Raw genomic sequence first — 72,089 nt, 5'->3', positions numbered from 1 at the left:
ATATCTATCCTGAAGAAGTGTCTGTTCATTTCTTTGGCCCATTTTATTTTATCTTTTTTTTCTTTCTTTTCTTTTTTTTGTCTTTTTATTACTGACTATGAAAATCCTTTACATATTCTGGTTATGGGTCAGTTGTCAGATATATATATGTTTGTAAATGTTTTCTACCTGTCTGTGGCTTGCTTATTTATTTTCTTATGTGTCTTTTGTTGAGCAGATCTAAAAAATTTTCAAGTCTAATCTGTATACCTAGATATCACCTATCTACTGTGTGTGTGTGTGTTTATTTTAAAGAAAATAAAAGAAAATAGCTTTTTATATTTACATTGATACTATTTCTGATGTTCTTTATTTCTTCCTGAAGATCTAAGTCTTTTATCTGATATTATTTCCCTTCAAACTAAAGATTTCCTTGAACAAAACTTTTAATGTAGAGCTGCTGGGGATGAATTTTTCTCCTGCACCTGAAAGATTCTTTATTTCACCATTATTCTTAAAGGACAATTTTCAGGATATACAGTTCTGGGTCGATTAGCTTTTAATTATCTTGAAATATGATTGTATCTTACTGGAGATTAGTAGTTATTCAAATAATTAGTTTTTCTGAATGTAGTATGTCATTATTATATTGTTATTTTAAATTTGGCTGCTTTCAGTTTATCTTTGAGCTTCAGCTGTTTGATTATGATGTGCCTATGCATGGTTCTTTATATATTTCCTGCTTGGTATTTCTGAGACTCTCGAATCTAGAAATTAATTTCTTTCACTAATTTTGAAAAATTTCAGTCTTATTTCTTCAAATAGTTTTTAGCTCCATTCTCTGCTCCTGGTACTATAATTACACATATATTAAATATTTTTATATTGTCCCATAATTCCCAGAGGCTCTGTTCCCCCACCAATTATTTTTTCTCTATTTTTCAAATTGGATAATTTCTATTAATTTATCTTTAAGTTTATATTTTTAAGTTTCATCTTTTTTTAAAGGTTTTATTTATTTATTTTGAGAGAGAGAGAGACCGACCACACAAGCAGGGGGAGTGGCAGGCAGAGGGAGAGGGAGAAGCGGGCTTCCCGGTGAGCTGGGAACCTGATGTGGGGCTTTATCCCAGGACCCCGGGGTCATGACCTGAGCCAAAGGCAGACACCTAACATACTGAGCCACCCAGGCACCCCCCCATTTGGTTCTTTCTTAGAGTTTGTATTTTCTGCTGATATTTCCTACTTTTCCTTTATTATGAACACTTTCCTTCACATCATTGATCATAAATATACAAGTTTAAAATTTTTATCTGCTAACTCCAACATCTGGTCATCTTATGCCATTTCTTTGTTCACTACCTTCTCTCCTGAGAATGGGTCACATTATCTTATTTCCGCATATGTTAAGTACTTTTATATTGTATCACGGACATTTTGAATGGGCCTTTTGATTCTGCTCTATTACCTTGTAAAAGGTAATTTTTTTTTTCCAGTTTGTACTCACAGACAAATAACTTTGTTGAGAACTCAAACCACAAAAAAACTATAAAGCCTGTCTCTTAAGGGCAATTCAGGTCTCAGTTTAGTTCAGTTAATTTATATATTTCCTCTAGCTGTGCTATTTGAAACATGCAACGTGTTCTGGAGTCAGTTGTAGATATGGGAAATGCTTATCAATAAAATTTTGAGATCCTCCTCTTGGAATTCTCTTTTCTAAGATTTCTTTCTCATATTTAAGCAGTTCTGGTTGCCACCATCTGTCCTCTGTTTCTCCAGACTGGAAATACTGTAGGTTTTCTTTTGTCTTTTCTTTTCTTTTCTTTTTTGCCTCTCTTTACAGATTATTGCCACATGAGAACTTTTTTCTGGAACTTTTTCTTTTGAGTTAGCAGTTTTGGCAGGTCTTTGATGGCTTCAGACAGATTTTTAAAAAATATTTTTAATACTTATCTTTTAATTTTTCTCAGTGTTTTCCTATAGGCTAATTTATCATATACAAAAAAATGTATGCTACCTTCTTCCTTTTGGACTTAACTTTGTGCTCTAGTAATAGTGTTGACTAATTATTTTCAAAATATGGCTTATGCTCTATGCCCTTAGTCAAAACTACTTGTAAATATTCCAGGCTTTTGTTTACTTGACCCACAGCCATGCATAAAAGACAACTCAAATCTCATTTCTTTCATCAAGTTTTTCTAACCATTCTAGAGACAAGCTATGTTATCTTTCATTTTTAGTGACACTTTTATAGCCCATGACACTTATGCATCTTATTTATAAATTTATAAGAGTATAAATTAGTGAGTCTAGTTTCTATTAATCTTGAAGGAAAAGGAAAACCAAGAGTGCCAGTTAGGCCTCAGAGGAGGGACAAGATGAAATTTTAAATAGGGTGACCAGGGTAGGCCTAAATAAGAAGGTGACATATGAGTGAATACTTGAAGTTAGCCATGGAGATAGCTGGGGAATTTCAGGAATAGATTACAACCATTGCAAAGTCTTAGGTCAGGAGCATATCCAGTGTGTTTAAGGAATGGTGTGGATAGAGCTACCGTATTGAGAATAGAGTGTTGTTGGGGGGTTGGGGCAATGATAAAAGCGGGGAGACCAGGTAGAAGGTCTGAATATTTCAGCTCAGAGGTGGTGGTCGCTTGAACTAGGGAGATAACAGAGTAGATAAGAGGAGCTGAATTCTGTGGATATTGTAGGAAAAAACCAAATGGGATTTACCGGCAGATAAGCTACACATAGAAAATGCTTACAATTTGTTTACTTTATTATAATTAATCGAGTTTTCTGTTATGTTATTCTCTTTAAAATATTATTGCCAAATTGTTATTCTCTTTAAAAATATTTTTGTCAAATTCTTCTTATTGCATGAACCATCGTCCTATGTACTCTAGGGTACCAAGAACAGGACAGCTTGCTTTGGTATTAGAAGAGCTTTTGATTCTTATAATTGCAAAGGGTTTTATGAATTATCAGTGTTCCATTCTGTTGACACTGATGGAACCACTTTTCAGATATTGGAACAGTTCAACAAAAGGCCACTAGATGGTGACCTCTACTAAATTTTAATACTATGAACAGGATTTGAAGCCTTGATTAGATGTACGGAAAGCCAAATTCAGTATTAGAATCTTGGAATTGAAAGACACTATAGTGGCCGTTATTATTAGGTCAGGAAGGCTCAAATGACTTGAGTAAGTTACATAACTATTAGTAGAAAGAGTTATTATTCATTGAGGATTTATGTCCTAGCCCCTTTGTTATTTTTGTAGACAATGTTACAAATCAGGATAAGGGTACCTAATTTACATGTCTTACTGATGTCTACTTACTGTCTAACACCTTACTGATGTTAGAATTTGCTCCTTTTGCCTTCAAAGGGAGATCTGCATTTTTAAACATAATTGTTTTGTCTCATAAGTTGCTTGATATTGTAATTATATGAAGTAAAATTATGGCTCACTTTTTCCTCCCCTAAGATTGTTGATAAAGAAGGCAAACTGTGCTTTAAAAAGAAATATCTGTGCCGTTGTATTTTTCAGGTACATTTTTTTTTTAATAGTACATTTTTAAAAAAAGGCTTCCAAAATTTATTGTCAAAAGTCTGCCAGAATGGAATTGTAAATATGAAAATTTAAAGCTGTATGGCCAATAGATTCTGTTTTCATTATATATTTCCTGGATTCTAGTTTGATTCAGAAAAATCATTAACTACGGTTAAATTTAAAAAAAAAAACACCTGTGGAAGACCATTCTGAAACAGGTTATACTAAAATTATGGCTCGAATAGATAAAGGATATTAAGAAGACACTTACCTTGATGAAAACTGAGAAGTGTATAAAATTGTTCAATCATTATATTGTACACCTGAAACTAATATAACATTATATGTTAATTAAACTTGAATAAAAAATTTAAAAAACATGACTTGGCATTTCTTTCTAATTGCTTTTCTGCATTTCTACACTTGTTTTTGCAGTTTTGACTTAAGAGAGCATAACAAGATAAGCTTTTTACTAATAGTTCAGCAAGTCTTAGAGACTCATGTCATTATTATCATTTGTAACCATTAAAAAATTCTGCACATAGAGCAACGGCATAAGAATTAGTACGATAATTTCTAAACAGATATTTGACTGACTTTATGGCTTAGGAAGTCATTTTCATGGTACATGCACCCAACTAAACAATGAAAATTAAGCAAATCCATATCAAAAGCAGTATGGTTTTTTTAATGTCATTTTTATAACTTCTGTAAGCTCCACCTTATCTCACTTTACATTCATTCAAAATGTAACTCATTTATTATTAATGTATATATATTATTCTCATGATTGTCATGATATTTAAAATTTATTATTTAATCTTTTTCAGATATCTCTATAACCTTATGTAGTCTAATTATGATAGTAATATGGTATTTTGAGTCATTATTACCTATTCTGCCTACCATTTCCCCAAATTTAGATTGCTCTACCATGTTAAATATTATATTTAGTATTATCATGTAAATATTATAGATAATATAACTCTACCATGTTAAATATTATATTTAATATATCATAAATATTATAATACAATATAAATATTATGAAGCCATAAGGAATAATAATTTAAAATAAGTTTATTGTCAAATTGCTCTCCTAGAAATACTGTTCTAGTTCTAGTGTCACCAAAATAATCTTTTTACCCACAAAACTAAAATTTTTCATGTAAGAAGATTTTGATGGTTGAACATACTCTTTAACCACTGGTCTACTGGAGTTTGGATGCTTGTATTCTTATGTCAGAATAATGTATTTTGTAAATCAGTCATCTGGCACATAAATCTCTCTCTTACTCCACATATTTTGGTTGGCTTTGCTAATTTTCTCAATTTAATAGACAAGACATTTTTTCCCTTGATTCTATGTTTTAAAATTTTCTAATTTTTTTTCTTGAAACTGAACCTTATGCTATTTTTCAATAAAGATAAACCTTATTGGGAACATTTTATTTGTCAGGAGAGACAGCGATAGAGAGGCTCAAAGGGGGCAAACACTGAGACCATGCACAGGAACCCCTGTAACCCTTAAATGCTTTTTTATTGGATAACTGAATCTATTATCTCTTTTAAGATTCTAGTTTTATCTCCATTTAGTTGAAATGAAGTGAATATATCTCTTTAATATCATGTTATATCTGTTTATATCCTGAGATACTTAGAAGCCTCAATCAGACTATAGTGTTTACATCGCTTTATACATAAAAGTAGGGGCATATACTTTGCAAATGAATTTTTTTCTTCTCATTTTATGTCATACATGAGTAAAAGCAATAGCCCCCTGACCAGTGCTAGTTGTCAGTATTCAATTATTAAAATAAACCAAGTGTTAGTTCAACCACATAAACCTTAGACAGTTTCAGTATCAATAAAATGAGGATTCTGAGCCAAGGCATTTTTAAGAGTTAGTTTTTGCTGAAACTTTTTATCCGTAATTCTGTATCTGAAGTTGTTAATATTTAAAATTCTCCGGTAGAGGCTGTTGATCCAGGAGAATATATGTATAGAATGCATAATACTGCTTTAGCACAATTTCCCTAAGTATTTCTGTTCTTAACATGCCACCAAATCTGGTATTGAGTTGGGGTGCCTGGGTGGCTCAGCCAGTTAAGCACCTGACTTCTGGCTCAAGTCATGATCTCCGGATCCTGGGATTGAACCCTGTGTTGGGCCCCCAATCAGGAGGGAGTCTGCTTTTCCCTCTGTCCTTCCCCCTTGCTCATGCTCTCTCTCTCTCTCTCAAATAAGGAAATAAAATCTTTTTCTAAAAATCTGGTATAAATTGATACACTTTTTATGCATTTTAAATTCTTTACTTTCATTTTAGATTATTTTTTCTGACAACAAACCTAAGAAATACAGTATTTCCCTTATGGAGTTGCTTGGGAATTAAGTGATATAATACAGGAAAAATAGTGCCTGCGATCTATAAATTAAATTAATTAAATTAGAAATATACTATAGTGTTTTGCAAAATAATGAAATAAAAATAGGGTTGCATTTTTTTAAATAAATTATATTCCTCCAAATATCAAAATTTTCCCAGAGCTTTAATGAAAACCCCTTTCTGGGGTGGAATAATAGAACTTCAAATTTAGAAGGAGCTTATAGTTTACCTACTAGGTCTCTACCTAATGCATTATTTTCCTATTCAAAAGTACAACATCTAGATGAACAAGAGTATATCTTTCATTCATTATTCTAAATAGGAAGATAGCATTTCTGAGTGATTTTGTTCAGATTCTTTGATTAAAGTGTTTCTCATCATAATTAACTAATGGTTTCTCTGGGGTATAAAACTATAAATAAACTATTCCAGGAATGACTGGTCACTTAATAACATATAATAATGAATTATTCAAATTGTATGCAATACATCTCACAAAAACAAAGATTGCCAAAAATTCACTGAAATAAGGTAAAATTAGTTTTTTTTAAGATTTTATTTATTTATTTGACACAGAGAGAGAGAGAGAGAAAGAGCACAAGCAGGGGAAGCGGGAAAGGGAGAAGCAGGCACCCTTCCAAGCGGGGAGCCCGCTGAGCAGGGAGCCTGATGCGGGGCTCGATCCCAGGACCCTGAGATCATGACCTGAGCCGAAGGCAGACGCTTAACCAACTGAGCTACCCAGGTGCCCCAAAATTAGTTTGATTCTTTTTTTTAAACCAAAGTACCAAATTTAGTAAACTGCCTGGACTCATTTGAAAAGAAGACAAAGGACTTAGTTCTATGAAGTATTTGAGTAGTTCATGATTTTTCTTTATTTTCTAAACCAATTAAAACATTTTTCAGTGAAGTACAGAATTTATGTAGCCATTACAAGTGACCAAAACTTAAAGGAAATTTAGTGTTAATGATTATGATACAAATAAAAATTTGAGCAAATCTATTCTCTCATAAACTTACAGAAAATAGTAAAAGCATGCAAATATCATGAAGTGAGCAGATACTTAACCTCTCCTAAAACATTATGAGTTAATCTGATCATCAAATTACTGCTAGAGTTATAACATTATAATTGAGATCTTAGGAGCAAAAGCCTCTAAACCTCAGTTTACAACCCCACTTCCCACCCCCCATGTCTTATTTCTATTGTATTAGAAGGCATGGTACTTTAGAATAATTTTTAGATTCTTTTGACTTTAGGTATCTCATGACCAAGTTTTTTCCTTCCTATTCTTACCATCACTTCCCAGACTAAGCCGTTACTACTGCTGCACATCTGAATCATGGCAGGCATGCCCAGACTTGGTTCACTATCCCACCTGCTCTGGGCCTCGGTCTATCTCATTTGTGGCTACTAGCTCTATATTCTGTCCTTCCTATTAGGTCACTTTGTTCAAGCCTCTTTCTTACTCGTCTTGCCCACGGTTGGAAAGACTGAACTTTCTAGAGAGGCACTCATGAGTTTTCATCATCTGATCTCAATCTGCTCTGGGCATAGTGGCCAACAGTCCCGCTTAAAGGACCTTTAAAGGACATTTTTTCTTATCTTATAGTTAGGTCTATATAAGACTATAGAGAAGTTTTATAGAATGTAGAATGTAAACTCAACCAGAACTAAGACTTGCCTATAAACTTAGCATTACTTGGTATTTAGTGGATGCTTTATATGTTAAACAAATGGATAGATAAATGTCTCTGGGGCATGTAGCCAGTAGTCACTTGGACCTAAAATTCTCTTCTTTGATTCAGTGCTAGCATATATTTTTTGTCTCCTCAAGTCTCCCAAATTAGTCCTTCTTTGTTTCCTTTTTTACTTCTGCAACCTGTTAAACTGTGATTTTCCTGGAAGTCTATTCTCAACTCACTTCTGTAAATGCACTCTTACTTTTTAGTCAGAGTGTTTTCCCTGGATGGCTGCAGGTCTCTCCTAGCATGCATGGAGAGTCCCAGTTCTGCCGCCCTTTAAGCTCTGTATTTATGCAACCCCAATTCCAAATGAGTATCTCAGGGGCACTCAAGTTCAGCATCTTCCTCATACCAGCTTCCCCTTGTGCCATAGTCTTACATTTCTTCCCGGTTCGGATGAATGATACTGGCATCCACCCTCGCCTGCACGTGCCAGCATCCCAGCAGTCATTCTAGATGCCTCATTTCCTCAGTGTAGCAAGGTATGACATTTTCATTGGTGTACTTTTATTTTTAGAGGATGGAGGTGGGGAGGAATTATGTGTCCTCTGTTTTTAAATTTTTTTTGTCTTGAAGGATCCCTTCACTCTTCCCTCTTCTCTTCTTCATTGCGTGGTTTCCAAAGAGCACCTCCCCTTTTCTTTGTTTTCTCTTTTAACAGCTTTATTGAGATATAATTCACATTTCATATAATTCACCCACTTAAAGGGTACGATTAAATGGTTTTGTTATAGTCACAGAGTTATGTGCCCATCACACCATCTAATTTGAGAACACTCTGTCCTTCAAAAAGAAACCCATGACCACTAGCAACCCCTCCCATTCCCTTCCACCCCACCCCCAGGCCTAATCAATCACAAATCTGCTTACTATTGCCATAGATTTCCCTGTTCTGGACATTTCCTGTAAATGGAATCCTACAAGATGTGATCTTCTGACTGCACAATTTACCCTCTTCTTCCCCAGGGAAGGATTACTTTCCAAGCCTGCCTCTTCACATTCTTGCCTATATGTGTAAGTCCCTTTACTATAGTCGTTGCCCTCAGGGAACAGAGAACCTTTTCAGTATTTTAACACTTTTTCTGGAATTGTCCTTCCTCTCAGTAAAGACTTGAGGCAGAAGCAAGGGGGAGAATGTACTGGTATCTGTTTTATCAGTTTACTTTTTAGGTAACTTGAAATCTGGATGTTCTTTGTCTTCTAATTACGCTGAAGGCATGGGTTTTGTATAGTTTTATTTGTGCACCTTGTTTTCAGAAGAAATGTTGGGAAGTGCTGATTTGCATGGCTGCCATTGCCTTGGCAACACAAAATTCCAACAACTTCCTATTTAGGTTCCAAATATTTGGAGCACTGATAATTACAAGTTAATTTTGAATGTTACTATGTAACCAATAAGTGTGATTTTAGTTTCTGACTGTATTTATTATTTATTTGCTTTTTTCAGATAAAGCCTGACTCTGAAATCTGTCTCAAGAGGTTGCATTTTAAGGCTAAGTCCATATTATTTTTATGAGACTCATTTTAGAAAAACAATACTTGGTCTAGTAGAGCTGTTCTAAATCATCTTGTAATTTAGAAGTCATCTTCCTATTATAAGGAATTTATTGTTTAGATTTGATATAATCAACTGTTTTAGAAGATTTTGATATAAGCATTTGTGAAGGTAATTGTGAAAGTAGAGCTAAACACACATGGTCTTGACATAGGAGATAAATGTGACAATATAAGGTGGAAGAACACTAAATATATCCTAAAATTAAGGAGCAATGATTATTCTTATGTATTTATTAGCATTGGTTGCTTTTGCTATTTCTGTATTATAGATTTTCTACATATTATCCTAGATTACAAAAACAAACTGAAAAAAAAAACCTTGATACTCATAAAACCTATCTTTTTCATTTAAAAAATAATGAGTCTGAACAAATTTCTTAAAAATCACACAATATGTTAGGGATAAAGCTGAGTTGAGAACGCAGAATCGGTTAGCTCTTTCTGCTTAATAATCTACCCCAAAATATAGTAGCTTAAAAATATCATTTATTTAGCTCACAATTCTATGGGTCAGGAGTTTGGGTTGGGATCAGCTTAATAGATTTTCTGCTGGTCTTCCCTCATGGGTCACAGTAAGTTGTTAGTTTAACTAACATCTGAATTATCTAGGATGACCCCATTCATGTGTTTGGAGATAGCAGGCTCTTGGCCTGGGCAACAGTGGTAAGTGGTCCAATGTGTCTCTCATCACCAGTAGGCTGGGCTTGTAGATGCTGGCAGTTAGAGGGCTTCCAAGAGCAACAGGGGTAGAAGCTGAGAGACCTCTTGAAGCTTAGGCTTCATTTTGCACAGCCTCATTTCCATCCCATCTTACTGGCCAAAGCAAGGTGTGAAGCCAGCCCAGCTTCCGAGGGGTGGGAAAGAGACTCTACCTCTCGAAGGGAGGAACTTCAAAGTACTCGTAGCCCCTCTCTTGTTTTCACACTCTCACAACCCCACTTAGCTAATTTCCAATCCATGGCCTTCTCAGTACAGAATCCCTAGACAAGCAATTTGATAAGACAGCTTACCTCTTTACTTAACAGTAACTAATTTTTGTTTATGAAACTTAAGGGATCTTTATCCAAAAAGCAGTACTTGAAATGAGTCTTTAAGAATAGGTTTTTCAGACAGAAATTGAAAACTTGTGTACAGATAGAAAGAAAAAGAGGTGGAAAAGCACAGAACTTCAGAGAAAAAGGCCAGATTTGGGATAGTGAGAAGATCAACATGATTCGTGGGTTAGATCATGGAGTGGAGGGTGGGGAAATGTGGTGAGCGATGAGGCTGAAGAGGGGTCTTCTAATATCCAGAGTGTCTTCACATTCAGAGCAGGGGCTCTGCTAAGCAACTTTACTCAAAAACATGTTTTCAGTTCACAAGAAGCAATAAGGTAGAATTTCCATTTTGGGAAAACAACTCCCCTGCTCCTGGAACAGGAATCCTGAACAAATACCAGTTCTGTGAATTGCAGGATACTGATGTATAGCAGAGATTCTGTGGATTCACGGGATAAAAATTTCATTAGCACAGTGAAGGCATGATAGCAGCATGAACTGGAACTGGTGGTCCGAGAAAGAGCACAGTAGTCTGCAATAGGTCATGTCATCAGTGAGTCAGAGATACAGGTTACAGTACAGGAGCTCAGGAAATAGAACATAAATCAGTCAGCCCACCAGATGGTTCTAGCTCAGCACTTCCTGTCTCAGAAGGAGCACAGGAAGTGAGACATCATGAAGCCAGCAGGTGGGAGACATCACTGGGGACAATGAAAGCAGACAGAGGAAAAAGCAAAGTCAATTTGACTACAAAATCCTTTATCAATTTCTGGCACATTATTACCGCTGTAACTCAAAAGGAAATAATCTTTGGACTATATTTGCAACCTTATAAAAATTTATGAACTAAAGAATGTCCTTTAAAGAAAAGAAGACTATTTTTATTATTTATTTCTTTAAGGTGAGAAAATAGCATAAGCAATGGGAATGCTATAGCTAAACATGTTATTTTATATCCTTTTCCTTTAATAAATGGAAGCATATCAGCTGATATTCATATGCATCTAGCACTGTCTTTTATTTCCCTAATTCAAAATCTGTTTCAATTGATCACATATTCCATAGTTACTATTTGTATTCTGCCCTGTTTTTCACTGAACACCTACTTACAAATTAAATTACCTATTTGATTTTGTTTGTTTGTTTGTTTCAGAGGATGTCATAATGTCCTTCACAGTGTCCATTGCAATTGTACTCGTAATTGCTGGATTTATTTGGGCTCTGTTTGTTTGTTTGTCTCGAAGAAGAGCCAGCGCCCCCATCTCACAATGGAGTTCGAACCGGCGATCAAGGTCTTCTTATAACCATGGCCTCAACAGAACTGGATTTTACCGCCACAGTGGCTGTGAACGGCGAAGCAACCTCAGCCTGGCCAGTCTCACCTTCCAGCGACAAGCTTCCCTGGAACAAGCAAATTCTTTTCCAAGAAAATCAAGCTTCAGAGCTTCCACTTTCCATCCCTTTCTGCAAAGTCCCCCACTTCCGGTGGAAACTGACAGTCAGCTGGTGACTCTGCCCACTTCCAGTAGGGTTCCCGCCATCAGCACTTCGCACAGTCTGGGCCGTCCTGATTTCCACTGGTCCAGTCACAGCCTTCGAGTGGGCTTTTCCACACCACCTCCACCTGCCTATGAGTCCATTATAAAGGCATTCCCAGATTCCTGAGGAGGGTGCTTTTGTTTTTAATTTGTTTCTTCCTTTACTTGTCTTTTACTGACACAAAATTACAAATAGGCTAAACGGAATTTTGAGGTCCTGGGCCAAACAGCCAATGAGTTTCCAAGCTGAATTATGCTCAGTCAGTTGGACATTATAATGTAAAACATATTTTCTTTGAATACATGCTTTCCTTCCTTGTGACTCACAAAATAGTAATATTTCCCAAATAGTTATCTATTTATGTATTTTGTACTCAATGTGAAGGCTGTTAAAGATGGTGATTCTTATCTAAGATTCAGCTGTGATACAGCACATACATGTATTTTAGACTAAAATTAAAACTTTAGATATTTGTGGTTTACAATCCTCATTCACTGTCCGATGTGACTATAAAGGGGAAAAAATCACTATGTCACTTTTTAAAAATAAACTTGTCCTAAGGAATTTTAATTTTACTTTCTTCAGAATGACGTGAATCAACTTAACAAACCTGGATTTTTAATGGATTATATGAGCACAAAAATGACAGACCAGAGATTTCTTAAAGTTCCTTGATGGCACTCAAGAGGTGTGGGAACCAGGCAAAGAAAGGGAATCTCTGTGGGTATTATAGAACACTTCAATTTTGACACTTATTTTTGTGCCTTTCCCAAGAATAGTTAACTACATCACTGAGGCAAAATCCATGGGTTTACTGAGATGATTTAACTTTTCTTCACTGTTGCCGTTATGTTGTTAGAAAAACAACAGCAAATCCAATTCATTGACCTAAAGACAAACTTTAACACTGAGCTTACATTTTTCCTAAGGGATAAATTGTATTTCTTAGATCTAAATCTAGCAATTGGGAAAGCACTTTATCTAGAGACTTTCTGTTGGAACTTCCAGACAAACAAATAAGGGTCAGTACTGTCATGAAATACATGTTATAACCATGAAGAATTCTCCTTCTTCGATTGACTCATCAGGCATCATCCCTTGTGTGCTTTCTTACGAATTTCAGCCTCAGATTCTATGGAGAGTCTTTGTACAATGATTAAACCATGCCATATGGTCCTTGGTGCAGTTACTTAAGGAGTCTGCTTCCACAGAGCGCCACCCTCATAAAGAAAGGTACATTCCCAAATATGGGTACCAGAGGGCTTCAGTGGCCAAATGCCTGTGACTGCCCCTTTTCATTTAAGGACACGCATTCACTGGAGTATTATTCAAAAGACCTGTGGTTCATATCTGATATAGTGACTATTTAGCTTATGTTGCTGTTCATTTGTTTCTCTGAACATTGGGATTTCTAGTGAAGAAAAAAAATGTACTCTCATTTTAGTTTTTGCAATTCAGTGCTCACAGGTAATAGCATCCGAATATGGTTCAAGAATGTAATAATTTCTACATAGTAAGAGATTGTGTATAGCATTTTCTTTAATATTTTTATTTAGCATATATTTTCCATTGTTCCTCAAGGACAATTTTTCTTAATGATGTCTACAGACTGATGCTCTCTAATGTAATATACCAGAAAGAAAGAAAGAAAGAAAGAAAGAAGAGGAAGGAAGGGAGGAAGAAGGGAAAAGAGGAGGAAGAAAGAAAGAAAGAAAGAAAAAAAAAAGCTCACAAGATCACCAATTTGTTGTAAGTTGGTCTTTAACAAATTTAGCAATTGTTATATAGCCACGTAAGATTTCAGGAGGGCATTAACTTAGTAACAAGGCTATCTTTTTGCTTGTATGTCATCCTTAATATTTAATATGATAAGTAAGCAAAGTGTATGGTTTTTATCTAGAATTTATACTGGGAATAAAAATTGCTTTATATCTCTCAAATTAAGAAAAAGGGAGCAAAAATCTTCTGGTGAATTTAATAATCTGGCAGAATTGTGGCCACCCCTCTCCCCAAGTTACAAAACAATCAAACTGAATATCTTATAAATATTGTGCAACATATGAAATGTGAAATTAAGATAAAAACTAGGAACTTTTAAAGTTCTGTCTGATTCGAAATGTTTAGTTGATTATGAAATAAAATTAAATTGATGTCAATTTTGATTCACAGTTTATTTATTGAGTGACCTATGAGTATCTCATATTTACTTTGGTATTTTAGCCCAATCTAGACTATTCTTTACTTACTCTTGAGACACAAACTTTATTTTATATAAAAATGTGTAACTAAAAACAAGTAACACCATAAACAAATGGAACAAGATGTTTCAATTATTAATGCAGATAGGAAATGAGTGCTTTTTTGTTCAAAATATTAATTTAGATTATATATTTTCAAATATACAATTCAGTATTATCCACTATGGTCACCATGCTGTACACTACATCCCAGAACTTATTTATTTTATAACTGGAAGTTTGTACCTTTTGACCCCCACCCATTTCACCCTCCCCCCACCTCTGGCAACCACCAATGTGCTCTCTGTATCCATGAGTTTAAATAAACATTTTAAATACAGACAATATTAAAACAAGAGGAATTTAAAATGTTTAACGAATCTATGGAACAGAAAAGGAACGCTTTTTAAGAGCCAAAGGGATGAAATGAATTACAAAGAAAAATATTAATAGCTTTGATTATCTGAAAAATTCTGAAATTATATCCATTAAAAGATAAACTTATCCAAAGTTTAAAAGCAAGAAGAAGAAGGAGGAGCATAGACTTACCATAAATATAGCAAAAAAATGGCCAATATCTTTAAATTATGATTAGCTCATACAAATGGATATGGAAAACATTCAGTTCTAAATCGATAAAGGAGGAAAGGACCAAAAGAGATTACGCATCAAGAAAATTTAGCTGATTCACAAGTATATGGTGAAGTAGTCAATTTTACTACTAAGAAATTGCATTTGTATATTTAAACAATATTCTAGCCTTTTTGTCTACCATCTTAGCTGATCATTTATAAAAGAATGGATCTCCTCACTACTGACAAATATTCTAAGAGAGAAGCAGTCTCACACATTTCTGGTGGCAAGGTAGGTTGGGAAGACCCTTTTAAAAGACAGTCTGGTAAAATGTATCTAAAGCCTTGCACTGGACAGATCATGAAGTCTCATAGTGTCTGCTAGGTACACAGTTTCCTTTAAGAAAGATGGCAGTGGGCTTGTAGAGAGACCAGTCTTGTTATACTGGACATGTGTGACTGAACCAGAGCATCTAAAAATAGATGGTGAGTAAATGAACAAATTAGATCTTTCCTGCTTTGGGCTGAGAAGGTCGGGATAAAGGGAGAGCATGGGAGAATTGCTAGCATCAACACCTCAAAAGGGAAGGAGATACTAGAATAGCAAAAACCTGGGGCAAAAACACAGCAGCATCCTTTAATAAACTCCTGTTACTTAAGGTTACTTATATATTTTATGATTCCAAAACTTGAAAGACATTAACCCCTAAACCAGTTCAAGAAGGAATAGACCCTTAGCATGTCTTTACTGGGATAATTCTGCCTTGGCCCAGACAGGTGGATTACTGCTCTGGGCCATATGTCTCATAAGACTCCACACTTTGGATTACTTTCCTTGAAATTTTCTAAGTCACAACTCAGTGTGTAGGACTGGCCACTATTGGCAATGTTATCCTGAATAAGATGCCCTGAGCCTAGATCAGAACCCATGTGGATCTTGGTCCCTGTTTCTTCTTTTTGGGAGTGTTCTTTGATCCTCTGTCCTATTGCGGGGTTGACAAGATGTCCCAGGAGCTCCCCAGCTCTCTCTCTCTCCACACACACACACACACACACACACACACACACACACACACACACACGAAACATGCCCCATGCTCCTTGGCTTTTATGTATGGGGCTTCGTGGGTCCCCATGGTTGGGTTCCAGTTCCAGGCGGCAGCCTGGCAACCAGATCACTTCTGCTGAATGGGGCATGTTGCTTTTGTAGAATCACAAATTGGATAACCTGAATGGTACCAACATGCTAATCTGGGGTAACTCACTCAGAATGGAGAATTTTTATGTGCATTTGACTGGATAATAAACAAATTTAAGCATTATTTCTCAACACATTTAAAATATTTATGGGAAGATCACTATACCTCACATGTGCCCATGACTTTTGTAAAACATTTCATTTTTTATATTTTTCTAATTGGATTTATTAAGTGATTCATGAATGGGGCAGCATTCCATCTAGCAAGTAGAGGGGAGCTCCTGCCAACATTTTAAATCAATTTTTTTTTAAATAGTGTAGGGTCCCACAAAAAATATTAACTAGAGCCTCATATACCCTAGGTGTGCCCCTGAGATAATGTAGGGAGACATAAGACATTTGCCTAATCTGATTTGGAAAGTGAACAGTCCAAGCTTTCAGGTGATAAACGGTTACCACTTCTGATTCTTGTGATTCAGACATGATAGTTACTAAAGAGCTTGGAGTCTTGTAACTTTAGAGTGATTCCAAGGGGTGAAGCCATGCAGGAAAAATAGATCTCTGATCTCTCTTACGGTCTAAGTAAAATAGAAAGCAGCCAATTAAGTACACTAGCATACATGGTGGCCCTTGCAAGGTATGTTGTGGAAAAAATAGATCCTAGTTCCAAAGTAATTGACCAGGAGGAGATAGAACTCCAGTGTTTGTCTGCATCACTGCAGCCAGAAGTCCCTGCTGCTTGTAGCCTTCGGTTTGAGACTACTGAAAACTAGCTGCGGAAACGGATCTGTTTACGAATTGTGGGATTTCCAGAATGCCAGAGACTCTATGATTAAATAGGGTCTTTACTTATAAAATAAGTCAGGCTTATAGGTACGCCCTGGCTTAGCTAAAGGCAGGCAGCAAGAAGGGTAAAATTTAAATTGTGTTATTGGTTACAATTAGGATAGGAGGAACTAGGGCTGGCAGCTAGTAAGTAACAGAAGCCAAACGGCCAAATGGTCATGGAAATCCCAGAGTAAAGGTGTTCAGGGTACATGTTTGTTCAAAAATAAAGAGCAAATTGAGAGACAATATTGACAAAATGCACGACAATGAGTTAATGATCTTTACATAAAGCACTCATATGATCAATGGGAAAAATCTTTACAAGAGCGAAATTAGAAAATTCACTGGTGAAATGAAAATAAAAAGTTCTGAATAGGAAACAAAACTCCAGGGACTCCTGGGTGGCTCAGTCGGTTAAGCGTCTGCCTTGGGCTCAGGTCATGATCCCGGGCTCCTGGGATCGAGTCCCTCCTCAGTGGGGAGCCCGATCCTCCCTCTGCCTGCTCTGCCTGCAGCTCCCCCTGCTTGTTCTCTCTCTCTCTCCCTCTGACAAAATAAATAAATAAAATCTTAAAAACAAAACAAAACAAAACTCCCCCTAGTAAGAGAAACTAAAAACTCCTATTAAGAATCCACAAAGAATAACAACAAGACACAATAAACTTTGGTTGAGATTGACAAAGGATACGGAGAACAACAAGCAGTTTCCAGCTTGGGGACACAATGTGATATTATAGAGGATCAGCTAAATGGAGGGAATTCTAGCAGGAAATGTGAACACCGACTCTGGAGAGACGATGCCTAGAGATGTGAATGTGGGATTGGAAAGAATCACCACACCTTGCTTCAAACAGTTACCAATCAAGTGATTGGCCAGAGTTCAAGATAATTACTCTGCCCAGGAGGGTATTTGTTTCTGTTTTGGTTTTTCTCTAAGCAGGCTTTCCACCAGGGACTGTTGAAGTCTAAAGACAAACTCTTTGTGACCTCAGAGAAATATATATACCTGAAGTTGGTTCTCCTACTTTGATGTAATTACCTCAAACATAATGGGTAGGTGGAATGATATTGGCAGAAAGTCCTACAAGATCATTTGGGATTTTTCCCAACACATTCATGTTTTGAAGCAATAAGCATAAACTCTCAAATTAAGGAAAAGGGCTCTAGCAATGTCTGAAAACCACAAGAAAAATGCTGAAAATCTACACAAGTGCACTAAAATTAGTGCAGGTGGTAGCTGATTTACTGGCATCACAAAGCACTGGGTTCTCCATACGTTAAGCTATCTGGCAAGGCTGTGATTATAGATGGAGAAGCTGCAAAAATATTTCTCCATACTAAAACAATGGTTAAGGAAGACAGCTATCACCTGGATCAGATTTTAAATTTATATGAAAATCGTCTCTTAATAGAGAATTAAATGTCCTCCAAGACTATATCTTGAATGAGGAAGCATAAGCTTTAGGCTTAAGGCTATAGTGGATTTACTTTGATCCTAGGTACAAATACTGTTTAGAGATTTATCTGCCATAATAATACTATAAGGATTGCTATTGCTTTTGCTAGTGCTCTAGTTACAAAGTTCCACAGGTCTTTTGGGCTTTTGAGTGATTTTTTCCCCCAATCTTACCTTATTTGTAAGCAGTATTATCTGTAGTGCTTGATTTTGTAGAAACCAGGCTTTTTTGGGACTGTGTATATAGTCTTACAACAAAAACAAAACACACACACTCACACACACACACACACACGAAAAGTTTCAGAAATTAAGGGAACTTCCTCTAATATGAATGTCTTGTCACCAAAGTATCTAGCTAAACGTTAGGCAGTGAACTAAATTGAAATTCAAGGTATGTCTACCTCAGAATGCAGGAGACTCTTCCAACATGATAGAAATGGCCACAGTTGATGGAAATTTCACAAATTAAGGGAGAGACTGAGGAGTCAAAACTCAAGATTGCAGACTCTCACTGCTCTATCCACTTGGCATACTGAATATTCAAACCAACCTATTCTGTTCTCCGTCTCAGGTGCTCAGCAAAAGGTCAAAGGGCCCCAAGGAGAGAAGTAAGGGACACATGAGATTCCACCACACAGTAACTGGGCACATAGCAGATTTGGATAGAGCCTTCCCTATATTAGTTCTCAACAGTAATTCATTTGAGCCAGCTTTCCAATATGATTGCAGGAGGTGATTAGAGGACTGTCTCAAGGAAACTCCAACAGGGAGAAGACAGGCTTTAGAAGCAAATGAAATGAAATGCAACCATGGATTCCAATACCACATCTCTTTCCCTCTCTCTCTTCTGTTTGCTCTTTTCTACATGTTATGCATCTCTTTTTCTTTTTATAATGTAAAAAAAAAAAAAAAATGTCAACCACACACTAGGGGAAAAAGTAAAGCCAGAAATTTCCAAAGTTAATTAGCTCCTGGAGGATGGGAACAAAAATGGATAGCTTCATTACCTTTCATAGGACGAATGTATAGGACACACTATTTTGTCTGCCAAAACCCCTGCTGTTTTGAAAATCACATTCTCTCCCCTGACTACCTACCCACATGATTATGGCAGGAACAGTCACTGCATTAAATGTCACCTCACTGGTTGGTCTCCAAGAACGTATCTGATCAAGCAAATCCAGCGGCCCTTTCCAAAGGATTTTGTGGGAGGAATCTTGAGAGAGATAAGCCAATATCTCTCAGATGGCTAAAACTGGAAGAAGTAAAATTTGAAAGCTCTTTTCTGTCATATGGTAAGGAAGACATTCAACTGATTCACAGAGAAAGCAGAATAAAATAGACGTGCCAATGGCTTTGAAATTCCTAGTTCTGGTAGCTCCTGAAGACTGCTTGTGTATATTCTTCTCCTTCCTATGGCATGAGTAATGAAATCTTTGTAGAACTTCACCAGATACCACAAAAGCTTTCTGGAAAATTTCCATTTTTATATAAAACAATTTGGCTTAGATTACAATAACTTGCCAAAAAGATTTGGCAACTAAGTAGGGAACAATAGCACTGGGAACAGTATTGCTGGATTGTATAGTAAATCTATGTTTAACTCCACAAGAAACTAAAATTCTTTTCCAAAGTGGCTGCATTTCAAATTTCCATTAGCAATGTATGAGAATTTCCCTTATTCTATATCCTCATCCATATTTGTTATTTTCTGTGGTTTTTAACATTTTATTGATTCTAGTAGATGTACGGTGCCTCTCATTATAGTTTTAATTTACATTTTTCTGAGGCTAAAAACTCTGAGCAAAATTCATTGTGCTTATTAGCCACTTATATTTTTTTTGTGGCATATCTTCTCAAATATTTTACCACTTTAAAAAAAGCTCGGTTGTCTTCCTATTATAGATCTTTAAGAGTTCTTCATGTAATCTAGACAAAAGTCATTTATCAGATGCATGTATTGGAAAATGTTTTCTCCCAACTTTGGCTTGCCTTTTCATTTCTTAATGTGTATTTTGAAGAACACAAGTTCTTAATTTTTATGAAATCAGTTTCATCAACATATCATGTTTTCTGATTTTAATCCACCCAAAGTCAGAAAGGTTTGAAAGGGGTTGGTTCCTGCTGTGTTATAACTATAGCAACTGGTAGCTACGTCAGCCCCCCGAACTCTGAACTCTCTTCAACTCACTACCCTCAGTACCATGAGTATGCTCTATTTGGGAATCTCTCCTTCTGCTCTGGAATGTGTCCTTCTTCAAAATTTGATTGTAGAACTAACTTCATCTGTTTTTCTTCTTTCAGGAGTCCGACTCATGGGCTGCCTGTTGCCCAATATGTGGATTTACCATTCTGCTGGCCAGCTCTATTTTTTTTATTTGACAAAACCTGTTTTGACTTCTCCAGTGACAGTTAGGCTGTTGGTTTTCACAGGTACCATGGTTGCGAGGCTGCTGATTCTCAAGACTGCCATGGAACTGGAAAGAACAAGCAAGGTAAACTGCCACACAGCCCACTGTTCTTACCGAGATTCAATTTATCTTGAATAAGTGCTCCTTGGGTTGTCACAAGTCTTTGGTTAATTTCCAGAGGACTGAAAAAGTTTTATGTATTTATATTTTTGCCTGCATTCTCACTGTTTTTGTGAAGGAGGAAATTTTCAGAGGTCATTAGCACTCCAGAAGTGCTTCTGTCAATAAGACATCTTGGTACTTAGACCATCTCACTATAAAAGTCTCCGGGCATAAAGCCCATAGGTCCCCAAAAATGGGAAATAGATCCCACCGGTCCTTCACCAGAGTACTGTAGTGGTTTCTCCAGGATCTGCTTTCATTATGAAATGAAATAGCAGGTGGGAATGAAGACCATCCTTTGTAAGGAGTTGATAGATTTTAATGGCATACCTTCCCTCAACCATGAATCTCTTGTAAATGGGAACAAAACGTTGGATGCCTACTGATGGGCAAAAGACTGCCACATCACATCTCAGTTTCAAAGTCTGCACCACACATTCCAAGGCTTTCCATCCTCCAATTCTCCGGAATAAATCTCCAACTTTATTAAATTGATGCCTTCTGGACATTGTAGAATTTATTGATCCAATCCCTTCCGGAAAGGTCTCGGAATGAGGAGATGCTCATGTGTGATAAACATTAAAATCAAATATATTGCTTGAGGTAATTTCAGTCTTTGTGTTTAGACATTTCCATTCACCTGACCAAAAAGAAACCCAGTCAGAAGTGGTATTTTCCCTGGGTAGAAATAAACAGTGGGACCTGTGTGTAGTGAACTGATTTGTCTCTGCCTTACCCCTAAGTGCATGCATTTTCAGTTTGTTCCTCACTAAAATTTTCATTAGAGGAGACACTTCAGTAACATTTCCCACATGCTTTGACATTTTTTTTTTTTGAGGAAAATGTTTCATTCTATTAGATTAATTCTACCCTAAGGTATTTGCATAAGTGGTGTGGGTCTGGCCTTTGACGTTATCTTCCTGAATGATCTCTGATTGCTCACTCAGGCATATCAGAGACACACGGTCTCATTGAATCTTGTGCTATCTTTACCAAATCAAATCTGTAAAGTTCACTTGTAATTTAATGTATTGTTTTTGAGTCATCTTGACATTTTGACTTCATAAGTGTAAACTGAAAACTACATTTACTGGAAATTTGTTTTTAAAAATAAAACAACATATGCCAGATCCCTGATCTACAGATGCTTTATAAAATTAGGCAATGTTTATGATGAGGTAATGCTCCCAAAAGAAAATTTTTAAGAAGAAATTTATATCAATTATTTCTAAAGCACATAAAAGAACTACACTACTTTCAAGAGTGGAATATACAAGGAATGGCGTAAATTATTAGGATAGAATCCAGTTGTTTTTTTTTTTTTAAGGGAGACCAAGAGCATAATCAAATGATAAAAGAGTGACAATGTTTAGCATTGCTGAAAGAACTGGAAGAAAAGCTTTTTTATTTCAAAGTTATAAATATTGTTAATAAAGAAGCTTTGTGATAGAGTGAGCCTATATTAAAAATCAATGTCTATTGGTTATAATTAATAGAACCTTTGAATATTTTATATTAAATGGTATCTTATTTTATAGTAATATCAGAAGTTGAAATTTTCCTGGAGAATAATTGTTATTAGTGACCTGAATAGACTAGAGTTAACCCTCGATGCTGAATGGAATCCCAGCAGCATCAATCCTAACACTTCATTTTTATTTGCCATTTAGCTGAACCCATGCATGTTGGTGTTTAGAGGTGAAGGCAACGGCTAAACACAGATGAAGAGGAACGTGGAGTATGTTTCCATCACACCTTCTGAGGTTAAGAAGTTTTGGCAGTTATAAAAGGTATTTTTGGGAAGGGGATAAGTGGGGGATTTGAATCTAGACTAGGTTTTAGGTGATATTGGGAGATTATAATGACTTTATGAAAAATGCTATGTGATTATGTAGAAATAGGTCCTTATTTTCAGAGACACATGCTAAAATCTATAGGGGTGAGATATTGCTAATTGTTATTTACTCTAAAGTACTGTAGCAGAAAAAAAGTTAAAGAAGCAAATACAGCGCAATATTAACAACTTTAAAATCTAGATGATAAGCATATGAAGGTTCATGATGCCATTTTCTCAACCTCTGTATGTTTGGAAGTTTTGTTTTGTTTTTTGTTTTTGCTTTTTTTTTTTTAAGGTTTTATTTATTTATTTATTTGAGAGAGAGAGTGAGCAGAAGGAAGAGGGAAGGAGAATCTGAGGTAGACTCTGTGGTCAGTGCAGAGCCTGATGCCAGGCTCGATCCCACAACCAAGAGACCATGACCTGAGTCGAAACTAAGTGTCAGATGTTTAACCAACTGAGCCACCCAGGTGCCCCTGTTTGGAAGTTTTAATAATAAAGATGTTTAAAATGTTTTGGAGCTAAAAAAATAAAATGAAGTTCTTGCCACTGAGTTTTAGCAACCACCAAGCGGACACATGGATTAGCAAAAGTATTATTACTTGTTTCTGTCTTCCAAATTTTCTAAAGTCTTATAAACTTTAAACTATAAGTCAGAGTTACTTAATTGCTTGCTTTGAAAGACCTTGAATATGAAGAAATACAACAGTTAAAAAAACCTTTTTTTCCTTCTTCTTCCTATCTTTATGTCCACCTCTTTGCATTGTTATATAACACTTATTAAAGGACTTCTAAACAAGAAAATGTAAATAAGAAATAGACGATAAAGCTAGGAAGAAATAAAGTGGAGCCAGTAATTATGTTACTGCTCAAAAACACAGTCTTACAGTCCAAACACAGATGAGCCAAAGGCCACAGATTGGACTTTTAGCTTTCTAGCCGTAAATTTTTAAAAAGGACCATGAGCGGATGTATTATTCAGAGTGCTCCTAAGATAAAGGCACATCATTCATCCAGGCAAAGCAAAGCAATTTCTGATTTTAAGTTCTAATAATCATTCGTTTGAAGCTTATCCTGAACAGGATCCCGTATGATGTAATGAACAAAACCCGAAATAACTGCCTTAGGATAGCTAGAGCAAGGAGTTTTATGGGGATGTGTCTTAATTCAGGCAGGTGTCATCATGACAAAAGGAAATTAATGAAAATAAACCTATTAGGGCAAATGGCACAGTATCTTCAAGGTAAACCACACTTCCATGGGCCTGGAAGGAGATTTTTGATGTATCTTGAATAGACCTTGTTAACCAGTTTCAAGAACCCAAAGGGAGTTGACAGATGAACTTTGAAGAAAGAGTTCTAGGAATCCTATAAATTCTATACATTAGCAGGCATTTATAACATGGATGTATTTTTCTGAGGACAGGGTTTGTATCTCTTATCAGAAGGGTATTTGCTTCAGAGAAAACTGAGAACCACTGATTCATAGAAATGAAAAGACTGCTCATCCGTTATGAATATCTTTTTCTTAATGAGCTTTCCAAAAATATATATGATAATGAGTTTTGGGGTTATGTTCTCTACCCACCTCTCAGAATGAAAAAAATCTGTCCACTAAAGAAAGAAAATGTATGCTCTGGGTCAGCTTACCAGAGGAGGCTTGACCTCCTGTCATGAAAGTTAAGGTACTGATTTAGGACTAATTGGTAGAAAAACCTACTTCATATATGCTTAGAGATGAGCCCAGGATATATTCTCTAGGTAAGATAAAGATTTTTACAGAAAATAATTTGGGGTGTGTTTCAAATAAAATTTAAAAAATAACTTCATGTAGTATGTTAAAGTTTAACATGAGCATTTTAAAAGCCGGTGTAGCCAAAAGCTTATCTAGACCATTACGAAAGAGAAGCTGAATAAATCACCCAAAGGCTGTCTAGCTTTAAGCAAAGCAATTTCCTGGAACAACATGCTAATATAAATTGCTTGCAAAATGTACTCCTCTGTAACTGAATAAGATACCTTGCTGAATATGGTTGTTAGCTATAAATGAATTAAAAGTTTTCCTTCTGGCAACAAGGAGTCAGGCCAAAAGTTTCTTAAGGTCTTAGGTAGATCATAAGCATACAAATTTATTATACCTCTGTGTGTGTGTGTGTGTATTTACATATGAATTAAGATTTCATATCTATATATTATAGATTAAGAAAAATATATTAAGTGTATATATGTATGTATGTAAATTTACACATGTATGTAAATGGTGGAGCTTGCATTCAAACCAAGGCAGTGTGACTCCAGCATGTATGCCTTAGCCATTGAGCAAGACTACCTCCATGTGAATAACACAATTCATATTACTTGCTAATAAAAGAATGTTGCCTTTTCACTGTCTGTAAAGAGATTTAATCAAGGAACAATGCATCTATTTCACTCAAAATACTATTCAGTCATTAAAGAGGAAGTAAACATAAAAAAATTGCTATTATTTTCTCCTGGAGATAATTAACTGCTCTGTCAAGACCATTTGTAGAGTGAACATTTTGTTTAAAGTTTTGCAATTGAGAGAAATCTAGAACAGCTAATGTAATAGCTGGATGTCTTCTTTCAGTAGGCTACGGTCTAAGCATAGGAAGTATTGCTTCATTTGTACATAATTAAGAGAGTCCACTTAAATGGTTTATTCTTCTCACTCTCGAATTTCTCCAGCCAGTTTCATGACTGTTTACACAAGTTCACACAACAATAATACTACGAGGACTTTATCCCAATAAAATGATTTAGGGAAAGCAAAAAGCTATACTCATGGACAGATCCAGTCTATCTTTATAATCAAATATAAGAAAACATCAGGGGGAGGGAGGACCCCAGAAGTCTCATATTAAGGGGGATAAAGGCAGCTATATCAACACAATGGAATATTATTAAAAATATAAGTAATTATAAAAATTTTATAAAATCATGGAAAATGTCTAAGTATTGAGAAAAGATAGCAAATACTAATTTATAAATACACATTTAACATCTATTATAATTTTAACAATAAAAAATATAAACTGGTAAAAGGAAATGTGAAAAATGGAATTACAGTGTAATGGAATTATACACATTTTATTATCCTTTCCTTAATATTGTGATTTCTTTTTTTCCTTTCTGATTAACATTTGAAAGTTCCTTGACAGGTTTCTGGGTTTTCATTAGATGTCTTTTGAAGTTTCACTAGTTACTGGGGCACCTGGGTGGCTCAGTTAGGTGTCTGCCTTTGGCTCAGGTCATGATCCTGGGGTCCTGGGATTGGGTTCCCTGCTCAGTGGGGCGCCTGCTTCTCCCTCTCCTTCTGCCTGTCCCTCTGCCTGCCACTCTGCCTATTTATGCTCTCTCTGTCAAAAAACAAAACAAAACAAAAAAAAACTTTAAAAAAACAAACAAAACAAGGATGCCTGGGTTGCTCAGTCGGTTAAGTGTCAGACTCTTGATCTGTTGGGCTCTGAGCTCAGTGGGGCATCTACTTAAGATTCTCTCTCTCCAAGAGATAGTCCTAGATGGCAGAAGAGTAGGAGACCTCAGTTTCATCTGGTCCCAGGAATTCAGCTAGATAGCTATTAAATCATTCTGAACATCTGTGAACTCAGCCAGAGATCTAAGAAAACAATACCTGCAACTCTACAAATAAAAAAGTGACCACTTACTGCAAGGTAGGAGGTGCAGAGAAGTGAATCCAAGGCGATATATTGGAAGATAAACCACAAGGGGAGGGAGCCTCCATAAGCCGGCTACCAGAATGTGCTACAGCAGTAGAAGGCAAATCAGGACTTCTGGAAGTCTGCTCAGGTGAGGGATGTCCCTGCCTGAAAGACTCTCAGGTTGCAAAGCTGGGTGGAATCCTAGCTAGGACAGTGTGGTCTCAGGATTCCCAGGGTCACAGGAAGACCGGGGATGCCTGAGCGTGGCAGAGTTCCCAGGCATTGGAGCAGGGAAACCAGCTGCAATCAGCGAGCCCAGGAGTGGGGTCTCAGCTCGGGGTTTCCATAAACTGTGAACCGTGGCACAGTTGGGTGACTGCTCTCCGAGCATGGGCCTGCCAAGTGGCCAATCTGCCTTGAGATCCTCCTCCCCCGCCCCCCCCCCCCCCCCCCCCCGCTTCCTCCCCGTGGGTGTGCACTGCAGGGGTCTGTAGTGTTTACAGACTTGAAACAGGGTCACATACCTGAGATAGAAACCCTCAGTCACAGGCTGGGTGAGCCCAGAGTGGGGACAGAGACTAGGGAGACAGGAGGGATTGATTGCTTTTCCCTGAGGGTGCACTGAGGAGAGGAGTCCTGAGGTTTCCGCTCAGGAACCAGAGATTGGGAGGCTGCCATTTTCATTCTCATCCTCTAAAGCTGTGCGAAAAGCCTTCAGGGAATAAGAGATACAGAGAGCAAAACCAAGCAGCTTACTTAGGCTGGCCCCTGGCAAGCGTGGTGCAATTCCACCTGGGGCAAAGACACCCGAGAATCACTGCAACAGGCCCCTCCCCCAGAAGATCAGCAAGAACGTCCAGCCAAGACCAAGTTTACCAATCAATAAGAACTGCAGAACTCCAGTGCTAGGGGAAAGTAGTATATAGAATTCATGGTTCTTTTCCCACAATTCTTTAGTCTTTCAACTAATTTTTTTTCTTTCCTTTTTCAGCCAATTTCTTATCAACTCTTTTTACGATTGTTTTTACTTTTTATTTTTACAGTTACATTCTATCTTTTCATTGTATTTAATTTTATTTTAGTATAAATATAAGTTTTTCTTTCTTTACAATTTTGGGATGCAGTTTCTTCTAACAAACAGACCAAAATACACCCAGAATCTAGTGTATGGCTCTGTTTTCTTCACCCATCTGATCATATTCTCTCCCTTTTTTTTCTTCTTCTTCTTTTTAAAGAAAATTAAGCCTTTCTTAATTTTCATCTTTACAGTTACATTTTATCTTTTCATTGTATTTAATTTTATTTTTGTATATATATGTTTTTCTTTCTTTACAATTTTGGGATGTACTTTCTTTTAACAAACTGACCAAAATACACTCAGGATATAGTGTATTGCTCTGTCCTATTCACCTGTTTATATTCCTTCTTTTTATTTTCCTTTTTTTGTTGTTTTTTAATTTTCATTTTTACAGTTACATTCTATCCTTTCATTGTATTTTATTTTATTTTTGTACATATATAAGTTTTTCTTTCCTTACAATTTTGGGATCTAGTTTTCTAAGAAACAGAACCAAATTCACATAGGATCCAGTGTACTGTTCTGTTCTGTTCACCTGTCTGATTATATTCTCTCTTTTTTTAATTTTTATATAATATTTTTCATTTTTGTGTCTCTTCTGATTCATTTAGTGTACATTTCTCTGGGGTTGTTGTTGCCATTTTAGTATTTTGTTCTCTTGTTCATCTATTCTTCTTTGGACAGAATGACAAGATGGAAAAACTCACCTCAAAAAAGAGGCATTACTGACTGCCAGGTACCTAACCAGTATGGATGTAAGTAAGATATTGGAACTAGAGTTCAGAAGAACAATTATGAAGATACTAGCTGGACTTGAAAAAAGCACAGAAGACACTAGAGAATCCCTTTCTGGAGAAATAAAAAGAACTAAAATCTAATCAAGTCAAAATCAAAAAAGCTGTTAATGAGATGCAATAAAAAATGGTGGCTCTAACTGCAAGGAAAAATGAGGCAGAAGAGAGAATTAGTGACATAGAAAACAAAATGATGGAGAATAAAGAAGCTGAGAAAAAGAGAGGTAAACAACTACTGGATCATGAGGGGAGAATGAAACAGATGGATGAAAACCATAAAGCAAAATAACATTAGAATAACTGGGATCCCAGAAGAAGATGGGGGGGGTCAGAGGGTATATTAGAGCAAATTATAGCAGAGGACTTCCCTAATCTGGGGAAGGTATAAAATAGCTACTAAAAAATGCTCAGGTTTTTTGATTTTCTCCTATTTAAAAAACAAAAAATAACCATCCCTCTATATTCACATTTCTCTTGAACTATTGTCATGTCTCTCCTGCAGGACAAAATCAAACTCCCTTGAAAGCTTTCTTTTCAATTTCTCCACTTCCTCACCTCCCAGAAGCTACTGTGGTTTGACTTCAGCCCCTACAGTGCCACCAAAATGAGTCTTGCCAAAAATACTTCATGCTCATCAAATCCAGGGATACTCTTCAGTGATGACCTTTCTCATGCCGCAGAGATCTGATTGGCCATTCTTCCCTCCCTTAATTTCTCCCCTCTGCTTCCTCCGAACCATTCTGCAATTCTCCTACTTCTGTGCTGTTCTTTCTCAGTCCTATTTAAGTATTTTCCTTCTGTCCATGTCTTAAACATTGGTACTCCCCTACAAAGTCTGTTCTATGCTCTTCTAAATCTACACTCTCTTCCTGAGCAGGCTGTGCTACTCGTTTGACTTCTACTATGATATCAATGCTGATGATTCTCAAATCAGTATCTCCAGTTGAGATTATTTTCCTGGACTTTAGGCCCTCATAGCTACTGCCTTTTAAATATCTGCCATGGGATGGCTCATACATGCCTCAAATTCAACCTCTCCAAAACATCATCTCTTTAAAATCTGTTCCCTTTCCTGGATTTCTCATTTTCCACCAAAGGACAAATGATTAATATCCTAATTCATTGAGGTTCTCAACATTTCCTATATATTCCATTTCCTATATGTTCCCAACATTTCCTATATAGTCCTGTGTATTTCTAGTTACTTTAATTTTTTAAATGATATTTTCAACCCTTCTCTCTCACAAAACTGTCTTTTATCATAAAAATATTATACTTCTGCCTGCCCTCAAATTAAGATCTCACCTTCTCTTTTCCATAGAAGCCATAAAATGTAATTTGCTCAACTTCCTACTAATACATTCTCACATCTACATCAAACCTTTTCTCCTTCTCTTCAGGTGCCATGGAATAGGCCTTAATGACTTCTCAGAAACCTGGTGCTATTGTTTAGCCTACTCCCCTGTCCTGAGACTTCAACATTTTGCTTTCCACTGGCTTCTTTCCATCATCACTAAAACATATGTAAGCCACTTCACCATGAAAATTCTCCCCTTTTCAATTACTAGGCTGTCTTCCTCCTCCCTTTTCAAGCCAGATTTTTTGATAGAGTTTCTGGCTTCTTTTACTTTTTTCTGACATTTGAATCTGGATTTCTCTCTCCCCATTTCATCAATATTGTTTTTGCTGAGAACCCCATGCCAAATAATTTTATGTAAAGTTTAAATTAGCATCTTACTTAAACCCTCAGAAAGATTCACTACTACTGATCACCTTAAAAAAGGAGTTTCTATTTACTTTTAAAACCCCTATTCTTTGGATTTATCCTGTACTACCCAGTCTTCTTTTCACTTGTCCTTCTAAACCCAGTGGTAAATCATGGAATACTGTAGGGTTTTGTTCTGATCTTTCTTGTATCTCTCTATAATTTGTCTTTAGGCAGTACAAACGTAGCCCCGTGGTTTCCTTTACCTTAGTCAAGTTGGTGAATCTAATATATTTCTTTTTCTTATTTTTAAAGATTTATTTATTTATTTATTTATTTATTTATTTATAGAGCACAGGCAGGCCTGAGCTGGGGGAGGGGCAGAGGGAGAGGGAGAGAGAATCTCAGGCATATTCTGTGGTGAGGGCGTGGAGCCCAATGCGGAGCTTGATCTCAAGATCACGACCTGAGCCGAAACCAAGAACCCAGAACTCAGATGCCCAGCTGAGCCACCCAGGTGCCCAAATCTGATATATTTCTTACTCTTAGATTTCTCTTGAACTCCCAAGTCATATGTGTCTCCATCACCTCTCCATTTACATTAGGGATTTAGAGCTCCTTAAACTGAACATTAAGGACTTAATTTATAATCTTCATTCTCCTCACCTAACTGTACCAATAATTAGTCTGTTTCTTCTCCCCTATATCTTATTCAAGTGGAAGCTATCAACACCTACCCAGTTCAAGCTAGAAATCTAAGAAAAATCTCAGTCTTCTCTTTCACATCTCCCATTTCCAAAGAGTCCCTAAGTAACCCATCCACTGCTACCAGTTTAGGACAAACCACTATTATATTTTCACTTGTACCACCTCTTAACTAGTTGCTTTAATAAAAATTGCTGGGAAAACCCAGCTGGGGGCCCATGATACCCTGTTAAGCAACTTTCACCTACATGTACTCACTACCACCCAAAACTGTTGTCTTGAAATATTCCTTCATTGTTTTAGATGATTATTAAATACTCAAATCTTATAGCCATTAGCTATAAAAGTTGCTATAGCAGGTTGACAGAAGTACAGCCATTCAAATTTAGACACCAACGCTATGGCTATGAAATATAAGCATGTATTGACATACTAGACATGCGCCTTCCAAGGACTGGTGAATTTTTCTTGGACTCCACACATGGAATACCTGCCCAGTCTAAACATTTAACGTCCAATCATCTTCAAATCAATTAACTCCCCAGCTTCTGCACATCATTCTACCTGAGAAAAGAGTAAGAATGCTGTCCAGCTGGTTTTAAAAAGGAGCAAAGTATGGCCAGCTCTCCAGCACATACACTAGGCCTATGCAGATTCTGTTGTACATCCTAAAAAATGTTCTGTTTACCAGACTAAAGACCCAGTTTTCTGAGGGACAGTGGGTACTAAGAGCATGCCCACCCATTCAACACTGCAAAATTACTATCCCCTTACCACCGAAGCTAAACAGCCTGGAACTTAATTCTCTTTGTGCCCAAAATGTCTCCACTTTTATTCCTGCTATGTACTGTGAGGCAGCATTAAGTTTGCTCTTATTTTTCTCATATTCTGTGAATTGAAGTACCTATAAAAGATCTGCTCATTCTGAGAAAGAAATCTGCTTTAGTGCCCTTTGAAACTTGAACTCCAGTCGTTCTCAGACTGCTATGTTGGTCTTTCTCTAGTCAGTATTTAACTAGTACTCCATGTAGCAGCCAGACTGATCTCTTAAAAACAAATATCAGCTTGGGGCTCCTGAGTGGCTCAGTTGGTTAAGTATCTGATTCTTGATTTCAGCTCAGGTCCTAATCTCAGGTTCATGGGATTGAGCCCCAAGTTGGGCTCTACACTCAGTGCAGAGCCCACTCGTCCCTCTCCCTCTGCTCTTCCACATCCCTCTCTCTCTTTCACAAATAAATAAATACATACATACATATCTTTAACAACAAATATCTGCTCTTATCATATCTCTACTTACCAGCTTTCCTTTCCCTTAGGATAAGGTCCCGTATCAATTTCCTACTTATGCCATACCTCCAGATCTTCTCAAATGTTCTTTGTTAAACCTGGAATATTCTTCTTTATTTCCCTTTTTTTATTATTATTTGTAAAGATGCTTCAGTCACTCAATAAATCTCACCTCAATATAACTTCCTCAGAAATACTTGCTGTAGTTCTCATAATACACAGTACTTCTTAGGTCAATCCACCTCATAATTACTTACGCATTGTCTGTATTTTCCTTTTTTTTTTTTTCTTGCAGGCTGGACAGTGTTTGGCTTTTCAACTCTATGTTCCTAAATAAAATAGAAAATGAAAGAATTACTTTTCCTTCACAGTTAGAAGCAACAGGTTGTACTATTATATTAAAGTGGTCTAGCAAATAAGTATGTTTTTCGTTTTATTTATTCATTTACCTTTTAGAAAGAGATATTGTGAAATGTAGAGCATTAAGGAAACAAAGTTAAATGGCATTAAACATTCCATTTGGATTTTCTTTGAACACCTCAAATATGGAGTTCATGAAAAATTTAGTAAAACCAGGAAGGAGAACTATTTCACAGTTGTTGTCCATGAGACAATTTCTATAAATGCAGTACACAAGTGACTAATTTCAAGATTTCCACTAAAAAGAAAAAAAAATAATGGATGTTAAAAAAAACCTTTTAGTTGATATAGAGCCAGGGTTGACAAGCTTTTTCTGTAAAGAGCCTGATAGTAAATATTTGTAGCTTTGTGGTCCTCACAGTTTCCGTCATAATGACTCCACTCTGCCATTGTAGCACAAAAGCAGCCATAAACAATATTTGAACAAATGGGCATGGCTGTGTTTCAATAAAACTTTATTTATAGACACTAAAATTTGAATTTTATGTAATTGTCATGTGTCATAAAATATTATTCTTCTTTTGAATTTTTCAACCACTTAGAGTGTTTAGACCATTCTTATTTTGTAGGACATACAAACAGGTGGCAGGCTGGATTTGGTCATGAGTGATAGTTTGCCAACTCTTGCTGTAGAGTTAAAGTATAACCACATAATTGAAGAGATAGTTCTTTGGGACACAAGTCTGCAAACAACTCATTCTGCAAATTCAATGAATACAACTCTAAAGGTTTTATAAATTAAAACCAATAATTAGAACTCTTTTATAGAAAAGAATTTCTAGATTTTTTTTCTTTTTGTTTCAAACTTAGAAGAAGAGATCCAACATTAAGATTAAATAATACCAGATGAAATTAATTTTTTATAAAAAAAATCTTTCCATTTTTCTCATTTAAATTATTAAGTTCCTTCTAATAAGTAAGCATTTTGGAGGAACTTATAATGTACAAAGTGTTGGGGATATAATGGTGCATAAAACTCAGTTTCAGTAAGGGACATAGTTAAATTAATTGTAATTTGAATGCAGTGTGAAAAATACTGTGAAAGAAAAATACAGATAGCAGGGTGAGAGCAAGTCTAGCAGGGTGAGAGAAGACATTCAAAAGGATTGATGAATCACTCACTTTTTAGAAAACATTCCCTTTTCTTTTGTGCAAATTTATTATTTTTATAATTCTACTGGCTTGGGCCAATGTTTATCCACGTTAAAATACCCACCAATGCACTAATCAAGCATTAATCAGAGGAATGCTAAAACCTAGTATTTCTTTTCAAGATTAAAAAGCAGCCTATTTATTATTTAGTGAAGGCAGCCCTAGAGAATTAATAGACATGGCTGAGAATACTTTCAAAAGATAAAATCGGTAAGATTTTGGGAAAAAAAAAATCCTGTACTAAGACTAAGTTGAATTTAAGGATGGGAAAGAAGTATTGGACACTGGGCTAAGAGAACAAAAAAGTAATAAAAATAAAAAGATTTGAGTTCCAAACCAAAAAACGTTGGAATGCATACAACTTCAAATTCATTCATTTATCTAAAATAATTACTGAGCACTTATGTATCAGGCACTGTACCTGCACATGTTAAAATTGTCTAAGGGTATATGAAATGTAATACTCTTACAATAATACAGTATGCTCAGCATTTTACTAGAGGAATTACAGAGTTAATGGGAGCCGCAAAGCAGGGCACCTGGCCCAGAATGAATGGAAGAGTGGTTTGAGATCTTTCTGGAAACGTGTCCTGTAAGATGAGACCTAAAGGAACGGAAATTGGATTGGGTGTTCCTGAGGGAGGAAACGGTATTGTGTGAAAATCAGAAGCAACAGAGAACATGGCACTTCTGAGGAACTGAAGGTTGTTCAGCATGGCTTGAGAATAAATTATGGCCAGATGAGGTGAGGTCAGCAAGAAGCCATTGAAAGCAGCATGTACCAGGCTTGCATGCCTGTTACTGGGTCAGTACTTTGAGAGCAATGGGAAACCCATAGAAAGGCTTAAACAGGGGAGAGATATGATCAGAGATATGTTTTATGAAGATCACTTTGGCAGCCTTGTGAAGAAGGGATTGGAAGAAAGCCTGGACACAGTGCTAGAGACTAAGGCAGCGGCAGAGGAGAGAGAATGGCCATGTGGCCTTCTTCAGTGAGTCTTCAACTTTGTTTGCAGAGATCCTGGAGTCTCGCATTTGATTTTTTTCCCCCTTCCTCAAATGGTAAGAACTCCCACATATGTACATACAAGTACAGTTGTCAGGTCATTGATTTCTGCACCTAGAAACACAGATAACTTTGAAAGTGTCTAATTCTTATTCCCTTTGACAAGAAAAATGCCCAGAACAACTCTTCTTATTATGAAGAGAAAGAAGCACTGTATGCTTTCTCTATCTAATATTTGATCTCAAAACTGTTATGACAAAAAAAGTAATCTAAAGATGCTGGAGCCGTAAAGAGGCTAGTGTGAACCCAGGAAGCCATTCCCTGTTGTGATACCACTCAACACATTTTCATTTGGTTATTATTTTGGGTAAGAACTCTTTCCAAACAAATGTACATCACTGGACGTAACTAACTGTGAATATCATCTCTACAGTCAAGTGTCTGTAATAAACCCACATTATCACAGCAGCAAAAGTAGTCATGCCCTCTCCCTTTCTCTTCCCTGTCACTTTGGTTTATACAACACATTCTCTATTCTGTGGGTTGCTAATCTCCTGGATTCACAGTCCAGTGAAAAGACAGTGAATTTGGAGAGAGAAAAGAAGGGTCTAAATTCCAGATTTGCTACTCATTTGAAGTCACTTGCCTCTTTGGGATGTGGAATTGCTATAATTTCCCAAAACAAGGGATGCTTGAGGGGCTCAGTCGGTTAAGCATCTGCCTTTGGCTCAGGTCATGATCCCAGGGTACTGGGATGAGTACCACATAGGGTTCCTTGCTCAGTGGGGAGCCTGATTCTCCCTCTCCCTGCTTGTGTGTTCTCTCTCTGTCTGGCAAATAAATAAATAAAATTTTTAAAAATTTGTTTTTCCCAAAATGAAGTAGCAGAACTAAATTATCTCAAATTCTTTCAAGCTAAAAAGTCATGGTTTTATGAGTCAGATAGAACATCAGTTTCCCAGGCTGGAAAGTCTAGTGAAATGACTACAGATACAGGATATTAGAATGATGATTTAAAGAAAAAAAAAAGTTTATCAAATAGCCAGAGCTCCTGTTTCCTAGACAGTGAGGTTTTCTTTCCTGAAGATGAGGTGCCAGGAGCCCTGGAGAGGTGCAGGCCATGTTTGCTCAGATCTCCTTCCCCAAGGCTGTTCTGCTACTTTATTCCTGGAAAATACCCCTATCAGAGCTTGGTGTTTGGCTTCTGGCAGCACACTGACCTTTCCTCGACACATGGATTAGCAATGGATCCAGCCTCTTTTCCTGAAGGGGCTTGAGTGGCACCAAGGGTCTGAATGGGCTTCTAGTTTCTTTGTGTTTTGGCCACAGTCTTCAAAAACCAACTGCTCACCAATCCGGCAGACCTGCTCAGGGCAACAGTGACCTTCCTCCAAGCTTCCACATTGATTATTCTAAGGAGTCTCCCAACTTGAAATAAAAATATCAAAACTTAAAAAATGAGCAGGCTTTCTAAAGCTATTGAATCCCCAAATTAAATGTCTCCAGATATTCTTAGAAGTGTGAGGTCTGGTGCAGGAATGGGAGTGCACAGGTAGGGACTGGACAGGACACAAATGACTCTCTCCAAAGGTGAATGGACGTGAGTTTAGTAAAGATGTCAAGGACCGATGTAGTGGCAAAAGACCCATGGGCTAGCCTCAGCAGGAAGCTGTTGGCACCTCTCGGGCTGCTGTTGAAGGGCCACCTACAGGGTCTTGGTCTTGGTGAAGGAATGTAACCTCTACCAAATTATGGTCTATGGCAAGTAAATACTCAGAGCTCTCTTTCCTTTCATCTTCCGTCCTTTTCATTTCCAACCACTGCCTCTCCTTGGCTTAGTCCAACAGAAGCCAGAGGACCTCAGGGCATGGATAGATCTGCAGGTCAGCCTCTAGGGAATAAAAAGCAATGTGGAGAAAAGTAGGTTCAAAGGGGCAATTGGAGAACATCCAGCAGGGAGGAGCGTGTACTTTTGCAGCCTGTGGGATCAGATTTGTCCTAAGAACAAGTCAAAACTTAAGTGTACTAGAAGGTCATAGAGGCAAAATGAAAGAAACAGGCTGAGAACCTGAAAGCCCAGGAATTGGATGGGGAAGCCCAAGAAAGGAACAGAACTGAAGTTGGAGATCAACTAGGACTGAGGGACAAAGGGGCTGGGGTAAGACGCAAGGGCAGGCAGGCCTTGGTGTTCTAGGAAGGGTCAATGGCTTCTGTCTCACAGTCTCTTATAAAGCGATTTTGATAGTAAGTAGGATACAGGGTCTGGACAGTTTCCTTCTATGCAAAGCACGATCATACAAAACTCAAGTGCATTTGTACAGCGGTAGTAAGAACAAATTTTCACAAGCCACATTGTAGGACCTATTAAAAAATTAGCTCTAAAAGCTTTCCTCTAACTTAACCTCTATTTTAATCCCCATTCCACAGAAAATGTACAACGTACAATTACCATGTTTACCCAGAAATTACTAAGATTTAAAATTCTGTCAATTCAGGATTTGCTCTCCCCTTCTTTTTTCTCAGAGTAACCTCTAAGTTTCTGAGACTGTTTATAATGACATGAAACCTGGGAGGCTGCTTTTGGGTCCTCAAGAGATACTCCGTGCCTTGCTGTTATCTGCTGAGATGTGTGCTGGTCGCTGGGTATAGTCTGGCCTGGTAGACTGGTGGGACCTTTCCACTCTTCACTCCTGACAGTATTTAGGGTCTTACCAAACAGGGCATGGCAGGGGGAGCTTGTCCTACAGCTTTATCTACCACCTCCTGTACCATTGCAAAAAGTGCTTCTGCATGTTTTGCTGTAGCAATCAGAGAAGAAAAGAAGCCAAATTAGCCTCTACTGTTTAGTCCCCAAGTGTAATAGGAAGAGGTTCTGTCACTCATTCCTTCAACTCTACCATAAACTCCCACACAGGGGCAGAAGGTTGCCTCCTCATCTTGAATAATCTCTTCTCCCCATCTCAGAGGTTATTCCCTGTCTGGGGATGATGGATATAGTGGTGCAGGGGACACGAGGACTCACTCAATACCTATCTTTGCCAAATCTTTCATTTTAATATCTAGATTTCGGTGTTATTTAAGAGCCAGGAACGGGACACTTGTCTTTCCCTTCCTTCACTGTGAACGTCTCCCTTTCCTTGTGGATCTCAGATATTCTGATCCCCAAGGTGAGGGGGTCAGCGAGTTTGTTACATGGAATGTGTCTATGGGGGAGTACATGTAGAGGACAGATGGTATTGTGAAGCAGATAAAATTTGGTCTTAAATCTTTAATACTCTGTTTTTAAACGTTCCTATCTTGGAATTGTGTGCTTTTGTGATTTTCTCCACAGCATTCCTCCAAAATCTACTTTCATAAAATTATCTCATAAACATAACCCTAAAGTAAGGGATAGATGGCTCATTGCATTTAATACATTTTTCTTTCTGCATGTGTTTTGGTTAAAACAAGAAAATTCTGAAATGTAGGAATGGTTTTCTATAAGATACAGTCTTTGTCACAACCATTCAACTTGGCCATTTCCCCACAAAAGCAGCCATAGATAGTGCATATGTGATGAACATTTCCGTGTTCCATTAAAACTTTATTTATGGACACTGAAATTTAAGTTTCATATACTTTTCATGTATCATTAAATATTTTTTAATTTTTTCCAGCCTTTTAAAAATGTAAACATCATTCTTAGTTTAAAAGATATAAAAACTGGAGGGATAAGCCATATGTGACTCACAGACAGTGGTTTGCAGACTTCATCTTGACCTAACCCCTGAGGATTACCCTGGCAGGATGACCAGGTCTCAGGGCGGCATGTGAGTTAGGCAAGGAAAGCTGTCACACCAAGAGGCCAGAGAGCACACATTGGCATATCATCCATAACAGCAGTAAGGACTCTCTATTAGCAATTTGCACTAAGAAGAAAGAGTGAATCTGGATTTCTGCCTATCTCCTGAGTTTGAAAATTCCTTCCATCTGACGAATGCCAGTTTTTTTTTCTCTGCTCTTGGTTCTGTTAGTGAAAAAGGGAGAGGAGAGATGTCAGTATTTTTATATGCTTTTATTTTCCTTCTCTGATGTGTTAGCATCGATAATGGTAGTAACAACAGTTACAGAAAATCAACAGTTGTTAACAGAAAAAAAGCTATTATCAAGATCAAAAGAGCTACCTTTCAATACCTTATTGTTATTAGCCACCTGAGTGACCTTGCAAAAATTACCTAAACTCTGGATGTCAGTTTACCTATTTGTAAAAAAAGGATCTTGGAGATTTGTTCTAAGTGTACGAATGAATGACAGTTCTTATAAACATCCCTTCACTGAGAAGCCCTATGGGAGGAAATAAATTTTGCTAAAGATGTTAGAAAGTTATAGAAAGATATGTTAAAGTAGCAGAGAAGCAAATTAAAAGGCTAAATTCACATTTGTATTTTTGTATTTACTGAGTTTTATAGTAAAGTATTCAGAATAAATTCAGCTACAGTATTTTTTTATGTTTATTTTTCTGGAAGCATCTATAATTTAACTGGTTAAAGGACCTCTGGTTTACATCCATTTCCTTGAAAGAAAAGACAAGAAACACATAAAAACAAAAAACAAAAAATCAAAAAAACTTGTGAATTAAGACTTTGAACCTGCAGATGGTGCTATGATCCTATTATGAAATTCAGTTTTGCTTTCTAGTTTAAATTCATAGGAAAAAAACGCAGTTCTTTGATTTAGTTTATCTAGAAATAATAAAATTGAATTATTTCTCTTTACTTTTGTGTTTTATTATTATAATGGGAGAAACTGTCTTTACCACTGGAAAAATCTAATGTAGTTATTCTTTATGAATGCTAAGTGCTTCCTGAAACCAAATAATAATCAACTTTTTTGTCTTTTTTCATTTAGATTTTTCTGCTTATCCTTCAGCATTGGTTTTTCTGTGACTTTCAATCAACTTACTTTGCTGTTTCTGTTCTTAAATAAAATTGTCTCACTGAGAATTGAGTGATGAAGAGCTAAGGATAAAAAATTCCACATGAGAACCATTTCAACCTCTAGTTTGTAATAATCAGGTAAAAAAAGATTTCCTGGAATTAAGCCACAGGAACTCTGGCTAAAGTCAGAGCTGTCAACTGGGAAACAAATTTCCAGACATTTTGAAATTTAATTCATTTAATTTTTCTTGTAACTGGATTAGAAAATATGATTAAGCATAGCAGGATATTCTTTTACTGGATCAGTCTGGCTTTGAATGAAGCCAATAGATACTAAAATTTTAAAGTAGAAGAAAGAAAGGGGGCTTTAGAGTCTTTCTCTCTTGAGGAACTTCTGAACAAAAATGTAAAAAGATACACACACCGGAGATTTTTAAAAATTATAGGGAAGATGGCATTTTACTTTATTGTCCAGAAAGTTGTTCATGTGGCTGTATTTTTACCTGAAACTCTGAATGAATATATGCTAGTCTAATTTGAATTAAAACCCCCACAAACAGAAATTAAGTATTTATCAAGGTACTCCGCAGATGCTTTCCAACTAGTTCTTTGAAACCTGTCAACTGACTAAGTTGGAAATGTTCAAAAAGCTGGTGTGAGTATAGGTGTGTATTCAGGGATGGAAGGGAGAAACAGAATAATTCTGTATAGTGCAAGGACCTATACAAATGATGAAAATGTCTTCCTTTACAAAGGAGGGAAAATTGAATCCTTTGAGATATACAGTCTGATAGTTTATTTTTTGGATCATTTGAGGTTGTATATGTGAAAGTGTATTGGGAATTATGATAGTTTGTACAAATATGAAATAGCAGTACCACTATGACTTTATATAACAGTGTGTATATTATAATATCTTAGCGCCTTTCTGAAATTTTATCTTGGGAATAGTTTCAACACAAAGGAAATGTAATAATAGAGAAATGGGAAATTATTTCTAGATGCTTTTAAAATTAGAATAGATCTCAAGAAAGACTAAATTGGGATTTACATGAATAGTAGAAAACATTTTAAAAGGCTTTAGAATTGATACTTTATAATAAAGGAGAATTATACATTTGTAGGCATAATGAACATAAGTGTTTGTTTTTTTTCTGTATCTGTTTCTGCACATAAAACTCTTATTTTCTGAAGGAACCCCAATGGCCCTGGCTATAACACTAATTATTCTCTAATTTCATTCCTACTAATTAAAGATGAAAACATTTCATATTAAGCTTGGTACCTTTCTGTTGTTGTTGTTCATTTAAAGAAAAGTAAATTTCCTCTTTATGTCTTACATCTTGAAGTTACTCACTATAAATTTATATAAATCAGACATAATGAAAATTTAATAAGAACTCAAGCCTTATTCATCCTGTGGGAGTACTACTGTGACGTCTTTCAGAGAGCTTTGTGATTGCTCAGCCCTAAGTGTAAGCCCTATAAAATGATGGGCTTTGAAATGCTGGTCAGGGTAGAGTGAAAAGCAGTTGCCAGCAATAATAGCCAACCCGTAGCCAGTACCAACTTCTGGTTCAGCTCTGAGGGCAGAGAACTAGTGGAGCCGTTCTTGGCCTCATACGACTTCAGCACCTAAGACAGCTCCAATATTCTCCTTCCATACAGAAAGCTCCGGAGAAACGCTACTTGGCAAGGTGAGTAAAAACCCTACCTTTCTTCTTCTTTTTGTCCCTCCTCCTGCTTTGAAACTTTTCTCAGGGTATATTGAATATTTCTCTCTCTTGAAAAGAATTTTACAGTGTTTCTCCTTTACAACAACAAAAAAACAAGTTTCTCAAGTCACCTGGTAAGTGTAGAAAAGCTTTAACTTCTTATATATTTGTGTATTTTCTGAATTCTTTTGGTTGGAAGATGCTTTGCCCTGCTTGCTCAATACTTTTACTCAATACTGTCTTTTTAAAACTGTATTAAAGTAGGATGTGGATTTTTTTTTTGCCTGTTATATACATTTTTAACTGAAGGGTTCAGTGGGTACATTTGTTTTACAAGTTTCAACTTGTGTTTTTTTTTTTTTTTACTGTTGCTCTTTCTATTTCATATGTTAGTTATGTGAACCAAGGAAGCATTCACTTTCCTCTTTAAGTCTAAATGCTGTGATTTTTATAGACAGCAAGAAAAACAAAGCTCAAATTCTAAGTTTCTATCTACAAACTATTTAGAAATGAAATCTGAAAGTGGATTAGATGTAAAAAAGCACAAATATTATTTTAATATATTTTTCCTTTTGTAGCAAAAATTATTTCAATGGTAATATGCAGTTTAAAAATTTTTGGTATTAATTTTCATTATTGTTCAAACCCAGACATAAGCAAATAATTCCCTAATAATCTGTACAATTAAAAGAGGAAAAAGAAATGTATGTACAATTTTTATACTGATATGTATATGTACATATATATACATACATATATAGACACACATTATTAAATAGATGATACTCCAGTGTTCTATTAATTAGACACTAGAAACTTAAACTGTTTCTTTAGTTAGAAAAGATACCAAATGTGGGTGCTACGACTCTGTTACAAGACTGTTTCCATGGATACTTCCAGCACTATGGAAGCATAGCATTCCACATATACTTGGTCCAACTATGTGCCTAGTGAGAGATAGGCAGCAGTTGAAAAGGACCCTAATTTTTATTCAAGCAGCTGTCACCAAAAAAAAAACTTCTTGATTTAAAAATTAATTATATTGCAGTTTAACTCTTTCCATAAGATGAAAATTACTTTTTCCCAGCTCTGCAAGAGCCTTCAGAAATTACTACTAGACACTCAGAATTACTTTGTTGGGGCGATATCTTTGGTTGGAAAGCTGATGTGATTCTCTCTCTTTCAAAGTACAAAGATGGAAACCAGAAGTAAGTCCCAGCTACTTGTGCTGCTAACACTTGTCAGCATGCTCTTCTCTCACACGTTGGCATGGCCTCTTTTTGGAGCACCCTCTGCTCTGAGGTAAGTATTCTTGCAATTCAGAGAGTTGAACATTCCTTCTTTATGTATGTGGGAATTTCCTATATGTTATTTTGGACAACTCAATTTTTTAAGTTACGTATTATTTATTTAAATCTTTTGGCTGACATGTTAAGCAAGTTTTTTGAACATCAAATCAACACGACTATTCTATATCCTGGGATCCACTCTCAGGTCATGAGAGACAGTGTCAATGACTAGTTTTAAGGATAGGGTGGATCACTTTTCCAAACAGAGAGAAAGAAGGATTTGATTTTCTTTTCATTCAAAACCAGTTTTAGATAAGTAATAAGCTTTTATCCATTGTCATCTCAGTTCAGCTCAGTTTCTGTTGGAAAAAAAATAGATGTTTAGTTGCATGCCTCATTCTATAGTTCATTTTCAAGATCATTCAGTAAATAATCTTAAGGTTAGTAGTTGATTAGTGAAACATATATACAATCATGCTGGACAGATCTACCTATCTATCCAGAATCAATTTGCCAATATTGTAAATTGCACAATAACTGATCTACTGAGATACCCTTCCCCAGTGAGTGAATTTTAATGCACTTGGTTTCAACCCTAAATCCTTAGTTTCACTGTTCTTTATGTTGTATTTCATATCTCAAATTCAGAAATTATAACACAACTCTTATTTAAAATTTATCTGAAAGAAGTAAACAGTAAATGAAAACTACATTAGCTTTATTTTGTCTTTCCAATTTATAGGCACCACTATATCTAAGGGCAAAATTGTCATCTCTTTGCTCAAATTCCCATTTCTGATTCTTTTTTCAGGGTAAACTTATACTCAATAGGTTGAATAATCTCTTAGCTATTAGCATTTGTGAAATCTGCTTAAAGCCAGATCTTATGTTGCTTTATAACTAAACAGAATGATTCTATCTGAATGGTTATATCACATATCACAACAAACAATCACAAGAATGCTGAAGTTTGCTTTGATTGCTAGGCTTCATACAAAGAGGACTGCTTGTTACTTCCACCAACTACTACATCATCAAAAGATGCACAAGTACCCAGGAGCTGATACACTCCTTGGAGGTTTAATCTAATAGTGAAAATAGACACACTCATAATTTTAATAGTGTGCTGGTATTCAAAATGTGCATGTATTCAAAAATAATCATATTCCATGTATAAGCATGATATTCTTAGTCACTTAGTAAAACATTGCACATACCTCACTAAAATTGTATTAATACATAAGATTAGAAATAAGAAGACCCTGCAAAATTTATTGAATTTGAGTAACTACTCAGAGATGGAGAGATTCTTTGTACTTTATTAACACAGAGAAATATATCACACTAAAGTGAATCTTTGGATTAAAGCTTACAGACCTAGAGAAAGAAAACAGTTAATATCCACCTCTTAAGAAATGTTTGACAAATGATACCAAACACCAACAAATATATGAATTGTTCCCAATTTTTCATATTGAATATTGAAAATTTTTTGAAGTTTCTATTTTGTACAGAGTTTTTCTACCTGTGAATAACTTTGCAAAGTGAAGACATTGCCAACAAAGTGTACTTTGTTTACTGCCAGTGCAGTAAACAAGTAGGATTGAACCTTTATGTTTGTTACATACAGCTTGTAAAAGTTGCATGGCATCTATCTTATGGGATAATAAAAAATTTCACTATTTATACTCTAAACCATAGAAGCTAGTAAATCTAACTATGCTATCCATATACTGTGAATGTGTAATACTTTACAAGAATATTATCTTATTTCCAGTGATTGTAAAACCATAAACACTATCTTCTGAGAAAGAAATACATTATACCTCTACTATATGTTTTCCTAATAGACTGGATGACAGAATACCACTTGAAGAAGAAAATGAACCTGATCAAGTTTCATTAAAAGTAGACACCGACATCTTGCAAAATGCGTTAGCTGAGAATGACACACCCTATTATGATGTGTCCAGGTGAGTTTGTTTTTTATTGAGTTTTATTTTAAAAAGCATATATTTGAAATATAAATGTTTTACAATTTGCGTCACTGTGAAGCTATTCCTACAGTACTGTACCACAGGTTTCCATGTGCCATTGCTTCATTCAGCCTGATTTATTGAAACTCTAGCAGCTGTACATGATTTTCATGTAGAGAAGGTGTAACAAACCAAGATCAACAAATCCTTCACTTACACAGAACCATTTGTCTAGAGCAGCATTCAAGCATAGACAGAGTAGCTCTCTACTGAAGAAGACAAAGTATAAAAATTCCTGACTTGGGTGGGAAAGTTGGCTAATAGTCACTAAGAGATTTTGTTTCCAAATATTTTGGCAGAAGAAATAGCAAAAAATATAATAAGGTTTTTGCTAAAAACCAGGATAGTTTCTCCTTGTATGTATCTCTATTTGGAGTAGAAGAAATAAAGCACCATAAATAAATAAAGAGAAACTAATTTTAATATATTATTTTCCCATCAATATTTATTGGAGAATTAGTTTTATAGACTCTACCAGAGGCATTACTTAATATTGAGATATACTTCTAAAAATTTGAATTCTTTAATTTTTCAAAGTTTTGTGCTAGAAATGTATAATGTATCTCAATATAAGTGGCTAGAAAATATCTTTTATTAGGTTGTCAAGAAACCTTTTGGATTTAAGTTTGCACAAGAAGCTTTCAAACAGCTGATAAATTTCTTTCTTGTTTAATGAGAAGTAATATTTTAGGAAACCATTTACAAGATAATGGCTATCCTTCTTCCTTCTTTTAGGAATGCCAGACATGCTGATGGAGTTTTTACCAGTGACTTTAGTAGACTCTTGGGTCAACTTTCTGCCAAAAAATACCTTGAGTCCCTTATTGGAAAGCGTGTTGGGTAAAGAGAATTTATTATTTTATCAAACACATTATGATTATTTAATCTGATATCCTACGACTCATTGGCATATTTATTTTTCCTAAGTGACAATCATTTATAAATCTGCAATCAAGTTGAACTAGGTGCAGTAAAAAATAAGGCATAGTTTAAACTGAAGCAAATTTTAATATTTGCCACAGTATTTGTTTTGTAGTTCCTGATCAAACCAAGCATTGGAAGTTCTTTCTTTAAATGGCCAATTGCTGAATATTTAGATGGCACTATTCAGGGTGGCAAAACTTGTAAAGAATTTAGTTTTAAAAAAATTTTCCTCCCAATGGGGCAGAACACAACTTCAAGTATTCCTCCTTTTTTTTTTGATAAATTATTTGCTCAATTAGTACAGAATGGTGTATTAAGGCTCCCAGTAAGTGCCAAAATATGTTGGATTATTCCTTGCTCCCCTATACTTAGGCTTAGATATATATTTTTTTTAGTCTTTTTGTAATAAAAAAGACATCGGGCATTGGAATTCTTTTTTATCTGACTCCAAGAAATTTGGAACTTTGGCACATTTATCATTTCTTGTTAAAACCTTTTGATTTCCTTTCCCTTGCATTCCTTAGCAATAGCATCTCAGAAGACCAGGGCCCAATCAAACGCCACTCGGATGCAGTCTTCACGGACAACTATACCCGCCTCCGAAAACAAATGGCTGTAAAGAAATACTTGAACTCAATTCTGAATGGGAAGAGGAGGTAAAGAAACAGAGAACTTGTTAAAATGAGAAATTATAAACAAGTTCAGAAATAGAAGCTCCATATGAAGACTTATTTATCTATCTCTCTATCTCACTATCTATATTCTGTGAAGCAGTAATGCTCAGCCTTGACTGACATTAGATTACCCTGCAGAGTTTTTAAAATCCTGATGTGTGCCTTACCCAAAACCAACTGCCAAAAAATTAGGACCTACGGATTGGTATTTTTTTTAGGCGCTCCCCCACTAGATTCTGCTGTGCATCCAGGGTGGAAAATGAGACTGTAGAGACATCTACTCTGAATCTGGGGACAGGTTTTATCAGAAGTGCTAGTTTTTTGGGGGTTTTTATTGTGTGTGTGTTTCTTTTAGATTTTATTTATTTTAGAGAGAGAGAGAGAGAGAGTGTGTGTGTGTGTGTTTGTGTGTGTGTGTGTGTGTAGAGAGAGGGGCAGAGGGAGAGGGAAAGAATCTCAGGTAGACTCCATGCTGAGCCCAGAGCCTGCTGTGGGGCTCAATCTCACAATTCTGAGATCATGACTTGAGCAAAAACCGACTGAGCCACCCAGGCAACCCCAGAAGTACTAGTTTTTAAAATATGTAAAGTGCAGTCAATTAGCAATTTGATACCACATGGAACTCCCTTCATATGCATACTGAATACCTTTTTTTTTTTTTTTTTACCAAATTAAGCCATGAGTTCTTTTGTAGTCTAAGATTCTGTAAGACCTTGTTTCTCTATGGTGTCTAAGTACTGGATTGTAATAAGTAGGAAGTGGGATGCTCTCTCTTTTTATTCCAATTATTTTTGTTTAGATGGTGAGTATTAAGAACAATCTTGCTTGGACAAGATCAGACAAGATGAATGCCTTTGCCCACCAGATTATAATTCTGCAAAAATTAAGGACAATCTTAGGTAATAATTAAGCTCAAAGATAATTGTTTAGTCCTCAGTGCACTTTACAGAGCACAGAGAACAGCAAAAGTCACACATCATCAGTTCTGTGGAAGCTTTCTCAACAAAGAGCCTTCACATGCACACTTTTCATTTTCTGTTCTGCAGCAGTGAGGGAGAATTGCCTGACTTTCCTGAAGAGCTAGAAAAATAATGGAAGAGCTCTTTGAAGCAAAGCTGCTGACAACTTCCCAGTGGTGGGTATATCTATGCATTCTTATTCTTATTTTATTCTTAGAGCAAACATCTAATTATTTCAATAGGTAAGAGTCACTTGGTAAAGAACAGCTTAGGGTTCTCACAATGAGGCCTCATGGAAAAGGACACTTCTATCTGAAGCAGACCCCAACCCAGTAAACAGCTGAAAATGATTCATGCAGTGCTCTGATAGCAAAAAAGAGAAAGTTCACAATGGGCTAACAGTTTGCTACCTGAATGGTACTCCTAGTTTACTCAGACTTATTTCTAACCTTCTGTCGAGATATAAACCAGAGGAATCTGACTCACACTAATGGGAAAAACTGGCTTTTTCTTGAGACTTGAGCCATTCTATTTTTATTAATTTAAGGTTTAGCCCCACGAATGACTATTAGCACCTCATTTAATTTAAGTACAGGGAAATACCGCCAAACTGAAGCATGGTTCATTATTATGAAAATACCAAGGCACTCTGGGTCTAATTGTATTCCTTGAATCATAGCAAGCTTTATGCAGCAAAGTTAAATGTGCTTCTTTTACCTATAAAGTGAGTGTAGGTGCTAATGATCCAATAGTATTATATTCAAATATTTTTTGAATAGAGAAAACACAAGTAGGCTTTTTTCTTTAAGTGATAAGCTTGTTCGCCCAGTTGCTTTTTTGTACATGTGGATACAAGATATAATTCTTTCCTGAGTTACATTAATGTTTACATTAGCTCATAAAAAGAAATTTATAATATTTGGCCAGTGCCTAAAGGAATTTTATGTCATCATTGTATCAGAGGTTGGTAAATTTTTTCTGTAAAGGGCTACTGAGTAAATATTTTTGGCTTTGTGAGTTATATGGTTTCTGTTACAACTACTCAAACTCTGCTCTTGTAGCATGAAAGCAGCCACAGATAATATGTAAGATGAATGGGACCTGCTGTTACAATACTATTTTAATTGTAAAACCTCAAGGTAGGCTGGACTACAACCTCTGACTAGGTCAAGGAGACTAAACTAGACCCACACTCAGACTGAAGGCAATCCATGGTCTTACTGAAGTTCCTGGAGCAGAGAGCTAAGAGAGTCATCAAGTGTGGGCGGAGTGTCTGAGAAGACACCTGCCTGATTGGTTGCTTTTGTCCACTGAGAGACAGATGCTCAGGGTCCTGCACTTGCCTGCTCCTTACCATGCACAGACATTTCAGAGAAATAAGTCCCTTTGCTCAAAGAAGAAAAAATCACATACAGCTTCTAAAAAACATTTATAAGAAGAAGCCTATTTCATTTAATTAAGAAATACAAGAGGCACTAAAATATAAAGGAGGATTAATTGCTCTGTCTTTTGTAAGCTGTAAGATAATTTATGAGATTCCATCCTCCCTTCTTTTCTTTTCTGAATGGGTAACTTTGGACAAATTCTTTTAATGGGAAATCCTGTGTGTCAACCATGTGTGAAAATTACAAATGGGTAATTATATATAATGACTAATTAAAACGCCTCTTCACATTTCAGTTTCTTTCTGACAATCAGTCCTTTGGAAGATACCTTTCTGATATCCCAGAACATGATTTCCTGTCATGACAGGCTGTTCACAAAGGGCAAAGGGAAATAGATGTGATCAAGTGAGTGGATAAGTGAATGAAACTAAGATGCTGTAAATAAAAATATTTTTATGCTTAAAACACCAATTCTTTCTTTTTCAGAATTCTTGGAGGAAAATGATAGGCGAAGTAATTATATTTTGAGTTCTAATATGTAATTCAAGAAAACAACTTCAATATCAAAACCAAATAAAATATATAGTGTTGTGAATGTTGTGGTTTACTTTATCTTAATGTAATAACTGTGATGTTTACATTGTAAATATTATTTGAGAGTCCTGAAACCTGTCTTTAACTCATAAAGTTCCTGTAATTTCATATGTTGTGTATCCTTTCTAACAAAAATATATTTAGTGATAAGTAAATACTAGGCTAATTCCAATTATGTGAAGCTTTTGAGGAGAGTAGTAATAGAACACAAATGATGTGTTTATTTATAGAGCACACTTAACTATTCAGAAGTGTGGAGCACATAATCAGTGTGTCTAAATTTGAATGTTAAGCAGCTAGAATGCTGTGTTAAATAAACTGCAAAATGTCTAAGGGAAAACCAAGAACAAAGATAAAAAGACATTCTTTGAAACTGATTTTCAGAAAGTGGTATACGTTTTCACATTTTTAGGCATCATTTATTTTGAGTAAGATGTAAAGTCTCTCCAATTTGGATCTGTAATTGCCGAAATCTCTCTCTGTCATGGTGTTTCAGTGAAAGAAAGTGGCCTCTGTTCCTGACATTTGACCTTTCCTTTCTGCTTGTGTGAAGTTATGTGTAAAAAGTAAACTGAATGGAACATTTGTTTTTCAGTAATAAATTTTTTTTCCATAACTACTCACATAATGCTTTGGTTATCAGCTTCCTTCAATGAAAGTACATTTGGAGACACAAATATTTTTCCAAAGGGATTGTAGGAAATTAAATAGAGAAAATAAAGAACTTTGATTATCATTGCAGACACTTTCTATTGTTTTGATTCTGTTAAATGATGCAGCAGCAACTCGTTTTTAGCTCTCAAGTTCCAGGCATTAGATAGTTTTTGTGTTGTTTGAGGTAGGACTATGTTTGAAGCTGTGCGAGTTCTAAAATCACAGTGACTTAAATATGAGAGAAATCTCTTTCTCACATAAGGCCAGAAGGAAGATATCACAGGTTAGTTTGAAGGTATTGCTCCGCGAAGCTCTCAGGAAACTAAACCTCTCATCATGATCCAAAAATTGCAGTTGGAGTTCCAGCCATCATCTCTGCATTCTAGGCAGTAAGATGGAAGAAAGAGCATAGAAAAAAAAAAGGGCAAAGAGTGCATGCAGATTTTCTTTTAACTGATATTTTATGCTTAGGATCTCTTTGACTAGAACATAGTTTTATGATCAGAGTCATTTGGAAAACAGGGTAGAAAAAAATTTTTTTTATTCTGGATAGTCATGTGCCCTACTAAAAACTGGGGTTCTAGTAATATAAAACAAGGAAAGAATAGACTTCTGTGGGAATTTGTTTTTTTTTTAAATCTTGGGCTATGGATCTTAAATTCTTACAAAAAGCCTTAAAGAAATGATGAAGAAAGTGAGAGTCAATAGACCCTAACCATTAATGAGGAATCATTATCATCATAAGACAAAATTATGCTAAGGTTCACTTGCTACAATTAGAACAAATGGTTATATAAGGAAAGACTAGTCTAGAACTACCAGTAAATGCAAAGCAGTTGACAGAAGTTGAAGTGAGTTGGACTAACTATATCTTTTGCTAATTTCTGATTCTACAAATCATTAAATATTTGTTAAGTGAACTTTCTACCAAAGCACTGCAGTGAAAACTGAAAACTTCTATAGATGGTATTTGCACATAAGAAGCTTGTAAAGATCAAATGGGGATATAATTGTAATGCAATTCAAATGTGTATCTAAAGAGTTTTAATTATCTCTTATTAAAGTAAGTCTTTTCAATTCAGTCACTATTCCTTCAAGAAATATTGGTCAAATGAATCTGATGTGCAATTTAGATATCTGAGAGATGAGTGTTCTGGACAGAGAGAACAGCAGGTGCAAGTGAGGGGAAAATCCTGGCATATTTGGACAGTAAGGAAGTCCAGTGAGCTGGACCGGGCAGAGCAGGACATGAGATCAGGAAGCTTTCCCAGGACCTTGTGGGGCCTCCCAGGCCACCATAAGGACTTAGCCGTGAGATGAGGAGATGTGGCAGCGTTTCAGACAATGGTGTGATAGGGTCTGAACTGCGTTTTAACAGGATCATTCTGGCTGCTGTGTTGGGAATATGGTGAAGGGGTGTTAAGGGTGAAAGTAGGAGGAGGAATGAGGAGGCTATTGCTAGAAATCAGGCAAATGATGGTAGTCGTGACCGGGGTCCACACAGTGCAGATGGTGAGACGTGGAGTCTGCATATGTCTCAAAAGTAGGGTCAGATTTTTTGCTGATAGTTTGAAGATATGGAAGAGAAAAGTCCAGAATGATTCCAAGGTAAATTGCCTCAGCAACGAAGAATAAGGGCTATGAACTAGGATGAAAAAGACCAGGGGGGATCGGGGAGGCGGTTTCAAGGGAGGATGGGTTTAGCCTTGGACATGTTATGTTCCTGAGGGGTTCTGAGGACATGCGGCGTTGCAGGCCGAAGGTTGAAAGACCTCAGTATAGCAATAAGATTTAAAGACACAAATTGTGAGATCACAAGGGACTAAATGTAGCTAAAAAAGAATCTCAGCACATAACCCCTGGATATATTAATTAACTTGGGCTGCCATAACAAGGTGCCACAGACTGGGGAATAAGCAAGAGAAATTTATTGTCTCACAGTTCTGGAGATGAAATTCTGTGCAAGGTGTCAGCGAGGTTGGTTCTTCCTGAACACTGAGAGGGAGAATCTGATCCATGCCTCTCCTTGGCTTCTGGTGGTTTGCTGGCAGTCTTTGGTTTATAGAAGCATCACCTCGATCTCTGTCTTGATCTTCACATGGTGTCATCCCTATGTGTGCATCTCCAAATTTCCCCTTTTTATAAGGAGATGGATCATATTGGATTAAGGCCCATGCTAATTACCTCATTTTAACCTGGTTACCTCTGTAAAAACCTTATCTCCAAATAAGGTTACATTCAGAAGTACTGGGGGTTAAGACTTCAACATATGAATTTGTGGGGGTGGGGGATACAATTCAACTATAACCCTGAAACACTCCAACATTTTTGGATTGGGATGTTAAGGAAAAATTGGGGTAAAAAGAACTGAAAGGAAAAGCTAGGAAAATAGGAGAAAAATTGGAAAAGTATGTAGTTCTGGAAAACAAAAAGAAAGTCTTTCAAAGGAAGAAGGTATCACTGGCAGATTTATATATGTGCTATTATGTAAAATAAAATCCATTTGTCAATTTCTTAAACAAGTATTTATGTGCCCCACACTGTTCTAGGTTCTGAAGATATAATAGTGAACAAAACAGACACAAATTCTTACCCCACATAGAGCTTACATTCTATTGAGGGAAACAGATGATAAACAACATAGTTAAGTAAAATACATATGATAGAAAGTGATAAGTCCTGAAGGAAAAACAATAATGCAGGGAAAGAGGATATGAAGTGTTGAAAAATAAGGTTGAAATTTTAGATAAAGTTTCTATAGGAGGCCTAAAGAGAAGGTGAATTTGAGCAGAGCCCTGAAAAAAATGACGAAATTAGCTGAGAGTCTCTATGAGAAGAACATTCTAGACAAAGGGAATTCCAGATGCAAAAGCCCTTGGGTGGGGACTTCCCTAATATTTTAGGCAGAGAGGAGGCCAATTTGGCTTTAAATGGTGAAAATAACTAAGATATAATATAAGAGAGAAAGTGTGAGGAACCAAGCTACCTAGGACATCCCAAGTCATAGCAAAACTCTGATTTTATTTTGAATCAGATGGGAAACTATTAACAGAATTGGTTGTCATCAGTAGCCTTCACAATAATAGTATTGGTGGAATAATGTAGATAAAAGCTGGGTTGGAATGGGTCCGAGAGAATGGGGAAGGGGATGTCTAAACTGTGAATACTGATGACTCTTTGAGGTGTCTTCCTGCATAGGAAAGCAAAGAAGAGGGGAGGGATCTGGTGGGAAAAAAGAGATCAAGTAACTTGTTTTTATGTGGGAGAAATAACAAACGCATGTTTGCATGCTGAAGGGAAAGATCCAGGAACAGGAAATCTGATGATGCTGCAGGTAAAAGGAGGTTTTGCTTGAGTGATACCCCTTAAGATGAAGAGCAAATGAATGACACACCAGGGGTGGACTTGACATTTGTGTGGCACAGTACTCTTCAATAGGCAGAGTGTTTGGGACAAAGGTGGAAGAATTGGGGGATGAGGTGGTAGTGTTATGGGTTCCAAAGTCAGGTTCAGCTGCTCATCACTTGAAGATCAATACTTGAGAGACAAGTGAGAGTAGGGAAGGAATGTTTGCTTTATTCAAGATCTGACAACCTGGGAAGATGGCAGTCTAATGTCCCAAAGACTATCTTCCCCATCCAGGTAAAGCTGAAAGGTTTTAAAGGGGGAGACACAGGAAAAGGGAGAGGGGCTCCGTGCAGGAGAAGCTGGTGCCCAGTTGGTTACTCGTATGCTGGTGCCCAGGTGGTTACTCGTATGTTGACATGACCCTGAACACATTTGTTGGCACCATTGGCAGCTATTCTCAAACGTGGTTAGATCTTATCTTCTGGGAAAGTTTGATCCTTCACTCCTTAAGGCCAGTGGTCTACAAGTCTCAAGGAAAGAAAGTTCTGCTATGGACAAGGGATTTAGGTTAGCAAGCAGGGAGTGCATAAGCTTGAATCAAGTGAACCCTTAAGACCTGTTTGGGGTTCTGTTACAGTGGAAACTCATAAAATGCATCTTGATGACATCTGTTTTCTCCAGGAAATAGCTTAGAGGTAGGTAAGGAGATGGTGGAGATGTGAGAATAGTTAAAAGAGAATGAAATAGTTTAGTAGACGAGTGGGCATGTAAATGAGCTAGGAAAAATTCTTTTCTGATCTGAACAGTCCAGTGATGAATGAGGTGATTTAGACATAGATCAGTTTAAGTAGTCTGAGATTATTTTTTTTATTATTTTGAAAGTTAAGCAGCCTTTCCCAGAAATATGCACATATTAATTTTTGTGCTTTTGGAACAGTCCCTGAATCTTGCTTGTGCTTGGAATTTTAAGGGCTTCATTGATTGGTCTTTAAGAATCACTAGGCTGGTAGTCATTCTGGTTGGAATTATGTGGAGACTCTGCAAATAGGGAAAATGGTATGTAGACTGTTAAAGTCATCCAAAGGTGAGACAATGAGTTTGGACTATACTAGTGGTCATGAGAAAGGAAAGGAGTGATAGTAAGAGTTAACACTTATTATATAGCAGGCACTTCCCTAGGGTCTTTATGCTGTTACATCATATCAAATATATGAGATATGTACTATTTATTCTTCCAGCCAGATGAGGAAGCAGAAGTACAAAGTAGATCACAAAAACCACGACCCTGGAAACTCACATAGAAAAGTTCCATGCAGTCCCCTAGTGAGTCTTACTTAAGACCCCAGAAAGACTAAGTGACTCTCCCCAGGTAACATAATTATTTAGTGGCAGAGCAGGGACTGGGGCTCAGAAGATTTCTTCCCCTCACTTTCTTTCATGCCCAGTACTGAAATTGTCAAAATTCAATGCATTCTACAGAGATTCCTTTGAAGACTACCCCAGTCTCGGTCCCATCTCTGCAGAGCCTGCCCTGCCTTCCTGGTATCCCAGAGGTCAGCCTGTTAAGAAGCCAGAGTATTCAACCTCAGCAGTCAGGCTTTTCCAAACACAGTGCTCTGCTTCTCTTCTCACACCAGGGAGCCTCAAGGACCAGACCCCACTCTATGTTTTAGCTGTGATACTGGATGGCAGCCTTTCCCATCTCACTCCTTCCATGGGGGTAGAGCATTGTTAGCCTGTGTGTCCCATTCTGCTAAGTCTCCTGTGTCCTCAACTTTCCTTATCTCGTAGATTTCAGAAGCCTTAGCCCAGAAATCCAGCCTCAGCTAGCTAGTGCACTGCTTTTTGCCAAACCCTTCCCAGAGGTCCCCTGTGGTTTTCCCTACCTTGTGTGGAACACAAGGATGACTTGGTAGTGCCTCAGATGGGTCTTATCCGTGAACATGGCTTCTTGCCCCTCTTCCCTCCCACGTCACAGCTTTCGCTATGGAACTCCATCTCTGTCTGCCATTGGGCAAAAGTTGCAAAGCGTCACAAAGATTTTATTTGTGAGTGTAGGTCCCATTCTGAGCAGTCTGTACTATTTCCTACCTGTGATATTCTCACTTCAAATTTGTTCCCTCCCTCCAGCTTGCTGTCTCTTTGCTAGCTGCATGTTCTTTGTCATTGCAGACTAGTGTTCTCCTGTGAGTTATTAGAAAAGAGATCTCTAAGGGGTTTAGGTTTTGATATATTTCAAATAATAGAAAATGCCTACCATTTAACTTATCAGCCTATTGTGCCCGAAACAATACGAATAGCTTTTTTAGGGACACTCTCTAAAATGATAATCTCTAAAGAAGTTGCCTCTTGATTTACATATGACTTGAATTTAAAAGGACTTGTTTTAATGTATTATACAACATTCATCTCAGTGCTTTGGTCATTGAGTGAGGTCCTTTCTGTGGCTTTGATGCTTGTTGCTGACTTGGAAAAAGAGGGACTTTCATTTTTAACCCAGCTTACATTTATAAATTAATATGTAGTGTGCAATTAGCAATACATTATCTCTTTGCAATTTGAATTACATTTTAAGGTGCCTGTAATGTAAGAGTTAATCAGCAAAAAATTTAGTTTTGGGGACGCCTGGGTGGCTCAGTCAGTTAAGCATCTGCCTTCAGCTCAGGTCATGATCCCACAGTCCTGGAATCGAGTCCCCCATCGGGCTCCTTGCTCAGCAGAGAATCTGCTGCTCCCCCTGCCCCTGTTTCTGCTAGCTTGCTCTCTCTCTCTTAAAAAACAAAACAAAACAAAACTTATTTTTGGTTTACTCTGTAGTAGAATAAATATTTGAAATATTAACTACTGTGTTAGTATTTTATATACCATAGATTAAATCTGTCACCTCATCGGGGTAGGCAGAAAAATGGCCCCTGAAGACATCCATCCCGTCATGTCTGAAACTTATGTTGCCTTACATGGCAAAAGAGACTGCAGATATGGTTAATTTAAAGATCTTAAAATAGGAAGATTATCCTGGATTATTCAAGTATCCCGGTGTAAACACAAAGGTCTTTAGAAGACTGAAATAGAAGTCAGTAGAGTCAGAGAAGATGTGACAATCAAGCAGAGATTGGAGAGATGCCAAGGCTTGAAGTAGATCAGGAATCAGAGAATGCTGGAGGTTTCTGGAAGCTGGAAAGGACAAGGAACAATTCTCTTCTTAGAGTTTCAGAAGGAATACAGCCCTGCCAATATCTTAATATTAGCCTCATAAGACAAATTTTTGGATTTTTCATCTCCAGAACTATGAAATAATAAATCTGTGTTGTTTTCAGCCAGAAGGCATGTGGTAACTTGCTACAGCCCCAATAGGTTACCAATACAATTGTCCTCCAATTACAATAGAACTTGAGTCTGGGATCCACTGCTTTCGGGGTAGGTTGATATAATCACTGAAATTAAAATTTTCTTTGGATTTTATAGTATAACCCCAAGGGAAAAAGCAGGTGTCAAAACCTGAATTTGCTGAGGTAAACCTGAATTGACTGAGATGATAATAAATTGAGATTTTTTCAAAAAATAATAAACATAATGAATGCCTGAGACACAAATTAATTTCAGTTATAAAAAATAAAGTCATATTCTTATATACCGACTTCAAAATTTGACTAAGATTAATGTCCTCTAAAATTATATTAGAAATCGCTCTTTATTGACTTGAAAAGGATTTTATTTCTTCCTTTGCCTTCATTCGATACACACAAAATCTACCCAAAAAAATGACATATTTCAAGGGTTTTTCAAATACAAAATGGTAGGCTGAGCGTATGAATGTGTCTCTCCTTATTCCCCAAATACCATTCACCTAATGGGAAGAGTAAGGAAATATTATTTCATATAACAAAGATAATTAAAAGGGAACCATGAGTGGTCAAGGGATTGCAATATATTTTGGGGGGAAGATGGGCAGTGTATTTAAGAAAGGATCCATGGAACAACTATGGAATCCTCAACACTGACCTCATATATGGACTGTCTGCAGCTGATGATTTATCCTACAGACAGGCTCAGATATACTTGCATTTTCACAAGTACAATGACTATTGTTTTCATGTTGAAATTCCTCCCTGGCATTTATTGGAAAACTTGCATACTTCAACAAATGTTGAATCAAAAAAAAAAAAAAGATTCAATTGAGAAATTGGGAATGCAAGAATTAAAGTTTAACAATCTACATAGAAATGTTCCTTGTTTGAAGGAATTCGCTTGTATTAGTTAGCTAGGGCTATCATAACAAAGTACCATAGACTGAGTGGTTTAAGCAACACAAAGGTAATGACTGACTGTTCTGAAGGCTAGAAGTCTAAGATCAAGGTATCAGCAGGGTGGTTCCTTTTGAGGATTCTCTCCTTGACTTGTAGATGGCCATTTTCTCCGTGTTGTCACATGGTCTTCCTTTTGTGCCTATACATGTCTGTGGCCAAATTTCCTCTTCTTTATATGGGATTAAGATATACGGCATTAGGACCCTCCCTAAAGATCTGGTTTTTAACTTATTTACCTCTTTAAAGACACTCTCTCCAAATGCAGTCACATTCTATGGTATCAGGGAGTTAGGACTTCAACATATGAAATTTAGGAGGAATTAATTCAGCCTGTGATACCACTGAAGTCAAGTCAAAAGCAAGAACAGGAAATGCTGACACATGGAGTTCACTTCTTATAATGTGTCCTGTTACAAAATGTTTATATTAGGAGTAAAAATGTTTTCCATGTTCTGAAATATATAATTTTGTCATAAGGTATCAGTATAATAACAAACGGTACATTTATTATTATGTTATTTTTTGTTATAGAAAATCTCTGAAACTTTTAGTATGATCTTATCACAGAAAAATCACCTTTATTATGATTTTTATTTTAGAAATATGTAAATAATTATAATGAAAAATATAAAACAACTTTTAATTTTGGAAATTCCTGAGAATTTCTGCCAATGCTGATTAATCTTTCCTGAATACCCAACATAAATACTTGTCAGGAATTTCACAACAGTACAACTGAGGGCAAGATTCTGGAAGAGCTGAATATAGGGATATAAATAAGTTTATATAAAAGATTTTTGCTTTCCCATGCTTGCTAGAGAATGCTGAAACTCCTGAGCCCCGAAGGATAAAAATTAAGAGTTATTCGTTAAAGAAATAATAAAAAAGAAACTTCTGAGGAGAACTAGCATGGCTAGTGTGAGAGTTGATGCCCCAGAATTAAGCTTTCTTTCATTTGGGCTCATCTGGGTTACATCCAGCTCTCTCCCTGCTCAGCATGGAAAGAAGCCTGCCTTCAGTTAACTTCATCCACATACAGTGATCCCTGTCAGACTTTCTAGCTTCTTTTGTTTTTCCTCCCTTTCTTCCTTTAATAATATATTTAAACAGAACTTAAGTTAATGGTAGTAGGTGATATTATAAATTCTGAATATGAGTGAAAAACCAAAGATCTCCAGACATCTGAGGAAAACTTGAAGAAGGAAAGACCAAAGTTCAAAGAGAGAGAGAGAGAGAGAGAGAGAGAATACAGAGGAAAAAGACACGTCAGAGAAGAAAAGATAAAATCAAATCTAAGAGATAATTAAGAAAAAAATAGCATATATAAAACAAGAAACTGATGTAGGAATAGAGAGAAGAAAAATCTCTTGGACTTTAAAACTGCCCAAATGCAAATAAAATTTAAAAGAAGAGTGATACGTCAAAATCAAGAAAATTGCCTAAAATATTAGAGACAAATTTATAAAGAAAAAAAATAAGTCATAGATAATACATGGTCTTGCATCTGATAAGTAAAAGTTTCAGGAAAAGAAAATGGAGAAAAGGGATGGGAGAAAATATTCAAAGAAATATCAGAAAAGTCTTTTTTACCTTCTGTACATTCTACTTCACGTTGGATCTGACCATGAACTTCATCAATTCATCAGAGAATGCATATTGGGTACCATGGAAACTATCCCAGAATGTCTAGTTTGTTGAATTTGTCAATTTAGGACTACATGCCTTGGTGAGGGTATCAAATTTTCTCTGATAGTGAGTTACGAATATAGCAAATGAACTCTTAACAATGTTTCTAGACATTTTAAACATGTTTATAATTTCTGGTAGTGTGGGGGGGCAGGGGGATAAATCCCAAATGTTTTGTTTTTTAACAACTCTACAAAAATTGAAGTGACTCTATCCAGTCTAGCAAGCAAAGTTACATCTTTTCTTCTGTTAGTTTTAATGTAAAAAACCTTATATATTACTTTTAATATATAGTACTATTATATAATATATATCATATTATATATAATTAATATATAATTAATATAATATGTAACTAATACATAGTTATATTAATATAACTATATTAATAGTAATACTACCACACACACTCTGTTTCTGGGTTTTAGAAACAGAAACTATTCTACAGGATATCTCAAAGATAGAGACTAAGAATTCTATAGTAATATCCATGAATTCTTGAGAATTCTTCGAGGCGCAAATTTTAGCCGATCTAGATTTGAGAAAAATGTACTCTATTTATTTGCCTCTTATTTGGTATTCCAAACTCAGATAGTACCCTCTCTGGTTAACTGATAGCAAATTACACTTGTTTGAAAAAAGAGACAGGGAAAGACACATTAAAAGCATCTCCTTTTTCACAAGGTCTGTTTTATAGCTTTCTCTCTCTGACCTTGTCAGAGGGAAAACATTTCCTTGGTCCTTCTCTTTTGCCATATGTAATTGCAAGTTTCTTGCAAGATGCACCTCCTTTCATACTTTAACTTTTCTCATTTTTCCCCCCTCACAATTTTGCTCTTCCTTTTTCTCTTCCTTGGGAACTCGCCCTGGTTTCATAATTTTGCTGCTTTCTCTTTTACTCTTCTGTTCTCTATAGAGTTGTGGGTTCATTCACTTGGGCTTCTTGCTCAGCTCCTCGCCTTCCCCATGTTAACCTCATTTGTTCCAAAATTCACACAGATCTCCCCAAGATTTCTCTTTGTCTCTTAGATTTTCTTTTCATTAGGCCTTAGGCACACAGGTGACACTTTTAATGATATATTTTGTAATTTACATTTTATTTATCTTTTTGGTTAGAAAACATAGAATCTTTGACCTGGAAGTTGCCATTGTCTGTAAGGTTAAATTTTACTACTAGGGCATAATGATTTTGTCATTATTCTCTTTTTTTCCCCACTGAATTCCCTTTTACTATAAAATGTATCATACCTACAAAAATGTATAGAATACATTATGGATATATATGTAAAAGAATATGAATAAGATGAGCGTATTTTTTGTAAGGTCTTCATTTTTATACCATTATTCTTAACATTTACTCCAGAGATGTTTTCCCCTTACCTTGTTGCTTACACAGGTGAAGCAACTTTAGCCATATTCTTGTAGTCTTGAGTAGAGATTAGTGACACAGAGGTTTGGAGTAGCAGACATATTTTTTTTTAAAGATTTATTTATTTATTTATTTATTTGAGAGAGAGAATGAGAGAGAGAGAGCACATGAGAGGGGGAAGGGTCAGAGAGAGAAGCAGACTCCCTGCCGCGCAGGGAGCCCGATGCGGGACTCGATCCCAGGACTCCAGGATCATGACCTGAGCCGAAGGCAGTCCCTTAACCAACTGAGCCACCCAGGCGCCCGTAGCAGACATGTTTCAACAAAAGATAGCCAACGTTGAGTTCAATGTAGAGGCTAGTGTAGTAATGTTGTTTTATTTTTTTTCTTAAAGATTTTATGTACTTATTTGACAGAGAGACACAGCGAGAGGGGGAACACAAGCAGGGGGAGTGGGAGAGGGAGAAGCAAGTTTCCCACTGAGGAGGGAGCCCGATGTGGGGCTCAATCCCCCAGGAATCTAGGATCATGACCTGAGCTGAAGGCAGACGCTTAATGACTGAGCCACCCAGACACCCCAGTAATGTTGTTTTAAAATGCTATGATGAAGCTGTATAATGATTTTAAAAATGAAATATGTGAGTATTTTATTTTCCAAATTGAATGTCATTTACTAAATTGTGGGACATAACTGCCAAGTTATTTATAACTAGGAAACTAAATAACAATGACTAATTTTTATTGAAATAATAGTATACAGATCATTTCAATTCAGAGAATTAGCGGTGAAAAGGTGAATTTGAGTTTTTTCCAAGGTTCACACTTTCTTGAGGAAGTAATGCATAAGTATCTATGATAAGAGATGTATTGGAAGAAACAAGAAGGCAGAAATAGCATATTTGTTCTGTGTGTGATGGTTTTCAGTGAACTACAGACAGCAGGGGCTAAACAGAAAAGATTGTTTTTCACTGGGTAATATCCAGGTGACCAATGCCTTCTACACATTAGCTTGAATAAATGAGAAAATCAGTACCATTCGTCACTGTATGTTTAGGATAACCAAAACTGCTAACTGCTGACTCTTCCTTGCAGGACATATTGTGAAAAGGAAAACATGACTCTTTATAAAGAGACCGGTGGCTAACGAATAACACATCCAAGCATTCTATGGCTTTCCAAGTGCTGGAAAAGTGCTAGCCCATGAAATTAAATGGCTTTGGAGTGTAAAGATGGATGCTCCAGGAACTTCTCTTTTCTATAACTTCTGATGTCTTTATATACCCAGGAAGTCATTCTTGGGTTTGACAATGAAATATGAGTCTATCACTATGAAAATCAAGTATCAGAATAGAACTGGGAGCAAGAGCCCATTACAGAACCACAATGAACTTCACACAAGAGTAACCGAAGTGCTTGCTCCTAATTTGAGCACAGGAGCCATGGTTGAAGCAACTTTAGTGCCTACTTTATGTTTGTTTCCTTAAGGTTTTGAATTCCTACAAGAAAAAAAATGGAGGCAACCTTTCCCCACTGAATTAAGGAGTTGTGAGGACATCAGTCTCACTACCTAGAATTCACAAGAATAACTAGATTTAGGACATGAAAATTCATGTTTAGGAACTGTGCTGCTCATCTCCAGCTGCAGGCAGGCCAAGAAGCAAGATTAACTTTTCCAGGAATCAAACACTAAGAGTATTAAAGCGGGAGCCTGTTTGCACCAGGGCTCCTTCCCTAGGGCTATTGAGCAGCTCAGGAGCTGCCTGAGTCGCAGATGGTATTTGGTCTCTATAGGTACAGTGACCTTTCTCAGGTCCATTTGCTAGCACAGGGCCAGCACCTCTGCTCTGAAGGGGGCTGAATGGCCTCCAGAGCCTGCCTCAAACTTGGTCAACAATTCATTCCTGCTCAGCGCCACACTGCAAAGATCAGTTGCTTACTGTTCCAACCCGCAGATCAACTTAGAGACAGAAATAGCTCTTCCGGCTCCTGTTTAACTAAAACACAAAGAATATTGACTCTCGGCCTTTATTTTTTCCTGAAACATGGCTACAAAGATTCACACAAATGGATCTCTCTTCCATGCTTAGTTTCCCTCATTTCTTTAGTTCTTTTCACTTATTATGCCAGAAATACTGACAAGGAAATCACAGAATAGGATTTGGGGAAAAGAAAATTATCAGTGAAAGTAGTTCATGTATAAAATGTAATAATAATTCATATTATTATAATTATCATAAAAATATATAATTTGGTTCAAATCAGAAGGAATCCAATCTTAAATTCTAACCATGATTCAGAACACAGAAAATTGTTTGGAATTTTGGATTATTCAACATGAGTTAATCCTGCTCTACCTCACTATAAAGAGCTCATTTTAATTCATAAATTATTATAATGGCCAAAGTTAAAGAAATTTTAATGGAAATATGTGGTAAATAGGACAATAAAAGTACTGCATATGTTTTACTGTGGTTAAAACCCAGTGTTCTCACCAGTAGCAGAGTGCACAAAAGCCCTACCAAATTCCAAATTCCCTGTTCAAATAAAGTAGGAATTAGTTAACTTTGTTATCCTATAAATTTAGAACTGCACTTCTGTAGATTTTGCTATTATAAAAATTTCTTTCTCTGTCAATCTTCTCATTTAATGATAGTCTTCAGAAACAAAATAGAACAAAAACACAAAACTTGTGGTCCAGTAAGAGTAGAAATTAAAAAATTAAAAGCATTTGGGAAAATTGTGGCAATGACTGGATTTTCACAGCTACTACACAGTCTTCTTCCCTGTCCCTACTCTCTGAGGCTACTCAAGAATATAGAATTACATGAATATTTCCCATTATCTGTTGAACTAGAGGGGGCATAGTCTACAAGCTACATCTGAATTGCTGGGTCTCCATAGCCAAGTAAAGGTGAGACTGAGGCAGGTCTCTGTTTGAGGGTGAGGGTTTGTGGCAATGGGAAAGTTGTGAGGATCACTGCTCGCCTAGTCTCTCACTGCAATCTCTTAGACAAGTCAGTCCTACTGCCTTCTGAGAGATCTCAGCAGTTTGAATGGAATGGCTACCTTCTCACATAGAGGAGGATTGACTAGTGCTCTCAAATTCTCCTGCTCTGAGGGAAGCTTAATGAACTTCTGGACTCCTCCCTGACCCCTCTCATATTAAGAGGATATCTTGAAGGCCCTTCTAACATCAACCTTTTAGAAACAGAATCATTCTTTCTAGTTCATACCTTAATAACCTACCTCTGCCTGAAGGAAATCATCAGCTGGATCTACGTAGTGTTGAGAAAATTCAAACCTAAAACATTAGGGTTTTCAAGTGTCTTCAAGAGTCAGGTAGTTAAACATATGAGAATTCACTTACTATTATATCATAGAGATTGGTGGAACTTTGATCTAATGGAGAGGGAATATGCTATATAAAAGAATTTATATAATTTTTAGGAAGCATGTATATTGGTGAAGCACACCAAGTCTTTGGATCAAATTTAGACCATAAGGTTAGTTTATAATTCCTGAATTTTACACTGACATTTGAAGAATCAGCACACAACAAATTATTCTTATACTGTTAAAGTATAATTAAAATTGAAGAAGGGAACTTGAGGGAGATCTAGTTGAAAAATCAGAGTTAATGAAAGAAACAGGAGAGACCATGATGGGAGATCGCTAACAGGTATATAAATATATAAATACATAATAGAGGATTTTATCTTAATAAAACATAAGCCAGATCCCAATGGAAAGGCCATAGTATGAGTCCAACACCCAAGTCTTAGAAGTTAGAAAATATCAATACATACAAATGAATAGTAAATAAAATGAACACTGTTGGAAAGTAATACCCCAAGAAACCAAATTAACTCAGAATGCAGAGAAATGAAAATTATGAGAGGAAAAAACTGTTAAAAACAAAAGACTTGAAGGCTAGATCCAGAAGAGCTAATATCTGAAAAAGAGACAAGGAAAGAAAGAGTAATCACAGGGAAAGTAAAACCAGAGATACTAAGAGAAAGACTTGATTCCATAGCTAACAGAAGCTCTCCACATATTAAGAAGGCACAGAAAAAGATGTTAATCAACTTAGTTCTTCAAAGAAATGGAAATTTTATAAGCTTCCTGACAGGTTATCTTCAAACAGTGAAACTCAGACTGGCCTTGGACTTCTGTTAAGAATTCATGTGAAACAACACTTAGAGAATTAGGAGTGAAAAAGAAAGAATAGAATTACACATTCAGCCAACTAAGTAGTCATCTACGAATGTGAACAAATATATATTTGGGGTCATTAAGAAAACCGCTCAAGGAATTTCTTTTTCCAAGTGAAAATTGGATCTAAATTAACACTTCAATATAGAAAAAGAGATGACATGGAAGAAACCACCTTAAGTCAAGAACTTGCATAGCTAGGCGCTTAAGATGGTGGCTGAGTAGGAAGACCCTAGGCTGGTCTTGTCCATGGAACACAACGAGATAGCAATCAACTCATCCTAAATACTCCAGAAATCAGTCTGAAGACTGACAGAACAAACTCCATAACTAAAGGGAGAGAAGAGCCTCAGAAGAGGGTAGGAAGGGCAGAGATAGGGCTTGGGAGAGAAAGGGATTCAGACTGCTGTGCAACAGAGGGAGCCACGGTCGCGGAAATGAGAGAGACAGACAGACAGAGGAGAACACAGGGGAACCCACAAGGAGAACATTTCACCAAATCCATTTGCTGGGAAAAAGAGAGGGGCTGATTTTTGTGAGTTCTTGCCACCAGCGGGGCTTCGAGCCTGGAGTTTGAGCAGTAGGTGAGCTTGGCTGGGATAGAGCACCGAGGGCGCGGTCCCGCTCCCGGACAGAAGGCAGAGTGCCTGTAGCACATGGCAGGAGAGGATTTGTCCTTCCCGGAGGAAATATTCCTGGAGAGGCCTCACTGGGCACACAGTAACCCACTGGCGCCATTTCTCTCCCCTCCCCTCAGCAGAAACAGATGCACCAGCAGGAGGCAGCACTCTGCCAGCACAGGCGGCTTCCCTTGGTTCCACCAAATCCTACTTCCCGGCGCTCTGGTGAGACTGTCTTTCCAGGTCAAGCTTGCCTCAGTTCCAGCGCAGTGAGACCCTCCCCGAGAAGACCAGTGCAAGCCCCTGCCCACAGCACGACCCTAAAGCCTGGAGTTGCAAAGTCAGCGGGCTTGGCTGGGATAGAACCCGCAGGGTTGGTGAGGACGCAAGCCAACAAGCCGGGGGAGATGGCCTGGAAACAGCGATCTGGAAAAGGCCTGGGACACACCCAGGGGAGACGGTTTGTTCTTCTCAGAGGATTGTGCTGAGAGGCAGCGGGCTCGGAGCCTGCTCTCTGGGAACAAAGGAGGTGGTCGGTGCCATTTTCCTCCCCTACCCCTCAGCATCAACACAGAGTCATTCCGGGGTGGTAAGCAGCACAGCGAGGACAGGGCTGCCTAACGGGCTGACAGGGAAATGGGAAATTAATTGCACACAGAAAAGTGATTAGAAATACAATAAGAAGAACATCTTTTATGCCAATAAATTTGAAAATTCCTGGAAAATATAACTGATCAAAAGACATTCAAATAGGAATAGAAGAATAAATAACTTTATATCTATTAAGGAAATCAAAATCATTTTTAACATCGTGGTGGACTGAATGTTCTTGCCCTGCCCCTCCCCTTCATATGTTGAAGCCCTAATCCCCAATGTGATAATATTTGGAGATGGAGCCTTTGGGAGGTAATTACGGTTACATGAGGTCATCGGGAGTGGGACCCTGATGATGGGATTAGTGCCCTGATGAGACTAGGTACCAAAGAAATTGCTTTTATTTTCTTTCTTTTTTTTTTCCCTGTCAATTGAGGACAGCAAGAAGATTGTCTATAAGCCAAGTAAAGTGCACTCACCAGAAACTAACCATGCTGGCACCTTGATCTTGGCCTTCTAGCCTCCAGAACCATAAAAAGATAAATTTCTCTTGTTTAAGCTACCTATTCTGTGGTATATGTTATGGCAGCCCCAGATGACTAAGACAAAAATAATTTCACAAAGGGAACTCCAGGTTCAGTGTCTTGCATATTTGCATTCTATCAAACATTCAAAGGACAGATCAGTCGATCTTAAATCCATTTCCAGACAACTGAAAGCAGATCCACGATTCAACTCATTCTATAACGTCACAACTTTTGAGAACAAAACTAGATAAAAATCACATGGAAAAAAGAACAGTATAGGCTAATGTCACTCATGAACATAGATGCAAAATCCCAAAGGGGTGCCTGGGTGGCCAGTCCGTTAGGCATCCGAGTCTTGATTTTGACTCAGGTCACGATCCCAGGGTGGTTGAGATTAAGCCCTGAGTCAGACTCTGCCCAGTGGGGAGTCTGGAGATTCTCTCTCTCCCTCTGTCCCTCTCCCTGTTGATGCGCACTCTCTCTCTCTCTAAAATAAATAAATCTTAAAAAAAAAAACCCAAACAAAGTGTTAGCAAACCACATTTGTTGCCAGATGAATTGGGAAGACCCTGGGACCCGAGGCCTTCACTTAGCCTGTCCCAAAGATGTTGCTGAAGACTCTTGGTCTCATCATGAGAAAGAATTGAATGACAGACACAACAGAGTGGATGAAAGACACAAGCAGGAAAACTTATTAAAGCAAAAGTGTTACAGGATTCCTTCTCCTTTAGTGCGCGCAGTTCTTGGTCATGCAACTTCAAAGAGTGAAGAGGTAGACCGGACAAAGAGTGGTGCGCAGCAAAGCAAAGTTTACTGAGCGATAGTAAAGTTTTTTTGAATGATAGTACAAATCTCCCGAGGAGGGAGGGGACCTGAGAGGGTTGCCATCTGAGTTTCTAAATCTAGGGGTTCTTATGGGCTTTTTGGCGGGCTGTTTTAATCTGATTAACCCTTCATGCACTTGTCACCCAATCAGGTTTTTGTCATCTACCTATCACATGGGAAAGGGTGGAGGGCTCCTTCCAGGGTGGTATAAAATCCTTTTAAGGGTGGTTTCCTTGTAGGGTGGGGAACCCCTGACTTTCTGCCAACTATTTTGCATCAGAACTATACTCTTGAGATGTGAGAGCAGGCAAGCTTTAGAGAGAGAGAGAGAGAGAGAGAGAGCTGAGTGCCCTGTTTGGGTTTTTATCTTTCATTGAGAGTTGTTAACTAAGGGGTGGAATATTTATTACTTGGGGCACGGATTTCTTGAAAGTAGGGTTTCACACTTTTTTTTCCCCTTATTTGGTCAGGGGTTTCTTGTCATGGCACCCGCCATTTTGGGCCTGTCTGGTTTGATCCGATTTTTTGTGGCTTTGTTTGTAAGTTCTGTCAGGACCCGCCTCTTACTTCCTCAAAGCTGGCCATGATGTCTTCTTTGCCGGCCTCCAGACCTCCTGTTAGGACCTAACTAACTTCTTCTATAACAAATTCATCTCTGTTTAAGAAGATAAAACAAATAGATTAAGTCAGATTTATCCTAAGAACACAATTTAATATTAACAAAAAAAAATCTTTCCACTAATTTGTTATTTTTTTTAAATACTTTAAAAATATGAGATGCCTGGGGGGCTCAATGGGTTAAGCATCTACCTTGGGCTCAGGTCATGATCCCAGGGTCCTGGGATCCAGTCCCATGTTAGGCTCCCTGCTCAGCGGGGAGTCTGCTTCTCCCTCTCCCTCTCCCCTCCCCCTGTTCATGCTCTCTCTCTCAAGTAATTGGTAAAATCTTTAAAAATAATTTTAAAGGATTCACCACATAAGCAGATGAAAGCACCTAAAATTGTGTGAAAATAGATTTGATAGATTTCGTTTAGGGTAAAAAAAAAAAAAGCAAAATAAAAATATATAATTTAGTAAAAGTTATATACCCAAAACCTACGGTACATGATTCCCAGTGGGAAAACATTAGAAACATCCCCTTTAAAATTAAGAACATGTCTGAGATGCTCAAAGTCATTGTTTCTATTCAAATTTGTACTCTAGGCCCCAGTCAGAGAAAGAACAAAAAATAAACCGCACATGTCCACTATACAAGAACGTTCTTGGCAGCACTGTTTGTAATATCCCCACATTGGAAAGATAAGCATAAAATGCAGATACTGTTTAACTTACTTGTTTAGGGTCCTTGTATAGTTTAATCCACTCTTCCGGTTATGTTAGCCTTTCCTTATTTGTGGGAGACAGATTTTTCTTTTGCGAATGCACAATGCTTAGTAGTTAAATCAATAATACATTGTTTAGAATAATAAATAGCAAATTAGTGGATTAATAGCAATAACAATTAGATATAAAGTTAATGTTTCATATTTTATATAAGTGGAGGTATATATTTTTATAGTGTATGCTTATAAAATTATCATGTAACATTTGAAGCTAACATCATTTTTAAAGAATTATACTTAGTATTTTTTTGTTCTGTGACTAGTTTCACATAATCCTCATTCGGATCTTCATAAATTTGAGAACGAATATAGATGTTTTGAATGAAAATAAGTATAAACATACTTGAATATCCTTGGTTCTTTATAGATGTATGGGTTATAAAATTACTCACATAGGAAAACATAATGATGCCTAAAGGGAACATAAATATTGCAGATCATGGCTAATTACACTCTAATGCTCATGGAATTGGTTAATCATATTCATGACTAGCAATGAACTTACTAGAATTTCTAATGCACCCTCTATGCTAGTGAACAATTGTAATGTTGCCAGTGTGGGTAACAATCCAATGCCAGGAATGTAGGTGATTTTAGTTGACTTGCATGGCTTAATGTAATTCATGTGCAATTAAGATATCATTTAGAGCCTAAGAAGATAAGACAATAGAATGCTCTTGAGATGGCTCACTTCTTTTCAGTGAACAGCATAAGCTGAGCTGAGACCACAAATTAGATTCTGAAGCAATGTGTTGTTAGGTCCCCCACCTCAGTCTGTTTTTCAGCCCCACCTCTAGCTCCCAGAACCTACAGGCTGCCTAGAGCCACCCCACTAGGGTCATCCTGTTTGTTGTCTCCCCTGGGTCACCCAGTTGGGTGGAGTAGAGCTCATTTTGAATTTTATTTAAAATCTCATGATCTTGACTATTCTCCTGTTCTTCAATATGGTCTCTGAATTCATCTCTGGGAGGCAGAGACACATGTCTTTATGAGTGATGGTGAACATGTCGACAATCTCTGCGGAAATTTAGTGGGACTCTTTAGACCCAGCACTGAGCTGACATACACAAGCCATTTGTTTTTTAATTGCTCTGGAACTAAGATTTTGAATTGTCAGCTCCACCAAAAACTGATTGTATCTCTGCAATCTGATTTTAGAAAAGAAGTAAGGAAAGAAAGAAGGAATGTTATATTAGAATGTAAGGTCTATGATAACAGGATTTTTTTTTCAATTTGTTTTAGTTCACTAGTGTATCTTCAAGGCCTAGAAAAGTGGGCAGATATTTATTCAGTAAATATTTATCAAAGAAAAGATGGAAGAAAGGAAGAGAAAGAAAGAGAGGAGAGAAACACAAACGTTAGCAAATTTCTCTATGCAGACCATCCACCTGCACTTGTCCTTCCCTTGGTGGACCTGGCTTCCTATTTTTAAAAGATATTTTTTAGTACCCAGATACCTCCTAAGGATGAGTCAAACCTCAGATCTGCCCTGCTTACCAAGCCATTTTGAAAACATGTTCCAGTGAAGTCTTTTGACCAGCAATTTAACATTTAATTAAGTGGCACGGACTAAATGATCAACTAGTTTAATTAAACATTTCAGTGGAATTAGTTATAGGTGTTGAAACTCCAAAACAATATAAAGCTATTGGACAACAAGGGAATGCCACAGATAGTGTGATGCAACTAAACCTAAGGAAATTTCAGGGAAAGAAACATGAAAAAACATCAGAAAATCATATTGTCAGATATAAATTTAATGGATAAGTCTTTTGTTTTTCTTTCTACATGTAGAGCTATCCCTTACACAATCCCAGCAGTTGAAGACCTTTCTTGTTCAAGAGTGGAAGGTAATCTGGTCAACTTCTCACCTCTGGTCATGGAAAGTCTATAGCGGTTAGGGAGCAAACATTCTTTTGACCTGCAAAGCAGAAGACTCTCCTCTGGCATATACCACCAAGCCAATGCTCAATTGAATCATGTCAAAGAAAAATTGCACCAGGCCGAGTTAAACAGGCAAGGGAGACTTTAGTCAAGACTATTGCCATAGGGGAGAGAAACTGACCTCAACTCTGCTGAAGCAAAAGGCAGGAAGGTTTTTAAGGGCTGAGATGAGCTAGTGGAGAAAGACTGCAGGACATTAGGAAAGAGATTGATCAATGAGAGTAGGCCATCTATGTTTGCTAATTGATTCTCATCATATTTAGGCTCCTACTTTCCCACGACACTGGGAGACAGAGGCACTATCTCCTTCCATGATTACATTTCAAGGGGTTGGCTCCCAGATTCTTGTTAAAGACATTTCTGGGTTGTAAATCTGGCAGGAGGCTGGGAAAAGATGAATATACATTTCAAAAGGGGCAGAGAAACAATGCAATTTATCACAAATTTTCTGAAGTAAGAACTCTTTAAAAAAGGAATTCAGGAGCATATAGTTGGGAAGAAATCTGTCTAAAATTTTGTTGGGGTGAGGGTTCCTTAAGCCTGTCTTGGTTAATCGGTCATCACAGTTTATATGAAGCCCCCATATATCTTCATTTCTCTTCGCGTCTCTGATAGACACACAACGAATTATTCGTGTATGCAACAAATTTACATCCAATACCAACCCTGTTCCAAGCATTGGGCCCTGGAAATAGAATCGGGAATACGGGTTTGTGGTGCACTGAGGAAACAGATAGAAGATAAATACTCACCTATGTAAATATAAATTACAAATAAAGCAAATTTCATCAATAAAGATCTATCATGGTCTATGAGTTTGTAACAGGGTAACCTGACACAGTTTGAGTGGCAGGGGAGAATTCCTTCAGGAAGCAACATTTGAGCAGAGATTGGAAGGACAAGTAGGAACTGAGTGAGGAAGGGAGGGAAATTTATAGGGTGAGTTGACAGCTAGTGGAAAGGCTCTGAGAGTGTGGCTGGAGAAGGGCTGGAAAACAGAGAGAAATGAAAGAAACCAGGGTGGCTGTAGCAGACATTGCCAGAGGCATCACAGCAGGAGATGAGCTAGAGACCTGTCAGCCTGTTAAGTGTTGTCACTCAATTCACTAGGGATCTGAGATGTTTAAAGAGAGGTCAGGATGCAGTTAGGAGTGTGAGCCAGGGAAGGCTGTCTCATGTAAACCTATGGCTTTATCTCCCATCCATTGGCACAGTTTGGAGCGTCCTTGCCTAGAACCAACTTCTCAGACTCTATAGTAGCAAGAGATGATTTGACTCACTTTGCTCTCTTACACCACCTCTCCAAGATAACTCACTGATGTTTTGGCTCTTGGTCTCTCTCACCCACCCCATGGCCAGATAGAGAGTAATGTCAGTATGAAATGGTTGAACTATTATCACATACACTGAAGAGTTATGCTAACACACAGAGATGTGCACTTGTGAGTAAGAGCAGCAGTGAGATATTCTCCTGAATTCCCCACATTCTACTTTGGCTCTGAGGCACCTCCTCAGTCCTGTTGTATCTACATAATCTTGGGCTTTCTGAAAAACCTAGGAATCAGACTATGGGTACTCACTAAAATGTTAAGCCTAACCAGTTATTATATGTGATGAAGATAGTTTCAAGTTATATTTGTCAAAAGCACTGTGAAGTTCTTATAAATGTATACATGTGACCTACAGCATGTGCTGAAACGAAGCATGCAGTAGTTGAAAGAAATAAAAATATTTCAAAGAATTATTTAATGTCACCTTTTCTAGGTGGCAGACTAGATGGAACACATAGGGTTCTCAC

General features: G+C 36.9%; 2 protein-coding genes across 5 annotated transcripts in view; both read left to right on the top strand.

Moving 5' to 3' along the window:
* MYCT1 (MYC target 1) overlaps positions 1 to 13,957 on the top strand; it is a 20,728-nt gene extending 6,771 nt beyond the window's left edge. The window contains exons 2-5 of one of the 4 annotated variants that reach the window (XR_003609321.2): positions 8,042 to 8,150; positions 8,550 to 8,682; positions 9,116 to 9,147; positions 11,416 to 11,501. Coding sequence is in view for 1 of the 4 variants with exons in the window: in XM_028103321.2 (XP_027959122.1) it covers positions 11,416 to 11,927 (512 nt within the window). In the remaining 3 variants the exon portion in view is untranslated. Of the gene's footprint in view, positions 1 to 8,041; positions 8,151 to 8,549; positions 8,683 to 9,115; positions 9,148 to 11,415 lie in introns of all 4 variants that reach the window. The other 3 variants (XR_015768431.1, XR_003609322.2, XM_028103321.2) reach the window with 3 other exon arrangements.
* A 28,200-nt stretch (positions 13,958 to 42,157) lies between these two features.
* VIP (vasoactive intestinal peptide) lies at positions 42,158 to 46,977 on the top strand. Its single transcript, XM_028103205.2, has 5 exons — positions 42,158 to 42,264; positions 44,102 to 44,224; positions 45,023 to 45,127; positions 45,736 to 45,867; positions 46,932 to 46,977. Exons 1-5 carry the CDS (start codon positions 42,158 to 42,160, stop codon positions 46,975 to 46,977), a joined length of 513 nt encoding a protein of 170 aa, XP_027959006.1.
* The last annotated feature ends 25,112 nt before the right edge of the window (positions 46,978 to 72,089 follow it).

This window comes from Eumetopias jubatus, unplaced genomic scaffold (genome assembly GCF_037043125.1).
Source record: "Eumetopias jubatus isolate StellerSeaLion01/CBP00866 unplaced genomic scaffold, mEumJub1_p1.0 scaffold_6, whole genome shotgun sequence".
NCBI lineage: Eukaryota > Metazoa > Chordata > Mammalia > Carnivora > Otariidae > Eumetopias > Eumetopias jubatus.
The sequence above is the reverse complement of the archived record's forward strand: the minus strand, read 5'-3'. Positions and strand labels throughout refer to the sequence as shown.

What these genes read in the sequence shown, in the direction of transcription:
- VIP (XM_028103205.2), top strand. Translation starts at nt 42,158, where the DNA reads ATGGAAACCAGAAGTAAGTCCCAGCTACTTGTGCTGCTAACACTTGTC. An exon ending in CCCTATTATGATGTGTCCAG is followed by an intron (nt 44,225 to 45,022) that starts GTGAGTTTGTTT and finishes TCCTTCTTTTAG; the next exon opens with GAATGCCAGACATGCTGATG. An exon ending in CTTATTGGAAAGCGTGTTGG is followed by an intron (nt 45,128 to 45,735) that starts GTAAAGAGAATT and finishes TGCATTCCTTAG; the next exon opens with CAATAGCATCTCAGAAGACC.